The 70,793-nt window shown below is 41.8% G+C and overlaps 4 protein-coding genes and 1 pseudogene across 4 annotated transcripts; 1 reads left to right on the top strand and 4 right to left on the bottom strand.

The window, feature by feature from the left end:
- LOC146655225 (uncharacterized) overlaps positions 1–424 on the top strand; it is a 1,239-nt pseudogene extending 815 nt beyond the window's left edge.
- Positions 425–27,318: 26,894 nt separating this feature from the next.
- LOC146655223 (uncharacterized) lies at positions 27,319–47,675 on the bottom strand. The gene is made up of 24 exons (XM_085428847.1): positions 45,265–47,675; positions 45,036–45,125; positions 44,692–44,770; positions 44,505–44,563; positions 44,160–44,277; positions 43,672–43,773; positions 43,091–43,549; positions 41,978–42,804; positions 37,175–37,286; positions 36,251–36,366; positions 35,145–35,235; positions 35,024–35,065; positions 34,648–34,770; positions 34,232–34,576; positions 30,691–30,812; positions 30,538–30,608; positions 30,301–30,421; positions 30,002–30,166; positions 29,675–29,765; positions 29,178–29,300; positions 28,762–29,106; positions 28,593–28,661; positions 28,291–28,347; positions 27,319–28,131 (listed from the first exon to the last, which is right to left on the bottom strand). Exons 1-23 carry the CDS (start codon positions 45,367–45,369, stop codon positions 28,292–28,294), a joined length of 3,831 nt encoding a protein of 1,276 aa, XP_085284973.1. The 5' UTR covers positions 45,370–47,675; the 3' UTR covers positions 27,319–28,131; position 28,291.
- Positions 27,319–66,495, bottom strand: LOC146655222 (inverted formin-2-like). The gene is made up of 12 exons (XM_085428846.1): positions 66,478–66,495; positions 65,770–65,886; positions 65,617–65,687; positions 65,380–65,500; positions 65,081–65,245; positions 64,754–64,844; positions 64,257–64,379; positions 63,841–64,185; positions 63,672–63,740; positions 63,370–63,426; positions 62,919–63,209; positions 27,319–27,860 (listed from the first exon to the last, which is right to left on the bottom strand). The coding sequence occupies exons 1-10, from the start codon at positions 66,493–66,495 to the stop codon at positions 63,371–63,373; spliced, it is 1,176 nt and encodes a 391-aa protein (XP_085284972.1). The 3' UTR covers positions 27,319–27,860; positions 62,919–63,209; position 63,370.
- LOC146655224 (inverted formin-2-like) lies at positions 36,435–37,083 on the bottom strand. Its single transcript, XM_085427150.1, has 2 exons — positions 36,928–37,083; positions 36,435–36,840 (listed from the first exon to the last, which is right to left on the bottom strand). The coding sequence occupies exons 1-2, from the start codon at positions 37,054–37,056 to the stop codon at positions 36,550–36,552; spliced, it is 420 nt and encodes a 139-aa protein (XP_085283276.1). The 5' UTR covers positions 37,057–37,083; the 3' UTR covers positions 36,435–36,549.
- Positions 66,161–69,164, bottom strand: LOC146655221 (inverted formin-2-like). The gene is made up of 10 exons (XM_085427151.1): positions 69,045–69,164; positions 68,892–68,962; positions 68,655–68,775; positions 68,356–68,520; positions 68,029–68,119; positions 67,532–67,654; positions 67,116–67,460; positions 66,947–67,015; positions 66,645–66,701; positions 66,161–66,485 (listed from the first exon to the last, which is right to left on the bottom strand). The coding sequence occupies exons 1-9, from the start codon at positions 69,162–69,164 to the stop codon at positions 66,646–66,648; spliced, it is 1,161 nt and encodes a 386-aa protein (XP_085283277.1). The 3' UTR covers positions 66,161–66,485; position 66,645.
- Between the last annotated feature and the right edge of the window lie 1,629 nt (positions 69,165–70,793).

The raw sequence follows: 70,793 nt of genomic DNA, 5'->3' as shown, positions 1-70,793 counted from the left end.
CAAAAAAAGTATTTTTAAAAGGCGTGCTGATGTCTCCAAACAGGTGTTTACTGAAGAAGACTGGAGTAAAAAATATAGCATACTAAAGGAACAGGTAGAAGTCTTGAAGAAAGAAAATAACGAGATAACTACAGAAATTGAAAGACTGAATGGAGAAATAGACAGTTGAAAGGCTATTAAGGCAAATTATAAGGCTCTGGAAGCAGAGAAAAAATCTCTTACCAGCCAAGGTACCACTCTGCAGAAAGAGCTTGAGGGGCTGCGGCCAAAGCTGGTTAAGGAACAGGCTTTGCGTCAGCAGAATAGTGAACTTAGAGCAGAAAATGAGAAAGGAAAAGGCTCTGCAAGAGAAAGTCGCAGCAATGAGAGCGAAAAAAGAGAATGTATGCAGACAACAAGACGCTCTAAAAACAGAACTCAGTGATTTCACAGATTCAACAAGGTCAGACTTTGAAAGCTCAGTCACAGAAAGCACCAGATTGTCAGTTAGGAGAAGATGGTTTAAATTTTAAACTTCATACAAGAAGGTTAGAATGTGAGTCCACCACTGTGTGAAGTCTGACTTTATGGTGTTGAACTGGCTTTACTCCAGGGGCCTTATTTCAGCTCTAATCTCAAAAATAATATTAAACTGGCACTTTATCCAAATTACAGTTAAACAAAACCCAACCAGTCCTGGCGGATGGCTGCCCCAAGAGGAGCCTGGTTCTGCCGGAGGTTTCTTCCTGCTAAAAGGGAGTTTTTCCTCCCCACTGTTGCCAAGTGCTTGCTCACAGGGGATCATTTGATTGTTGGGTTTTGTTTTTTTCTTTTTTGTTTTGTCTTTGTTTCTCTTTTTTGTTTCAATTTTTTTCTGTTTTTTGTTTTATTTGTCTTTGTTTCAGTTTTTTTGTTTTGTTTGTCTTTGTTTCAGTTTTTTTGTTTTGTTTGTCTTTGTTTCAGTTTTTTTTCTTTTATGTTTTGTTTTTTGCCTTTTATTAATATTGCCGGTTTGATCCAATTAATCCAAATACATAGGTTTAACTAATAAAAACCAAAATCAATAATCAATGAACAAACTGTCTCTTGTAAATGTGTTTTTAGTTTTCCATTTCAAAATGCTTCCTGTTAGACATGCTGTCTTTGGTACCTATTGTATTAGGGGAAAAAGTAGGCATATTTCCATAAATTAGGTATTGAAAAAATAACAATGTTAATGCAGTGGGCCCCAGTCCCAATAACTCTTAAAGTTTCTTTGTTGACTCTGTTATGTGGTTAAAATCAAGAGAGAGTTGAGGATTAGAATTCCCAAAGACACAAGTAACATTAGAAATAAAGATCAGACGTCCCCTGTAGTTAGATTGTGTTTCATACAAAATTAAGTGGGTTTTTTTCTTGCACAGACACCATCACAGATATCATTGCTGTGAGCTTGCGGGATAAGGTCCATGTGGTATTTTACAAAGGCTTATGCCCACATGTGCTTAGTAAAGCCAGGTGCTGAAAGACATCCATTGTTTTCTTACTGCTTTATAATACTAAACATTTTATATATGTAATCGTGAGAACTGAAGCTTCTATTGAATTTGAAGTTGAACATTGTGGCTTTTTGTCATGGTCCCGTATCTTCAAAACAGTTTTTGAGTTTGTTATGGACGCGTTATTTGTTCTTTTTCTTTGGAAATTTGAGATAACTTGTGTTCTAGTTGTGTATTTTCCACATGAGTTAATCTTGAACTCAGTTTTTGTTAGTGTCTCTCTGTGTTTCGTCCCTTTTTCTACCCTTTCTGTCATGTCTCAATGTCTGTTTATCCCAAGTTGCAGTTGGAAATTTACATGTCTTAGCCTCTGGGCTACCTGGAGCCATTTTTCATCCACAGCGTTTTTTAATTTCAAGCCATTTTCACTGTGTTGAATAGAATATAGCCAAACTTTCCAAACATTTTTTTTTAACTTTAGAATTCCAGTCTGAGTTCATTAGATTAGCTTAAAGTGGCTAAGCTACAAGCTTCCATCCACCTGAGATCCTAGAGCCAAAAAACGCCCCATTGAAACCCATTATAAACGCTATTTTTCACTGCCCAATCATTACCATCAAATTAAATGTCATCTTTCCACTTTCAAATGTCTTTGAAGTAGGGGCCTTAGAATTGTAATTTTCTTTTATTTGTCCACCAGGTGGCGCCCTTGTTTCATATTTCACCATTGAACGAACTCCAGCCAAAAAAAGTTAGATTTTGAGCGTCTCTTTCTGCTTTAGAAAGTGAAAAAAGAATTGTGTTCTGTGTCACTATCAATGACCTTTATATTTAAAAAAAAAAAAAAAAGGTCCTTTTGCCTAAAAGAAGAGAAAAAGATGTGTCTGTGTCTGCTTCTAACTTTAGATAAAAGTATGTTTATGTCTAAAATCAGAAGCCTTCCCTCTTTGAAGTCCACCCCGCAATGCAAACAAATCTAACATGAAAACGAGAACAAAAAACAAATTATACTTTATTTTGTCTTCAAGCTTAGCTTGTTTATGCAGGTGCACTGCAGCAGAGGTTATAAGAATAAGCCGTAGCGCGGGAGTAGGCATTTTCACGATGGCACGGTATTACAGGACCGAGGAAGTAGTGGACATCCTGATGTGCTCCGACAGCGAGGATCTTTCCTCTTCACCTGCCCAGAGTGACTCTGATTCCGGGGATGACACGGAGGAGTCATCTCTCCACACCGATCAGCAGGAGTCGTCTTCTGATTTTTCTACTGGAGATGAGAACGAGGGGGAGACGCACGAGGAAGCAGCGGCATGGACTGCCAAAAATGGAAAGAAATGGTCCCTGACAAACACCGAGACGCTGCGCTACGTCGCAGCACCCACGGGGCTTATTCCGGGACCGACCCACTACGCCGTCGCCCGAATTTCAGACCCACTCTCCAGCTTCAGGTTGTTCCTAACCGATGAGATTATACAGCATATCGTTTCAATGACAAACCTTCATGGCAGACGGGCAATCTCAGAATGGAGAGATTTGGACAGCCACGAAATGCTGTCTTATGTGGGGCTGCTCATTTTGGCCGGTGTATACCGGTCAAAACACGAGTAAATCAAAAGCCTTTGGAGTGACAAAACGGGAAGGAGGATGTTCCGGGCCGCGATGTCCCAGAAAAGATTTTCGCACATTTGCAGGGCCCTCAGATTTGACGACAAGCTCTCCCGACCTGGACGCCGTACTGACAAATTGTCTCCCTTTCGGCAGGTATGGGACATGTGGGCACACCGCCTGCTGTTTATGAGATACAATAAATAACATAAGTAAGTATCGCCGATGTTGTTTAGTCCAGACTGGGACCTTACGGTGGATGAGCAGCTGGTACCGTTCAAAGGAAGGTGTGGTTTCCGCCAGTACATCCCCAAAAAGCCTGCTAAACACGGCATAAAGATCTGGGCAGCCTGCGACGTCAAGACATCTTACGCCTGGCGGCTGCAGGTTTACGCCGGGAGAGCAGCGGGCGAACCAGCCGAAGTAAATCAGGGGATGAGGGTCATCCTGCAGATGACCGACGGGCTCCAGGGACACGTCGTGACATGCGACAACTTTTTTACCTCATTTGAACTGGCAGAGGAACTCCTCAAGAATAAAATGGCTCTGGTCGGCACAATTCGCCGGAACAAAACAGAAATTCCACCCGTTTTGCGCCAGACGAGAGGGAGAGCCGTCTATGCCTCCACCTTTGCCTTTTCATTGAAACACACCCTAGTGTCCTACATTCCCTGACGGGGCAGGAAAGTGCTTTTGTTGAGCACCAAACATCGCAGGCCGGAGGTCAGCGATGGACAAAGAAAAAAGCCGGTGATCATTGACGACTACAATCGATGCAAAGGAGGTGTCGAAAACCTTGATAAGGTGGGTGTCATTACGCATCAGTTACGCACACCTTTATTCATTTTTGCTCATATATTCTTGTGTAAAATATACAGAGGTTTTATGTTGGTTTTTTTTTTGTTGTTGTTGTTGTTTTGTTAGGTTGTCTGCACCTACTCCTGCAGGAGATGGACCAATCGATGGCCAATGGCCCTCTTTCATAACGTCATAGACTCCCTCTACAACGCCTTCGTGCTGTGGACCTCTGTAGATCAGGCCTGGCATCAGCAGAAGTCACACAGGAGGAGGCTGTTCATAGAAGAGGTGGGAGAAAGCCTGATCAAGCCTCATTTGTCAAAAAGAGAGCGCCTTCCCCGCTCATCAGCCGCTGCTGAATTAGTCAGAGATGCGCAGGATGGTGCTGCTGCAGGCCCCTCTGGAGTGACAGATCCCAAGGGCAGGAAGTCCTGTGAGCTCTGTTTTGAGAAAAGGAGGCGAGTCGGAAACACCTGCAGCAAATGTGGAAAGTTCACCTGCCGAGCCCACAGCAAATTTGTCTGCAGCAACTGCTCTACCTGAGCAAGACATTTACCCCCCGGCCACACACAGCCCCTCCACCCTCTCACTAGCTCTCTCTTTCTCACACTTTCACTTGCTCTCTCTTTCTCTCTCATACATTTCCCCATTCCCAACAACAATATACATGTTCTTGTTCATCGTTGAAAAATAAATGTTTATTTGGTTCAAACTGATCTTGTATTTTTATTTACATAATGCTTTTTATTTTATTTTAGAAGGCAACAAGGTAATATGCATTTAACAGGGCAAGAGTGAAAAACCGTTCTCCTGCAGAAAAACTAACGGCCGATCAAAATGAATGTCAGTGGTAATTTTTAGACCATCCAAAGGCCTAATTATAATTACAATAAAATATAACTTTCAAATGTATTTTATGGAAAATATTTAATTTTTTCGTTTTTTTCGCCAAAAAAAGCCGTGCGCTCATGTGACAAAACCGGGATAAAAAGGGTTAAAATCCGCGAAATGTAATTAAAACTTTACATGAATATTTCAAGGAGAAGTAGGTCTAAAAGACTGGCTAATTTAAAGTGGAAAAAAATATTAATATATAATATTTTTATAGCACTTTTTATGGCGTGGTCGATTTTTGGCTCTAGGGCGTCGAAAGGGAGTCTTTTTCTAAGGCGCTCCAAGTTAAGTCATACAGAATAGATATCAGAGCCTTAAACAGGCTGACTTCTGCTATATGGGTCAAATTGGGCAGAAAGTATACAAACACATAACCAGTGTTGGGTAAGTTACTTTAAAAAAGTAATTAATTACTAATTACTTAGTCAATATTAGTGATGGGTCGTTCGCGAACGAAATGGCTCTTAGAGCCGGCTCTTTGACGTGAACGACGCAGCCGGCTCCTTATCGCGAGCCGTCACGTGGGTTTTTTTTTTTTCTCTCACCCTCTCTCTCTCGCACTTTTTTTCCGCTTCACTTCGCACCTGAGCCTTGTGCTTTATGCTGGGCAGAGGGGGGAGGGGCGGTAGTTACACTCAGTAGCACAGGAACCGACAGATGGAGAGAGAGAGAAAGAGAGCCAGGACAACAACGTCACATTAGAAAGGTATAGTAATCATCCACAACTATTTTCGGTGGCAGATGATAAAGGATTCAGAAAGTTTATTCATGCAGGCCCATATGACAGAGAATATGCATCTTCTTTTTGTTTTCATATTATAATTTATATTTAATTGTGTTGTGGTTTGCAGTGTTTTGTGTTGTTTTCACTTTAAATTTGTAAAAGGAAAAAGCTGAAAATTTAAATAGTTAAAAGTTGAAATGTGAATAGTTGATTTTTGTATTATATGATTTATTTATTACATTTTATGTGGAGTGAAAAAAATAAAAGTATATTTACAGTGGCCCCTACAGACAAAGCACATACAAACTTCAAATCACGTACAAACTCCAAAACGCGTAAAAACTCCAAAACACGTACAAAAGACAACAGAAGTGCTCTAGGATGCTGGGCGCAGTGTTGAGCTTTTGTTGCCTAGTGGCTACACAAGCCAGCAAGTACCAACGACCGGATTTGGTGTGTGGTAATAACAGGTAAATGAACTTTTTTTAAAATTATTTGAATATATTTGAGTGCCTGTGTATAAATACACAAACAATACACACATGCTTTCAATTGTGTAATTTAAGTGATCTAGTATCTCTGCTTTGGAAGTTCAGTTCATGCTAGAAATGTGTTTGAGTTTGTACGTGTTTTGTCTCTAGGGGCCACCGCATATATTTATATATAAACATATATAAATAAAACCACTTTTTTTACGTTAGTAATTCCTTTTGTGCAAAATTTTATATTATTGTGAATAATAAATTAATTAAAGCAACAAAACAACCTGAAGAGTCGGTTCGGAGCCGAAAGAGCCGGCTCTTTTTAGTGATCCGAGCCGAAAGAGCCGGATCTCTAAAAAGAGCCGGAAATCCCATCACTAATGGAGAAGGCGAGTGCGTGGCAACTGAGATCAGACAGAGTCACCACTTAAATCTCAATTATTAAAGAATCCAGAGTGGAGAGCGGATGAGAGGGTTTTTAAGAGGCAAGTATGATTTAAGAAATGTAAACTTACTCTGTGTTTGGTAAGGGTGTCAGCCATTCAGAGAAAAGTTCTGTAAACTGACGAGAGCCTGATCAAACTTCAAGGGTGCGCCTTGAGAGGTTCAGAAGTTTTATTCTTTTCATTGTCGGTTGTTCAGTGTGTTGTTTATACAGTTAAGATGTCCTTTTGTAATAATTACAGTTGGACCAAAATCACCTCTCAAAATGCTATAAGAAAGAAATGTTTTGATAAAATTATAAAGTGTGGTAAGTGATAGTAAAATAATGAAATATATAAGAAAGTCAAATGTGTAAAATTGTAAAATAATATTGTAAAACCTAGTATGAACCATAACTAAGGTTAAATTACTATGACGTCCGTCCCAAATTTGTCAACAGATGCTGGGATCACCAAAAATGGTGCCAGGAGTTTCATACAGATATGGTGAGAAGTTTAGAGGCTCTTATAATGAATATGAATATTATATTGTAATTTGGGGCTTTTAATGATTTCTCTAACTTTACAGTATACATTTTAATGCCTTTAAAAAGGAAGAATTGGGTGCAGAAGTTTGAATTTAGTTTTAGATAGTGATGTGCGGTACCACTGATTTCCTTTCCGATCCGATACCAATTAATATTCAGGGTGGTATCGACGATACTGATCCGATACTTACTTATGTTATTTATTGTATCTCAAATTATAGCGTCATAATGATTACAGGACATCAGATTACTTGTTCTTATCACTTAATAATGCAGAGTTCATCACATAGAAAGAAAAAAACTGAAGTTGTGCACTACGTGAACACGTTGCCTGCCTGCAGCACTAAAGGACTCCGTGAGAGACGTCTGTCTCGCCTTAGCAGCACCTGTCCCTGTCCTCCTCTTCAGTTCACCTCAACATACACTCGTCATATTCTGCGATATGATTTGCTCTGAGGTGTTTGACAAGGTTAGTGATGTTGCCACAACCATACATGCCAACCCTCTAGATTTTTCCGGGAGAATCCCAAATTTCAGTGCCCCTCCAGAAAATCTCCCTGAGCCACCATTCTCCCAAATTTCTCCTGATTTTCCACCCGGACAACAAAATTGAAAAACCATATCCCAGACTGGTCCAGCCAATTCCAGTTTCCAACAATGTTGGCAGCAACTTAGTTTTAATATTACTCTTATTTCTCTTTTTGGGTCGCAAAAAAACGTAACATATTTTCAGGTGAGAATGTAGCTGTGTAAACTTCAAATATCTGAGCCGACCGACGCATCGTCTTCAAATCCCCGCGGTCTTTCGCTACTCGGGTTAAACATGATATATAAGTCACTTTGATAACTTCAAAATGTTATTGTTTGGCGTTTTCAGTGTTTTATTTGTAAATCAGTTTAGCTGAAATTAAAGTTATTAGATTAGATCAAATTAAATTTAACTTTATTAATCCCTCGGGAGGGTTCCTCTGGGTTTTCACACAGCTGAATAAACGTCAAACAGAAAACTGATTAAACAGAAGTGTGAGACGGTCGAGAGTTTACGCCAGTGCACTGTTATATTTTAGATAGCAAGGAGCAGGCGGCAGTGTTTCACTCCACCGAGGGAGCTCGTGACGTACTACCCGGCTTTCTTTAGACCGCGAAGGCCAGGTCCTCAGGTGGAAGCAGCCTCTGAATTTGGACAACCCCGCTGTTTCCAGACATTTAACGTATTTTATCCGATAAATAAACACTGTAAAATGTATTTATCCCCCCAGCAGCCCTTTTGAATATCTCTCGAGTGTGGCCACAACACCTCACGTTTTTGCCACATGTATCGCAAACCACGTTTCAGCTTTTATGGAGGTAAAATACGTTCGCACATTACTCCAATTACGCTCAGCCATTGTTGTGAGTGCGCACGCCAAGGGGCTGCGAGACAGACAGCTGTATTTCGCACATGACTATGAAAGGCGGAAGAGGAAGTAGTTCCTTTGAATGTAGACAATCTGAATGTTATAGTTTCTTTCCACTGTGTTCCTGTTAATTATAAACTACAAATTTACCCTAAATTACTAAAATATCGATATTTTAATGTGAGAATCGATTCTAGAACATAAATGATTGGTATCGGAGGAATCGATATTTCAGGATCGATCCGCACATCACTAGTTTTAGATTTTCTCTTATCCACACAGGGTAAAAAGTATACATACAAGCTCAAGTATACCCATATAGAAAAGAAATAGAAAAAACTTAGAAAATACTTGCCTAAGATGTGGTCTACTTCATATAGTGAATCATATAAGGCTTATATGATTCACTCATGAAGGTGGCCACTTTCTCATTACTTTCATATAGTGTTTTAGTAAGTATCCAAAATATACAAGTTTCATGTATATCATTTTTCAAGGGATCTTATATCTGCTTTCACTCTTGTATACTTTTCATACAAGTTTCACACAAGAGAGGTACAAACTTTATAAGATTTATATATATCGTTTCCATATGGGTATGCATGCACCCCACCTTGAGCTATATTAAGATAACAATGAATTAATATCAGTAGATAGGAATACAAACTTCAGTCTTAAGTAAAAAAAAAAAAAACAACAACTTTTTAATCATACTCAGCTTGAATCTGAATAAAAAGAAGAAAAATAAAAGATATCTATTTCCTGATGCCTACATTAAAATGTAGGGAACACCTAAAATGTCCAACTGTAACTTGATATTGTCAGGTGCAGGCTGTGTGCAGGCAGGAGTGGTGGTAAGGAGGACCCAAAGTGCAGATGCTCAGAGGCAAAAGTGTACTTCAAAACTCCGTTTTATTGCTGGATTACAAAATGTAGCAGAAATCCAAATAAACTTACATAACGTTAGCTTCATAGCATAAGTGCCTAAGTCATTTTTTGGTCAAATTGAGATTTTTGCCTAACTTTACTCCCCTACCACTGCTGCATCATCCTGTCCGTCTGCCTATGTCATTGGCCAATCACAACACTCATAAGAGTCAAAAAACGTACTTGCCTAAGTCATTCATTTGACTTAGGCAGTTTTACCATTGGACTTAGGCAGTTTTGCTACAATAAATTTGACTTAGGCAGTTTTGATGTATGCAAAATGGCTGATAAGAAGAAGAGGTTGACCGCAAGTGAAGCCCTTGCTCTTCTTTTTGATTCATTTACATCTGGTAAAAGTTAATATTTTTTTAGTTTTTTGGTCACTAAATGTATTTTCATTCAATCAAAGAGGTTATGACCATGTTAAAAGATTACTTTTTTGTTGCAAACAAAGTATGATGGCTAGCTAACATTAGCGTTAGTAGTGTAGCATTAGCATAGTAATGTAGTACAAGCTAGCAGCTAGCTAACAGCAGCATGCTACCAGAGTAAATCTTTGGCAATTTCAAAGGCAATTTGAGCATTTTCAGCAAGTTTGCAAATTATATTATGTTTCAAACATTTGCTTTTTATTAGGAGGAGAGTCTAAGGACGGGGGACGCCCTGGGTTCATTGTTAATTGTTAAATTGGACTTTATATTGACTGTGTTCAAATGACTGATACTGGTTGAACTCTATTGCCAGTAATATTCATGTAGCCCTTTGAGGCGACTGTGGTTGTGATTTTGGGCTATACAAAAATAAATTGATTTGATTTGATATTAATAGTACAAATTGATTTTTTTTTTTTTTTTTTTACATAGCAGACATTTTGACTACACAAGTAGATTTAGATGTCATCTTGATTTACCATTTTAAGATACTCCAACAGCATTTTATTTTCTGTTGTATCATCAGGAAAGGAAGTTGATGTGAACTTAGAGGAGTTGGTGGATATAGATGAGGGAGAAGGAGGAAATTATGTTGATATGGGGCAACAGACTGATAAGCAGCCAGAGGAAGGAGAGGAAGATGAAGGAGAGGAAAAGAAAGGGGAAGGAGAGGAAGATGAAGGAGAAGGAGAGGAAGATGAAGGAGAGGAAAAGAAAGGGGAAGGAGACGAAGATGAAGGAGAAGAAAAGGAAGGGGAAGGAGAGGAAAAGGAAGGAGAAGGAGAGGAAGATGAAGGAGAGGAAAAGAAAGGGGAAGGAGATGAAGATGAAGGGGAGGAAGAGGAAGGAGGGGAGGTGGAAGCAGAGGAAGAGGAAGCCAGTCCAACCCCCAGCACTTCTGCTGTTCGTCACAAGCGTCCACTGCCCCATACGTGGAAGAAAAATGTCATCAAAGAAAAGCGTCTGAAGGGAGAGAATTACAAGAATACAATGGGACAGGAGAGACCACCAAAGGCCATGGGCCCACCATGCACATCACAGCACTGCTTCAAGTCAACGAAAAGAAGTTGTGAGCTACTGACTGAAGTTGAGAGAAGAGGAATCTTCAACAATTTCTGGTCCATGCCTTCCTGGGAGACACGCAAGGTGTATATCCAGACTGTTGTTGAAAATGTGCCCATAAAACAGAAGAAAGGTGGTGTTGATTCAAGGAGAACAACATCTCTGCTATACCACCTGCAACTCTCAGATAGATGCAAAATACCTGTGTGCAAAAATCTTTTCTGTTCCACACTTGGTATTGCCCTGAGAACCATTGGATCATGGTTAACTGCAGGCATGAAACCCAACACTCATACCCAGCCCAACCCCAAGATCAACAAGACTGGTCCTCATATGCCAATATCAGATGGAGACCAGGCCTTCCTGAAAGAGTGGCTCTCTGGAATACCTACAGTCCCATCCCATTACTGCCGCCAGGTTCCCTCTTATCAGAACAAGAAGTTCCTGGAGCCAGGAACAGTTTTGAGAGAGCTTCACAAGGAATACCAGAATGCTGCCAATGAGAATGGAAAGCGTGCTGTGAGTGAGACATACTTTCGGAAGGTTTTTGGAGAGCAGGATTACTCTGTGTTCATTCCAAAAAAAGACCAATGTGACATCTGTGTAAGCGCCAAGGTAGGAAATACAGATGAGGATGCTCTTGCTACACACTTGAGATTGAAGAGTCAGGCTCAAGCTGAAAAGGCTGCAGACAAAAATGAATCCAGTGACACACTTTCAGTGTGGACAATGGACCTTCAACGCGTTCTTCTTTGCCCCCAGACAAAAGCAAGTACAATGTACTACAAAACTAAATTACAGATGCACAACTTTACCTGCTTCAACATGAACAACAGAGATGGGTACTGTTATGCTTGGGAAGAACATGAAGGCTCCCTCAGCAGTGAGGTTTTTGCACATCTGCAGTCCAACCACTTTGAGTCTGTCCTACAGGCCAACAGAAACATTGAGAAAGTCATTGTCTGGAGTGATGGCTGCGGGTATCAGAACCGGTGTGCTACCATCAGCAACGCCTACCTTTACCTGGCCATGAAGCATGGTGTCAGCATTGAGCAGAAATTTCTAGTTGCAGGCCACACACAGATGGAGTGTGACTCCATGCACAGTCTAATTGAACGGCGCATTGTGCAAGACGTTTACACTCCACGAGATTACGTTGTCATCTTTGAGGCTGCACGCATTAATCCATCCCCATACAGGGTGACTCAACTATACCACAATGACTTCATGAAGTTATCTGGCACCTATGTCACCAATATTCGACCCGGCAAAAAAGTTGGGGACCCCACAGTCCATGACCTCCGGGCTTTGCAGTACTTGACTGATGGACGGATCAGGTACAAGCTGGATTTTGAATCTGACTGGGAAGACCTGCCTCGGCGCATCAGCATACCCGACAACAAGCCATTCAAGTGGATCCCACTCTTTCCTGCTCAGTTGCCCATCACCCTGAGGAAATACAGTGACTTACAGTCAATGAAAAATGTACTACCAAGAGTGGCCCACAAGTACTATGATGATCTTCCTCATCAGTAGTATACATAGCCTACCAAATAGTACACACACACGCACGCACACACACACACACACACGCACACACCCGCACACGAAGAGAAAGAGAGAGAAGAGAGAGACAAACACACACAGACAGATACAAACACACATAGACACACGCACACCTCTTTTATGAGCCTACAGGCCTCCTCTGCAAATTAATGGGTGGGTGAGGTGAAGTGAGTAAGTCTCCTTACTCTAGCTGCCATTTTGTGATTAAAATTGAAAAGTTACAGTGTGTTATGGTTACATTATAGTATGTCATGTTCATTTTATAGTTTGAAGAAAAACTGCCTAAGTCATAGGCATAATCTGCCTAAGTCACTTTTATTAGACAAAAGAAATGATGTTGGGTTTTGTTCTTTTTCCATACTTTTCCTCACATATACTTAAATGTTCTGTGAAAATATCAATTAAAAATATGCATGTGATATTTAGAAAATTAGTTTTTTCTTGTTTTCCGAAAACACAAAAAAATGACTTAGGCAATTATGCTATCAAGCTAACGATAAGCAGGTAGACAGACCACACAGCATAAATGAGATCACAACACAGACACAGAGAAACACAGGCCTTAAATACACAGAGGGAGCAATCAGGGAATGGGTAACAGGAGGGAAACACAGCTGGGGCAAATCAGGCCTAACGAGACAAGGGGAAGCGAAACCAGATACATTAACATCAGACATGGACCTTCAAAATAAAACAGGAAACATAACACATACTGAACTAAAGACACAGACTCACACGCAGGCACTGCAACAGAGAGAACAGAGACGTGGGACCAGGACAGACACAGACACTGACTGGACACGGGGATATCGCAGACAGGGGAGACAGCAACTAAGGATGCACAGAGACATAAAACAGAACTCTAACAAAGAAACCAAAGAATAGAAATGATAAATAATATATAAACTCAAAACCCGGGTCAACGACCCAGGCATCCTAACAGATATACAATGAAAAATCACCTAACTTGTCTTTGAATTATGTATTTATTTAAGAAAACAAAAAATAATTTGACAATATTATGTGGTGAAATTATTATTAACTAGTCTGGTTTAAGAACAAAATTTACAGTTCGTAATTTAAATTAATAGTTTATGCCATTTAAATGTCATGCAGCTTTGTCAGAGATTATCTTAAACCCCACCCCCAAGCCATTGAAGGTTCAACTTCAAAGAAAAGTGGGTGACATCATAGTGGCTGCAGCCAAACGTGGGCGGGGCTTTAACCCACAGGGGCCGTCCAGAATCCCAAGCATTTAGTTTACAAAGAGCACACATGCCAACCACAACTCCAACCACCCAACAATTTATTTCCACTTCTACATTTCAGAGTCAGAGAAATATTAATACAAACTTAAACATGACAACTGCACACAGTTACACCTCAGTGGAAACATGGAAGTTCTTAAGTGACCACTTTTTTGGTACAATTGTACCACAGTGGCAATCTCTGCAGTTCAACCCAGAGTACTGCAACACTAAGCTGCCTTCCACTTTGCTGAAAGACATGTTGAAACTTTGTTCCATGTTAGTGGACGCAATGGACACAACTGTGGAGAAGGGAGATCCAGTGTCCACGCAGACTGATGAGGCCTGTCTTCACTCAGTGGACACAGAGTCCCCTGAGAAAACAGAAGAAACCCGAGCAAAGGACAGCATCCTGAAAGAAAGTTCTGTAGATGACCACGGTGATAAAGAAGAAACAGAAACTCCAGGACTGGAGGACTCTTCCGACTCAAAAAACCTCAAGCTGCATTTGACTGCAGAGGAGAGCAGTCTTGATAAAACATCCACAGGTGACAGTGAAAATAGCGAAATTGTAACACTGCATCGTGCACCTACACCACCCAACATATATCTAAATGTTTTTATTGGTTTAAGTGATTCATCTGAGGACGAAGCGTCTGTGTCATCCCAGATGTTTCCTCCTCAAACCCAAACCACAGCCACAGTAGAACCGAAGAAAAACTACTCAGCTGATACAAAAGACTTGGACAACATAGAAGCTTGCCCCCTGGAAAAGCCTGTGAAGAAAAAACTACATAGGTCAGTCCGTAAGTCTGATTCAGATTTTGGTTCTTATGACATCACTCTGGCATCTGATTATCTGTCTGAAGAAAAGATGTGTGTTTACAAAGTTATTCAGTTGGTAGTTTCAGAGGCCACAAGCAAAGCCTCGTCTAAATACAAGGACTTCACACAGCGGCACAATCCCGACTCTATCAGCGATCGCCTGCTTGAAAAACTCTGGCCTCAAATTGACGAGAAAAATTTGGATCTATCTCCAAAAAGGCTGACCAATATCAACAGGGACATTTTCACCAATCTTTGTAAAGCACATAACTGCAAGGAGAAATATTTGATTTTATATCTGAGCGAACGGCTTGATGATATTACTGTCCCAACGTTTACAGAACCCCTGTTGGCTTTACCAAAAAGAGTACTCACTGTATCTGAAAACCGAGAAGAGTACATAAAAGTTGTTGAAAGCTTCACTAAAGATTTGGTTCTGCACGCTATAAGCAATGCAAGAGGCAAAGGGAATTGGCTCCAGGGGCAGATAAAGCCATTATGAACAGGTTTACCAACAGGATTTGGGCTAAAATTTTGTCCCAAAACCTTAAAATGTCCTTAGAGAACACTGAAGAAGTCAGTGTGAAAGTATACAATGAACTCCGAGAAAAGTGGAAAAATCCAAACACTGTGCTGGAGTTAATGTTTAATGGCCAAGACAATATTGACAACGTGATTGTCAAAAGTTTCAAAAGAAATGCCCCATTGAAGAGACCTAATTTCTTCTCTAGGGTTTTCTTATGAGCACGTTAAAGTTTACCTGACACCTACATCAAAAAAGCGGCGTTTTCAAAAATACCTGGGTACATGTGGACATAGCTTAAATGCATTACATTTTTTATTACAATTCTTCATTGTAAATGTTAAAACCAGACTACTTTAAAATAACTGTCTCATGAACCACCTGGTTGATAATAATTTCACCACATTACATTATAACGTTTTTCTGTCCTTTATCCCGTCTTCCTTCTCCCACCCCAACCGGTCGCAGAAGATGGCCGCCCCTCCCTGAGCCTGGTTCTGCCGGAGGTTTCTTCCTGTTAAAAGGGAGTTTTTCCTTCCCACTGTCACCAAAGTGCTTGCTCATAGGGGGTCATATGATTGTTGGGTTATGTATTATTGTAGGGTCTACCTTACAATAGAAAGCGCCTTGAGGCAACTGTTGTTGTGATTAGGCACTATATAAATAAAACTGAATTGAATTCAAATAAAAATTAATTTAAAAAAAAGTTTTAAAAGTGTTCTTAGTTTTATTTGCTGTCAATTTGCCTAGAATGGAATATCAGATTAGAACAGCCTCTAAAATATAATATTTAATGTATTAAATAAATCAAATGATTTACAGAAAATAAAATTCAAAAACACTTTCATTTTCACTGTATCTGTATGGCTATAGAGGAGCTGTTATTATTTTGCCTGTTTGTCAGTGCTGGTATAAACCCCGTTGGTGCTGTGTTGATCCCTTTGCAAAGGTTTGAAGCTTCTTTCGATAAACCTGAGAAAGTCAGTTTGGGTCGATGCTCAGTGTATTTTTCCACAACAATCTTGGTGACGAGGATGAGATTTCTTGAGTGATTTTTGTTCTCGCAGGTAGACTCAATGAGTCTGAAAGAGCGCTTATGTCCGAGCAAAGTATGGAGAAGTGATGGGATTTCCGGCTCTTTTTTAGAGAACTGGCTCTTTCGGCTCGGATCACTAAAAAGAGCCGGCTCTTTCGGCTTTTACGGTTGTTTTGTTGCTTTAATTAATTTATTATTAACAACAATATAAAATTATGCACAAAAGGAATTACTAATGTAAAAAAAGGGGGTTTTATTTATATATGTTTATATATAAATATATGCGGTGGCCCCTAGAGACAAAATGCGTACAAACTCCAAAACACATTTCTAGCATGAACTGAACTTCCAAAACAGAGCTACCTAGATCACTTAAATTACACAATTGAAAGCATATGTGTATTGTTTGTGTATTTATACACAAGCGCTCATATATATTCAAATAATTAAAAAAAAAAAGTTCATTTACTTGTTACTACCAGACACCAAATCCGGTCGTTGGTACTTGCTGGCTTGTGTAGCCACTAGGTAACAAAAGCTGAACACTGCGCCTAGCATTCTGGAGCACTTCTGTTGTGTTTTGTACGTGTTTTGGAGTTTGTACGTGCTTCGGAGTTTGTACGTCCTATGGAGTTTTTACGTGTTTTGGAGTTTTTACGTGCTTCAGGGTTTGTACATGCTTCAGAGTTAACCCTTGGTAGAACCTCAAAATCCCATCCTTTCGTGAACCTCGGGACCAAAAATTGTCCCGCCCCAAAAGTGCTCTAAAAATGTTATATATCAATATTTTTTTCTACTTTAAATTAGTCAATCTTTTAAAACTACTTCTGCTTAAAATATCCATGTCAAGTTTTAATTATATTTTCGTTGTTTTAACCCTTTAAATCCCAGTTTTATTACATGAGCGCCCTGTTTTTTTAGCCCCAAAAAACAAAAGAACTAAATATTTTCCAAAAAAAACCATTTGAAGTAATATTTGTTTGTTATTATAATTAGGCCTTTAGATGGACCAAAGATTGGCACCAACATTCATTTCGATCCACTTTTATTTTTTTTGCAGGAGCGCATTTCATAAAATGCACACACTATCGGTCCTAATCGACCACGCCCAAAAAAGTGCTATAAAAAATTTATATATTAATATTTTATTCCACTTTAAATTAGCCAATCTTTTAGACCTACTTCTCCTTGAAATATTCATGTCAAGTTTTAATTACATTTCGCGGATTTTAACCCTTTATATCCCGGTTTCGTCACATGAGCGCACTGCTTTTTTTGCCCCAAAAAACATAAAACTTGAATATTTTCCAAAAAAAACATTTGAGGTAATATTCAATTGTTATTATAATTAGGCCTTTAGATGGACTAAAGATTGGCACCAACAGTCATTTCGATCGCCTTTTTTTTTTTTTTTTTTCAGGACCAGAAAATGGTGCCTTATTACTTTGCATTGATTTAATTACTTCGACAATTTCACTAATGGTTATCTCTCTATCAATTTCTGTTCTGTCATTTACCGATATTTGTGGAATCGGTAATCTATCAAGCGTTTCAGCAATCTTTTTTTCATCAACCGGATCTGAGGTATAAAGATTGGAATAGAACATTTTAAACTGGTCATTAATGGTTTTCGGATCAGACGTCTTTTCTCCAGAGGTTTTACAGATTTCAGAAATCGTGTTAGCTGATATGGATTGCTTAATTTGATGTGCCAAAAGTTTTCCGGCTCTTTCCCCATGTTCATAGAACTTTTGCCTTGATTTGAAAAATAAACGTTCTGTTTGCTGAATGGACCGAATTTTGTATTTTGAATTTAGTAATAATTTTCTCTTATATAGGTCTGGTGTTGGATTTTCTGCATATAAGCAGTCAATCTCTTTTATACTGTTGGCTAGGTTGTTCATTTGTTGTAAGTATTTCTTTTTTTGAAATGATACATATGAAATTATCTGGCCTCTAAGATAGGCCTTTAATGCCTCCCATACAACAGTCATTTTCATCCCTTGGGTTTGATTTGTCTCTAAGAAAAACTGTATTTGCTCAGAGACCTTTTTTTTTTAAATGAGTCTTTAGTTAGGAGTAAAGGATCAAGTCGCCAGGCCGGTTTTTGACTTAAGCGTTCATAAAAATTTACATCTAATTGTACTGGACTGTGGTCTGAGATAACAATAGAGTTGTATTGGCAATCTAAAACCTTGGGAAGAATTCTACTATCTACAACAAAAAAAATCGATCCGTGAGTATGACCGGTGCACTGGTGAGAAAAATGAGAATTGTTTAGATGTAGGATTTTTGTCCCTCCAGGGGTCAAAAAAAGCATAAGATTGCATAAAGGATTTAAGAACATTACCCGCTTTTGAAATTTTGCTATCAGGTTTTGGGTTTGATCTGTCAAGTTGAGGATTAAGTACGCAGTTAAAGTCACCACCCAGTATCAAATGGGACTCTGTTAAATCTGGCAGGTGTTTTAAAAAGGTACAATAAAAATTTGGGTCGTCCCAGTTTGGTCCATATACATTAGCAAGAATGACTTGTTTCCCATACAACCTGCCCTGTATAATAATATATCTCCCTCTGGTATCCGCCACAGTTGATAGTGGAATAAATGGAATCCCCTTCCTAATTAGAATAGCCACACCCCGTGATCTATCCTCAAATTTTGAGCTAAATATTTGGCTTACCCATGTTTTTTTTAGTTTAATTTGTTCACTTGATCGGAGGTGTGTTTCCTGCAGATATACAACATCGGATCTCAATGATTTTAAATGAGTAAAAACCCTTGTGCGTTTAACCGGATTATTTATACCTTTAACATTCCATGTTATAAAACGAAGAGGCAGATGACTTTGCGAGCTTGCCATTCAGGTACCAAAATGCAGGTGCAGAAAAAATATGTCCCAACCTCTGGAACCCCCCCAAAAGAAAGAGGGGGAGAAGGAAAAAAAAAAAGGGAAAAAAATAAATAAATAAAACGAGCCTCAAAACCCCATGCTGATCTACTATTTAGTGATGGGTCATTCGCGAACGAAATGGCTCTTAGAGCCGACTCTTTGACGTGAACGACGCGAGCCGGCTCCTTATCGCGAGCCGTCACGTGGGTTTTTTTTTTTTTTTCTCTCAGCCTCTCTCTCGCACTTTTTTCCCGCTTCACTCTGCACGCGAGCCTTGTGCTTTACGCTGGGCAGAGGGGGGAGGGGCGGTAGTTACACTCAGTAGCACAGGAACAGATCCAGAGAGAGAGAAAGAGAGGCAGGGACAACAACATTAGAAAGGTATAGTAATCATCCACAACTATTTTCGGTTGCAGATGATAAAGGATTGAGAAAGTTTATTCATGCAGGTCCATATGACAGAGAATATGCATGTTCTTTTAGTTTTCATATTATAATTTATATTTAATTGTGTTGTGGTTTGCAGTGTTTTGTGTTCTTTTCACTTTAAATTTGTGAAAGGAAAAAGCTGAAAATTTAAATAGTTAAAACTTGAAATGTGAATAGTTGATTTTTGTATTATATGATTTATTTATTACATTTTATGTGGAGTGAATAAATAAAAGTATATTTACGGTGGCCCCTAGAGACAAAGCACATACAAACTTCAAATCACGTATGAACTCTGAAGCATGTACAAACTCCAAAACACGTAAAAACACGTACAAACTCCAAAACACGTAAAAACTCCAAAACACGTAAAAACGCGTACAAACTCCGAAGCACGTAAAAACTCCGAAGCACGTAAAAACTCCGAAGCACGTAAAAACTCAGAAGCACGTAAAAACTCAAAACACGTACAAAAGACAACAGAAGTGCTCCAGGATGCTGGGCGCAGTGTTGAGCCTTTGTTATCTTGTGGCTACACAAGCCAGCAAGTACCAACGACCGGATTTGATGTGTGGTAATAACAGGTAAATGAACTTTTTTTAAAATTATTTGAATATATATATGAGTGCCTGTGTATAAATACACAAACAATACACACATGCTTTCAATTGTGTAATTTAAGTGATCTAGTAGCTCTGCTTTGGAAGTTCAGTTCATGCTAGAAATGTGTTTTGGAGTTTGTACGTGTTTTGTCTCTAGGGGCCACCGCATATATTTATATATAAACATATATAAATAAAACCACTTGTTTTTACGTTAGTAATTCCTTTTGTGCATAATTTTATATTATTGTTAATAATAAATTAATTAAAGCAACAAAACAACCCGAAGAGCCGGTTCGGAGCCGAAAGAGCCGGCTCTTTTTATTGAGCCGAACCGAAAGAGCCGGATCTCTAAAAAGAGCCGGAAATCCCATCACTACTACTATTATCCCTGAGATCGCAACCCTCCAGGCTAGGATAGCACAGTGACTAAACGTACTGTTAACCCTCAAACAGCCCCTCAACTGGGCAAATATATAACATTTAATAACTAAACAAAACTCCAAAACTTATATTTTCCACTTTCCCCGTGTTTATTCTAATCAAATGCCCCAGAATAACAGCAATATCTCGAACATATCAAAAATCGGAACGAAGAAGGAAGGCAGAGTATTCATAATCAATTAAATCAAAAATCATTCTACCTTCCGGCCTTTTATGACTATGGCCCAATTATTTACTTGACATCTCCCCAGCACCGACGTATAACTATGTCCCTTGAGTTCAAGCAATCACACATGTGGAGTCCAACTTATCTTTTCTCACACGGCTGTACCTCTCACGGCCGTCGTAAGTCTTTTTTGATAAAGTCTATTGCAGCCGCTGGGTCGGTGAAACGATTGTCCTGTCCCGTCGGTGAAGTGATGCGGAGAACAGCTGGAAACAAAAGTCCAAACTTAACGCCAGCCTCGGAGCAAACGTTTAGCCTCCATAAAAGCAGCTCGTTTCTTTGCCACCATTGCTGTAAAATCAGGAAAAATGCTTATCTTCATGTCCTGCAGCAGCAACGGCTGCGACTTGGCGGCCCTTCGGAACACCTCTTCCTTGTCTTGGTAATAGTGAAACTTCACCACGATTGCCCTGGGGGAGTTTCCCTGTTGACCCAAGCTTCGATGAGCGCGGTCCAGCATCGGAGTAAAGTCGAGGCCCAGTATGTCTTTCAGCATTGTAGCAATAGCTGCCGTAGGTTTCCCGGTGTTTTCAAAGCCCTCCTTCACCCCTACAATGCGTGCATTGCACCGGCGTTGTCGCCCCTCGATGTCGTCCAACTTGCTGGTCAACTTAGCAACGTCCGATTTCAGCTTGCTAACCTCGTTTTCCAACTCCACTGTCCGGTCTGAAGAAGTATTCAAGTCAAGTCAACTTTATTTGTCAATTCTGCCACATGTACAGGACATACAGAGAATAGAAATTTCGTTACTCTCAAACCCTAGTGATTAAAAAATGCAAATAAAATAATTAAAAAGTAAAAATTTAAATAAATACAATACAATTTTACGTATAACAAAAAAAAAAGCTATACAATATACAACATTCAAAGCAAACTCAACACTTTCCAAACGGGTCTCTTGCTTCTCCAGATCTTCTTTGATTGTGTCTATTTTATCATTTAAATCTTTCGTGCTTGAATCGATACGGTCCAATATCCTCTTTTCAGAGCTAGCAATAGCTCTCATAATCTCACTCATGTCATGGGGTGGTGCCTCCGGTCTGTCCTCAGCATGGTCCGAGGCTTTTGCGGCCTGCTCTTTCCCCGATCTAGTTTTGCTCATATTTCGTACACCGTAGCCTTGAAGATGTAAAAAGTGCCTCAGAGCAGCACACGGGCGTGTTATCGTACTGTTGTTAAAAGTTCGTTAGTTTTGGAGCAATGGAATTATGAAAAAAGTTAGTCCATTGAGGAGCCCTGTACAACACGTCTTCACATGGCTACCAGACACGCCCCCCGTCATTTTGTTATTATTCAATTCAGAACTGCCCAGACCAGACACAGTGACGTTTCACCAGAATCCCTTTGATCTCTGATCTTCTTTATGACATCAGCACCCGAAAACCTATAAATAGGGGAGAGGTTCTCACTCTTGTCAGTCTTTCAAAGAGAGTGGAAGAATTCACTAGGCAGGAAAACACTTAAACTACTCGAAACTTCCGTTTCTGACACAGTTGACCGTCTTTTTAAAAAATCTTTTAGTTAGTACAGAGATTTAGCATCAACTTCAATTTGAAATATGAGTCTGTCAAATCCTGTTGTATGCAACATGAGAGCCGAGAACGAAAAACTTCAACAGCAAATCAAAGAGCTGAAAAATGAGAATAAAACTCTCAAACAACAAAACTCTACCATACGTGACCTTAAAGTCGAGAACGCCGACCTTAAGGAGCAAAAAAGAGAGCTCATAAATGAGAACAAGATTCTCCAAAAAAACATTGAAGTTCTCTTCAAACGAAGTGGGTTCTCTAAAAACAAGAGGAAAAGAGACCTGCAACTAGAGAATGAAACAATTCACTTCAAAATTCAAGAGCTGGAATATTGTAACCAAATTCTAAAGGATTTAAACAGCTCCAAAACCAAAGAGATCCAGCAACAGAAAGAGGTGATGCAGGAAATGGAGGCAGAAATCAGAGAGTTGCAAAGCAGCAAGACAGGCTTGGTTATAAAAGTGGGAGACATGGAAAAGGACAACCCGTCTTTAAGAGAGGAAAATGATGTGACGGTAAAACGCATGTGTGAGCTGAAAAGGGACTTTGAAAAGGAAAAAGATGACATGCAACAGGAAATACAGGCTGTTAAAACTGAGCTCCATCAGGCAAACACAGCCTTTAAAGAGTTACAAGAGAGTGAAGAAAGAAAAAGGATCATGAATGAGGAAAACAAAACAACGGACAGTGAACAGCTCAGACAGACCCTGGAACTCCAATGCTTTGCACATGAAATTGACATATTGAGGCATAACGAACTTCTTGAACAGGACCTCCAGGAGCTTTCCAAAAGGAGTGGTGATTCTCAAAAAGAACTGAAACCACACGATGAGGGTGTGAAAGGAGAATCACGGATCTCCAAAGCCACTGAGAAAGACTCCCAACATGATTTTAACGTGACCAACAGAGAAAAGGAGTTTTTGTACCATCAATTTGAGGCAGTGAAAAGAGAGCTCCTAATTGAGAACAAAATTCTCCAAAGAAACGCTGAAGTTCTCTTCAAACGACGTGGGTTCTCTAAAAACAAGAGGAAAAGAGACCTGCAATAGAAAGAGGTGATGCAGGAAATGGAGGCAGAAATCGGAGAGATGCAAAGCAGCAAGACAGGCTCGGTTATAAAAGTGGGAGACATGGAAAAGGACAACCAACATGATTTTAACAAGACCAACAGAGAAAAGGAGTTGTTGTGCCATGAATGTGAGGCACTGAAAAGAGAGCTTGTCAAGAAAAATCTGTGTAATGTACAGGAAGCCTTGAAAACAAGACATGGCGTTGGGAGTCTGAGCTTGGGTTTGCAAAGTTTCACAGGAAGCACATAACAATCTGATAAACAACTACGATGTCCAAGTTGACATACTCAAACAACAAAATAAGGCCTTAGAAAATACGGTTAGCGACCTTACCAAAAAGATGTGGAATGGACGGGAAGCGATGAGACAAATGGAAAAGAACTTTCAAGAACAAAGGAAGCTACTCGAAAATCTCCGAGGAGAATTCGAGGAAATTTAGCACAACTAGGACTTTGGCCCTCCCTATTAAACCTGGTTAACGCAGGTTCAATAGGGCTATAACTCAGACAATGGAAGTTCATTTGATTTAATTGGCCCAAAATGAGTGACTGCACCCAGACACTCAGTAGCAAAAGAATTACAGAGATTCAAGAGAGAAAACTGTTTCTGCATAGACTCCTATAGTACTGCAAGTTGTGTCATCGCTTGGTGTCCTGCATAGAGTGCAGGTTTAAGGTATCTACGTATCTTTCAGAATTAGAAGCTATGCTGCGTCAGGGGTTATAACAGCTCTGCTCCAACCGGTCGAGGCAGATGGCTGCCCCTCACTGAGCCTGGTTTTGCCGAAAGTTTCTTCCTGTTAAAAGGGAGTTTTTCTTTCCCACCGTCACCAATGGCCTTGATGACTGATAACCTTCACAGACACTGTCATCAAGGGTTTGCTCACAGGGGATCATCTGATTGTTGGGGGGTTTTCTCTCTTATATTGTATGGTCTTTACCTTACAATATAAACAGCCGAGAAGCGGCTATTTTTGCGATCCGGTGCTTTAGAAATACATCTTAGCTGAACTGAACTCCATAACATCTGGACCGAAATGCCTACACACAACGGTAGGCATTTCAATCAAGAGCTCTGTCCAAAACGTTCAGTGACAAGCATCAGCACCAGGATTGTTTTTTAGCTCACCAACAGTTCATGTTCCATACCCAGTTTTTATTGTGACTGCAACTTTGTAAGACTGGGTTGGGAGATGTTCTTGTGGTGAGCTTTTATTCACATAATTGGTTTCTTTAATAGTGAAATAAAATATATTTGTATAACTGGAAACAGCGTTCTCATGTGTGATTATCACATTGTATTCTTTAAACCATGTAACAGAATATATAATATATATAATTTACTCATAGTAATATTAATATCTAATGTGACTGAGTTTCCTCATCTCTACTTATGTGCCGATGTGTTCACTGAGGCCATTGTATGGTCCATTTTGGCTGCATTTCCATGTTTTAAACATGAAATTTGCTTATTTAAAGGGTGTCTCATGTATCTCTTATGCAGAAATATGTGTTGCCTAGCTGGACAAATGTAGCACAGGTCTACTATTATTGGCCTAATGTATTTTACCAATCATTTCAGCATCCAGATAATCTCTTTCATACTCCCTTAGATGAATTTAGCCTGGTTGTCATGAAATAGGCATTTGAAACAATAACTACCAGTATCTTCGAATGTGTGTGATTTCACTAATCCTACACATTCTTTGCAAGACAACTGGGTGCTTTTATGTAAAGAATGATCTGAGAACACTGAGGCTAATGAAGTAACAAGAGAAACATAGTAAGTAGTCTTTCAGTTTGCATGATCAATTTGGATTATTGTTCATTTTCATTTACCATGTCAACATGTTTTAGAGCAACGTTTTCTGATTTTGAGCTCTTTTAGGTGTAAGTCATCGTCAGTGATTACCCTAAGCCCAAAGCAACACCAAACATGGGCAACCAAAATGCATCATTTTGTTAGCATGTAATTGTTCTCCCAATTCTTAGAAATCAGGAAACAACAAAAATAACAATTTTAACTTACAGACATGAAACACTCCCCCACCCTGGAAAAAAGTCCATTTTGCCTTTTACAAAAATATAAGGTTAGTGTAATGTTAGATTTTGCATTAATACCTATGACTGAGACCTCAAAGGTAATTCCTCGACTGCTTCAGTAACAGCCTGGTTGATTTTAACAAGTTAAGTAAATTTGCGGTCAATTTAGACTCAATTCAAAATCTCCTACTTGGGACGAACACTAAATGTAAATAGCTGACTTTCTAAATAAACCTATCCATCTTTGCAAGGTCCATTTTTGCTTTCACTAAATTCCAAATGTTTAGCCATAATTAGCTTAGCTGTCCTACTCTTGTTACTGCTCTTTCCTACTGCTGTTACAATCAAATGAACATCTCTGCAAAGATAAATTAGCTGAGACCTTAGGTTGATGGTAGTTACTAGCAAACATACAAACTTACATACACTATATAGTACAGTTCTATGATACATCACCAAATAGAACAATTTGTGGCAATGCAGACAAGCAGAGAAACATGCACAACATTGCTTCAGTCTCATAGCTACATGCAGCACAGTCAGTCCACCAAATCATCAAGCACTTAAAGTACCATTACTCATTAAAGACAGAAGGAAAATCACACTGCAACTCGATACACCTGGACAAGAAGCAAACTGGTAAGAGGGCTGATTTTACATTGACAGTTTACATTCAGGACTACGCTGCTATTGCTTTTCTTTGTTGTAACTTTTAAACTTTTTAAAATTTCTCTTCCCATTCAAATGAATGGCAAAATCTTCAAATCTCTTCAAACCTACCCTACTCTGAAACTTAACTACTTCAGAGTATGCAATAAGGTTGATTGTGTTCATCTGGACGTTGTGTTTTCAGTGGGAGAAACGCTACGTCATTCATCCAAGTGACTTCTTCACTTTTAGTCTCATTCACATTGCATTTTTGCTCACAAATAATTTTCTAGTTCATGTTAGTATGTTATGTTTACAATGTCCACTGCCTTTTTTAAGCAAGCTACTGGAAAGCACACAAAATATTCATGAATTGTATGTAAAATTATTTTGTGAAAAATAATTATTGTTTTTTCCATCTCCCTTCACTCTTTGGCTCACCTTGTTCTTCCTGATCTTGTACAATCTCTTTGTCCTCTCCCTCTGATTTGAATTGATTAGGTAAATTAATAGTGAATTTAGACAAAATTAAACATCTGCTACTCTAACAGCCATCTTTCTATACACACACATCCCTCTTTACAATTTAGTCACAACAAAAAGTTACTTTGACGAGATTTAAGCATTAAAAGCTCGCTGGTCAGTCATCTCCATGTGTTCTGTCCTTGGTCTTTCTCCCATTGCTCATCTTCTTAGCTTGGCCTGGATTTACTGAAGGGCTCCTAAATGTGGATTCCATTTATGTAAAATCATACTAACTCTTCACCACAATTATATATTTTAACTGTAGGCAACACTAACTAACTGTCAGAGAGCCTGACAGATGCTTACGGCACATCAGTTGACCAATCTAGTATTTGCCAAAGCTTCACAATGACATGTTTTTGTTTTTTTTGGTTTGTTTGTATAAAAGTCAACCCGACACACTGTTATGTTGATCACTCTGGACGAGTGTTTGTTGAAGCACCACACATATGGCTTTCATGGTTTGCCAACCTGTTCACCAACTCTCCGGTTGGTCTTCTGCACATGCTCCTGCTCTCCAGGCGGCAAATGCTGCTCCTCTAGGCCGAAAAAAGTGCATCTTCCCGGGGTACGATCACCGGGGACTCCTTTTTCCAGCACACACGTGACAACAAATACGTCATTTCCTGTTGACTAAAAAAAAAAAAAAAAAAAAATGCACCCTCTCACGGTCCTAGGGACCGAAAATGGTCCCGCCCGATCAGCGGGCGAAGCCGCTGCTGCACGCCGGGAATCAGGCTTCCTTTCCCGCAGGTCTGTTTGAGCAGCCCGCTGTTTTCCAGCAGGGGTCAAATGTGAAGCAAGGGCGCCACCCGGTGGACAAATAAAAAAATTACAACTCTAAGGCCTCCTCCACAATGAAAATGAAACTTAAACATCGACGATCCCTTTGACCGTAATTAATTTGCAGTGAAAAATAGCGTTTATAATGGGTTTCAAGGGGCAGAAATCGGCCACGAGGTTCGATAGTGGATGTATGCCTTTTATTCAGCCATTTAAGCTCATTTAAAAAACTCAGACTGAAATTTTAAAATAAAATGGGAAAAAAAATACATGTTTGAAAATTTGGCTATACTCCATTAAACACTACGGAAGAGGATTAGGGCCACTGGAAAAAAAAAAAACAATTCTGACTTTAATCTCAGAATTCTGACTTTTTTTTTTTGTGAGATTAAAGTCAGAATTCTGACTTTAATCTCAGAATTCTGACTTTAATCTCAGAATTCTGACTTTAATCTCAGAATTCTGACTTTTTTCTCAGAATTCTGACTTTTTTCTCAGAATTCTGAAAAAAGTCAGAATTCTGACTTCTTTTTTTCAGAATTCTGAGATTAAAGTCAGAATTCTGACTTTAATCTCAGAATTCTGACTTTAATCTCAGAATTCTGACTTTAATCTCAGAATTCTGACTTTTTTCTCAGAATTCTGACTTTAATCTCAGAATTCTGACTTTTTTCTCAGAATTCTGAAAAAAGTCAGAATTCTGACTTTAATCTCAGAATTCTGACTTCTTTTTTTCAGAATTCTGAGATTAAAGTCAGAATTCTGAGATTAAAGTCAGAATTCTGACTTTAATCTCAGAATTCTGACTTTAAAGTCAGAATTCTTTCCTTTTTTTTTTCCAGTGGCCCTAATCCTCTTCCGTAAAACACAGTGGAAATGGTGTGGAATTAAAAAACGCAAAGGCCACGAAATGGTCCCAGGTTCTACAGAGGGTTAAACACTTTGTTCTCCTGCAGGTCCAGTCCTGTCGCCACAGAAACAAGTCCTGACCCATGTACCTGGAACCATAGAAGAAGAATAAAATAATAAATGATATTTAAAAAAAGACCTTAAATCCCACAACATAAAAACATTTCGACCAATGAAATGCTTTAGAGTGAAGGACAGCAGTGAATCGCCGCTGACGTGGATTTATGCACAGCTGCAGGTGAGCTCACCTCACTGAAGGATGCATTTTTTCTTTTTCTTCAAACGCTTTCTTCCTGTGTGGCCTTCTGGAGATCAAAGAGAGGATACAATTGGTCGGTTTCTAGATATAAAGCTTATTTCATCATCAACACTAAAGGATGTTCTATCATCGTCTTGATGAGACCTTACAGCCTGAGCCTCAGCTCACCATGTCACAGGAAACACTAATGTTCAGGAACAGGAAGTGACCTCATAGACTCAGAGCTACATCACAACAGCCAGACTGACCCGGCTACATCACCATGGTATGGCAATCTCGACTCCACTCAACTGTAATCTGCGGCCGAGTCTCCGTCACTCTGCTGCAAACACTGAACACAACTTGATCTGTGTGGGTGGGCTGTGGGACAGGAAGCATTAAAATTTCCATGTTTCAGAAACAAACAGCAGCACTGAGCGTGCTCAAAGCCTGAAGCAGAGAGCACAGCGCCTCACTCTACCTGCTGGGCTGGTGTCTAAGGTGTTTGATGCGTTCCGGGGAGCAGAATCTTCCGGGTTAGGATCTTTGCTCCTGTTGACCTGGGTCACATCCTGCTGACTAGCTGTGTGCTGGACTTCCTGCTGCGCCGGTCTGGTGTCCACTTCAGACTCCGGACCCTGGACCTCAGCTGCGGGGCGTTCACAGAGGGCCTGGAGCTCTGAGGCAGCTCTGTCTGGCTCTGCTGGCTCCGGTTCTGGTCTGGTTCCAGCAGGTGGATGTGTGGGAGTCCGGACCTCCTCCCGAGGCTTCTCGGGAAAATCTGGCTTATCTTGGGCCGGTGACATCTGCGTGACCCCGGGGTGACCTGAAAAGGAGAACTTGATCAAACGAGCAGTAGTGACAAGAAAGTCTGCAGAAGTCCTGCCGGGCTCTCACCTTCGACCCCACCGTCCGGCTCTGCCCGTGGGCTTGTCTTCCTCAGCCTGCAGCCCTTCCTGATCTCGGCCAGCAGGTTGTCGACGGTGCATCCTTCGTCCCAATTGGCCATGTCTGTCCTAACTGCAGCACAGACACACGTTCCCCTGTGAGCTTAGCGCACGTGTCACAAACAACAGGTGAAAGCTGTCACTGCATCACCTGACAGCCTCACAGGTACAGCAGCATTTAATCTTTACAAACTTTCTTCTCGTCCTGATGCTGTCACATCATTTCCTTTAAATATTCAGCTGCTGATAAACTGTTGCAGAAAAATGTTGCTGATGTCAGCTATTGATTCTCGACCTGTCCGTCACCGGCCCTTCACATGTCTCACCTGTTCTCCACTTGCACTTGACCTGTCCTTCACCTGCCACACCTGGAGAGACAGGTGAGGGACACCTGTCTCTCCATTTAAGGAGGGAGGATTTAAGGTGAAATAATGGTGTCTGACTTACTGATCTTTCTGGTGGGGGCTTCTTCTCTCAGTTTCCTCCCTTCCTCCAACCTCTTCCTCCTCTTCTCCTGCTCCCTGTGACCTTCGTTCTCCTGATCGAAGAATAAAAGGAACACACAGTTCAAACTTCAGCAGGCTAACCGGCCCCCCAGAGAGGGCGGAGCTTAACATTTACAGGGAAACAGGACTAATGTGTGGCAGCTACCACACTTTGTCACGGTTCAAGTCAGAGCCGATTGGCTGGCTGAGACATAGTTTAAATGACACATGCAAACGTGCGGCAGGGTATGAGTCCTGCAGACTGAGCCGCACTGCGATTGGCGCTGACCTTGAGGGTTCGAAGGAAGAGGTCTCTGAATGCCTTGATGGTGCTGAAGAGCTCCTCGAGGGAGAAGCTGCTGCTGTCCTCACAGAGGTAGGCGGACAGGTGCTTCCTCTGCTCCTCCACAGATGACAGCAGGAGTTGCAGCTGCTCAACAGCCTGCAGGCTCTCCTGGTAACACCACATAAGAACAACAGGTAAGTTCACCTGGAACAGCAGGTCTGTCCCACTAAAACGGTGTCAGTGAGTGTACAGACTGGATTTATCTGCCCGTAAAGGTGACAGCCTCATCCTGAGTGACTCACCTGTATGGTGGACAGGTACTGCTCCTTCATGTCGTCAGATGAGGAGGAAACGCTCCTCTCTGAGTTTTTCAGCCGTTTGTTTAGAGTCTTTGTTTCAGACTGAATAGAGTCCAAGCTGAGCCTGCAGGTGGAGTCAGAGGGCAACATTTAACACCGCTGCAGGCGAAACACCTGAGCTACCACGTCACAGACTCCACCCAGCAGTCTGTACGTGACTGAACTCCTATATGTGTTTACCCAGCAGCCTTTGCACAGATCTCCAGGTCATCGGGCAGGTTGAGCAGGTCGGGGTGATTCTCTTCAGCCTCCTAAGGGTCACAAACAGCAGCAACTGAATTATTATGAGAATACTGCAGTATTCCCCAGTATTCGTAGTATTCCCAGCATTACCTGCAGGATGTGGTGCAGCAGCGTGACTCTCGACTTGTTGGCTTTGGTTTCGGTCAGTTTGAGCAGAGTGCTGATCTTAAAGCCTTCAGCATTCCCCGTGTGAGTTCCCTGATGGACCATACATCACATGACTAAATCAGACTACCAGCCTTTACATTTTATTTCAGCTAAATAACAGACTGATTTATGATTTGGCAACTAAATGAACTGTCTTGGTAGACAGTCTGTTGGTAATTTAAGTCATATAATTTTTGTCTGAAGATGAAAGTTTATAGTTTATATACAAAAGATATACAATATATATGATATACACACACACACACATATATATATATAGAGAGAGAGAGCAAGAGAGAGAACATATAAACATTCTTTCTCTCATCCGCTCTCTCTCGCACTTTTTTCCCGCTTCACTCAGCATGCAAGCCTTGTGCTTTACACTGGGAAGAGGGGGGAGGGGCGGTAGTTACACTCGCAGTAGCACAGGAACAGAGCAGGAGGGAGAGACAGAGAAAGAGCCAGGGACAACAACGTCACATTAGAAAGGTATATAATCATCCACAACTATTTTCAGTTGCAGATGATAAAGGATTCAGAAAGTTTATTCATGCAGGTCCATATGACAGAGAATATGCATGTTCTTTTTGTTTTCATATTATAATTTATATTTAATTGTGTTGTGGTTTGCAGTGTTTTGTGTTGTTTCACTTTAAATTTGTAAAAGGAAAAAGCTGAAAATTTAAATAGTTAAAAGTTGAAATGTGAATAGTTGATTTTTGTATTATATGATTTATTTATTACATTTTATGTGGAGTGAATAAATAAAAGTATATTTACGGTGGCCCCTAGAGACAAAGCATGTACAAGCTTCAAATCACGTACGAACTCTGAAGCACGTACAAACTCCAAAACACGTAAAAACTCCGAAGCACATAAAAACTCAAAACACGTACAAAAGACAACAGAAGTGCTCCAGGATGCTAGTGGCAGTGTTGAGCTTTTGTTACCTAGTGGCTACACAAGCTAGCAAGTACCAACGGCCGGATTTGGTGTGTGGTAATAACAGGTAAATGAACTTTCTTTTTTTTTTTTTTTTTTAATTTTTAATTATTTGACTATATATGAATATAGTGCTTGTGTATAAATACTTAAACAATACACATATGCTTTCATGCTTTCAATTGTGTAATTTACGTGATCTAGGTAGCTCTGTTTTGGAAGTTCAGTTCATGCTAGAAATGTGTTTTGGAGTTTGTATGTGCTTCTTGGAGTTTGTACGCGTTTTGTCTCTAGGGGCCACCGCATATATTTATATATAAACATATATAAATAAAACCACTTTTTTTTGTACATTAGTAATTCCTTTTGTGCATAATTTTATATTATTGTTAATAATAAATCAATTAAAGCAACAAAACAACCGTTAAAGCTGGTTCGGAGCCGAAAGAGCCGGCTCTTTTTAGTGAGCCGAACCGAAAGAGCCGGTTTTCTAAAAAGAGCCGGAAATCCCATCACACAATGAAAAGACAACATATGAAAATAAAAAAGAAAGAAAACAGGCAAAAAGTTAGAAGAAACAGTCTACTACATGTCTACTTTTTAATGCACAGGTACGATACAAAGTCTGCATTTTGCTAATTATTCTAAATATTCCTAACTATTTAAACATTTTTCAGTATCCTGCACTGTTTTTTGCCCTTCCACAATCATTTGAATTAAAAATTAAAAGAGCAGGAGTGTTAAAATTAATAATAAAAGGAATTTGTTGGCTTTTTCAAAAGGTACAAATAAAATATTGTTGATAGACCTGCCCCCTTTATTAGCTACAAAATAAAACATTAAGCCTTGATCTGTTCTGTTATTCTTCTTTTCAAAAGAAAAACATTTCTAGCCTTCCAGTGTTCTAAAAAAATTAAAAACAAACGCAAATATAAGATTATTAGAATTTTTAAAATATAAATGCTTAACATTGGAAAATACTATAACTGTTAACTATGGTACAGAACTTAACAAAATGTCATTAAAAATTATAAATACTGATAACAAAAAAAGTCATTCTTTTTAATTTATTGTCATGATTCTGGGTCCTTTTAACCCAGCGTTTTGTGTTTTCTCTTATTGCGATTTTGGTTCTGTTCTTCCTCTGTTTGGTGTTTACTCTGTTCTGCCCGTGTGCCCTGTATCTAGTCTGCGTTTCTTAGTTTGTGTCCTTTCATGTGTAAGTTCCTGTTTTATTGTGAAGGTCTGCGTCTTATGTGAGTGTTTTCAGTTTGACTCCCTAGTCTCGTCACGTTAATCACTCCCAGCTGTGTTCCTCACCTGTGTGTAATCTCCCTGTGTTCTCTGAGTGTATTTAAGTTGCGTCTTCTGTCATAGTAGTTGCTGGTTCGTCTGTGTTGTTTCCCCTCGGTCTCCCTGCATCTCTTCATGTGTATTTCCCCGGACCTCCCTGCATCTTCGTTTCTGGTTTGTTTTGTTAGTTTTACCCAGTTTAGGTTCCAGTTTCATGTTCCCAGTGCCTTTGTTGTTTGTATTTCCTTCGTTAATAAATACTCACCTGCACCAGAGCTGCCGCGTCCTTGTCCTAAATAATTCCACACGGCTTGCCCCGGCAAACCGTGACATTTATAAAATACAATCGGTCACATTTTTGAACAAAGGAACTGTACATTTTATTCAAATTATTCACACTGACTTTTTCTTTTTTTCAGAATTCTGAGATTAAAGTCAGAATTCTTTCCTTTTTTTTTTCCAGTGGCCCTAATCCTCTTCCGTAAAACACAGTGGAAATAGTGTGGAATTAAAAAACGCAAAGGCCACGAAATGGTCCCAGGTTCTACAGAGGGTTAAACACTTTGTTCTCCTGCAGGTCCAGTCCTGTCGCCACAGAAACAAGTCCTGACCCATGTACCTGGAACCATAGAAGAAGAATAAAATAATAAATGATATTTAAAAAAAGACCTTAAATCCCACAACATAAAAACATTTCGACCAATGAAATGCTTTAGAGTGAAGGACAGCAGTGAATCGCCGCTGACGTGGATTTATGCACAGCTGCAGGTGAGCTCACCTCACTGAAGGATGCATTTTTTCTTTTTCTTCAAACGCTTTCTTCCTGTGTGGCCTTCTGGAGATCAAAGAGAGGATACGATTGGTCGGTTTCTAGATATAAAGCTTATTTCATCATCAACACTAAAGGATGTTCTATCATCGTCTTGATGAGACCTTACAGCCTGAGCCTCAGCTCACCATGTCACAGGAAACACTAATGTTCAGGAACAGGAAGTGACCTCATAGACTCAGAGCTACATCACAACAGCCAGACTGACCCGGCTACATCACCATGGTATGGCAATCTCGACTCCACTCAACTGTAATCTGCGGCCGAGTCTCCGTCACTCTGCTGCAAACACTGAACACAACTTGATCTGTGTGGGTGGGCTGTGGGACAGGAAGCATTAAAATTTCCATGTTTCAGAAACAAACAGCAGCACTGAGCGTGCTCAAAGCCTGAAGCAGAGAGCACAGCGCCTCACTCTACCTGCTGGGCTGGTGTCTAAGGTGTTTGATGCGTTCCGGGGAGCAGAATCTTCCGGGTTAGGATCTTTGCTCCTGTTGACCTGGGTCACATCCTGCTGACTAGCTGTGTGCTGGACTTCCTGCTGCGCCGGTCTGGTGTCCACTTCAGACTCCGGACCCTGGACCTCAGCTGCGGGGCGTTCACAGAGGGCCTGGAGCTCTGAGGCAGCTCTGTCTGGCTCTGCTGGCTCCGGTTCTGGTCTGGTTCCAGCAGGTGGATGTGTGGGAGTCCGGACCTCCTCCCGAGGCTTCTCGGGAAAATCTGGCTTATCTTGGGCCGGTGACATCTGCGTGACCCCGGGGTGACCTGAAAAGGAGAACTTGATCAAACGAGCAGTAGTGACAAGAAAGTCTGCAGAAGTCCTGCCGGGCTCTCACCTTCGACCCCACCGTCCGGCTCTGCCCGTGGGCTTGTCTTCCTCAGCCTGCAGCCCTTCCTGATCTCGGCCAGCAGGTTGTCGACGGTGCATCCTTCGTCCCAATTGGCCATGTCTGTCCTAACTGCAGCACAGACACACGTTCCCCTGTGAGCTTAGCGCACGTGTCACAAACAACAGGTGAAAGCTGTCACTGCATCACCTGACAGCCTCACAGGTACAGCAGCATTTAATCTTTACAAACTTTCTTCTCGTCCTGATGCTGTCACATCATTTCCTTTAAATATTCAGCTGCTGATAAACTGTTGCAGAAAAATGTTGCTGATGTCAGCTATTGATTCTCGACCTGTCCGTCACCGGCCCTTCACATGTCTCACCTGTTCTCCACTTGCACTTGACCTGTCCTTCACCTGCCACACCTGGAGAGACAGGTGAGGGACACCTGTCTCTCCATTTAAGGAGGGAGGATTTAAGGTGAAATAATGGTGTCTGACTTACTGATCTTTCTGGTGGGGGCTTCTTCTCTCAGTTTCCTCCCTTCCTCCAACCTCTTCCTCCTCTTCTCCTGCTCCCTGTGACCTTCGTTCTCCTGATCGAAGAATAAAAGGAACACACAGTTCAAACTTCAGCAGGCTAACCGGCCCCCCAGAGAGGGCGGAGCTTAACATTTACAGGGAAACAGGACTAATGTGTGGCAGCTACCACACTTTGTCACGGTTCAAGTCAGAGCCGATTGGCTGGCTGAGACATAGTTTAAATGACACATGCAAACGTGCGGCAGGGTATGAGTCCTGCAGACTGAGCCGCACTGCGATTGGCGCTGACCTTGAGGGTTCGAAGGAAGAGGTCTCTGAATGCCTTGATGGTGCTGAAGAGCTCTTCGAGGGAGAAGCTGTCAATGAGATGTCCTCACTAAGATAATAAAACGAGTGTGTGTGTGCACACGTGTGGTATCCCATGATTCCATGCTGTAAGTTCAGAGCCTGTGAGAACAGGCTGGGCGGGGACGATAAGATCTGCAGCGTCTGAGGTTCAGCTGTTTGTTATGGTGTATCTGCAGTTACGCCCTGATGGTACACAGACCACGTCGTCGTTGCTCTCACCTGGCAGCGAGGAGCTGTGGTGGAGCTTTGTGAGCTCTCTGCTGACTTAGGTAATCAGCCAGTGGCTTTCAGTTTGAGCTGTTCTGCTTGTCATGTTAGCCTTGAAACTAAGTGAAACTGACTCGCACTTCCTTTTGCTAACGTCCTGCCGATAAAGCTTTTCAAACCGACCCAAATGGCCTGCTCATGTCTCCCCATCCAGCTCATGCGACATCTGTTGGTTCGTCCATCAAGCAGGTAAACATGCCCCTCTAAACAAATGAAATCAGCCAAGAGAGCCTCTGAAAGTGACCTGGACCTACAGCAACATTTAACTGTTTATATGACTGAGCGCCAACTGTCCTGACTGCCATCGTGAGGCAGAGTTCAGATTACTTAAACTGATCTCATGAAATCACAAATCACCTCAGAGGAGACCGAGAAGGAAGGGAAAAAAGGAAAAAAGGAAGGACAGGAAGGAAATAAGGAGAGAGGAGGAAGTGGACGAGGACATGAGCATACCTTGTAGTTGTCGAGTGCATCGAAGACGAGGTGGTGTCCCCGAGGGTCGAAGACGGCAAGAGCAGCCAGCAGCTGGAACAGCTGCATCTTCACCATGACATTGGACGTGTCGAGAGCTGAGGGCATATAGGAGGAGGTGGAGTTACCGCTTTCATAAGTAATGACTCTGAGTCGTCATCTTCACCTCACAGGTACACCGGCTACCTGCTTAGCTTAGGCTGGAACAGCCACCTGAGTCTACCTGTTGCTCAGGGTAGCGTGTAAATATGATTTTAAGGTGGTTTTAAGGCAGATCTGCTTCATTCTAACTTTCTGGTCCTCCACCCACCTTGAGCCAGCATCCTGATGTAGCCCTCGTTGTCCAGGATGAAATGCAGCCCTGCGGACGAGTTCATGATGGTCCGGACACAGCTGACGCAGGTGAGCTGCAGCAGAGCATCGGCGATGTGGGCGCAGCCGCGGCCCGACAGAGCCTCCAGCGCCTCCAGCAGGAGGTCCAAACCCTGTAGTTCAAGGAACTGCACCATCCATGACTGATTACTCACCTCCAGCCGCCGCTGCAGACCCGAGTAGTTCACCACTGTGGGAACCTGGAGGGGCAGAGTGACCATCGGTCAGAGCTGTGAGACGCCCTCTCCTTCCCCTGCAGGACTCCTGAGGTTCTGCTTCTTTCCTACCTGCAGCAGTCGGATGCAGAGCTCGGGGTCAGCGTTCTCCAGATTGGCCTCCACCTTGCCGTCAGTGACTGTGGCGGGGCCTCTGGTCAACTGGTCCTTTACCGCCCCCCATTTGGTACTGGTTGCCATGATGACAGGCTAAAGGTTTTACCGATGTTTGAGCTGACGAGGGTTAAAACAGATACAGGTAATCAATCACAAACAATCAATGACATCATCATCTTTTTAACGTCCATGACAAGCAGACCTGACACAAGCGATGACATCACGCCCGTGTCAGCCTGCCTCGGGCTCACAGTTTCACATTCATTAACACATCTCTGAGTCACAAACTGAGCTCCTCCAGTGGACGCCTTTATCTGCTCAGGAGGTCAGAGTCTTTTACTGTGATTGGACTCCATTTGGCTTTAGTTGTGTCATAAATTATTATTTGAATTATGTTCCTGACTGACAGCTCGAGTACACTTCTGATGTGGACCAGTTTTAACTTGGTTTTATTCAGCTCCGAATCAAAGCTCCAAATCACAACAACAGTCACCTTGAGATGCTGTACTGTCTTTGTACTCTCAACAACCATATGAGTAAGAAGTTTTGTGACAGTGGCAAGGAAAACCTCAATTTTAACAGGAAGAAACCTCCAGCAGAGCCAGGCTCAGACCAGTTTGGGAGAGGGAAGGAAGACAGGACAAAGGCACTCTGTGGAATGCATGAATAACAAGAAACAGAGAAAAAGAAGAAGAATGCAGTGAATCAGGCTGAAGGATCAGCTGATTAACAGACTGATAATAAAGCACATGATTGGCTCCAGTAACAGAAAAATAAACACGAAGCGCTCACAGCTATCGTGGCTGTGATTTGGAAAGTGAATGAATCAGACTGAAGGCTACGTGAATCCTGCACTCAGTGTGTTGCAGAGTCTTCATCAGTGAAGAAGAGTGACTGCACGTCACAGCGTGGTGGGTGAAATATGTCAGCTATGTGGTATTTCTGGTATTCAGTGCGTGTGCATGTCCTGACAGCTGAGCACGCTCGCCACATTAACGCGCCGCTGTGAGAAAACCTGAACTTTAAACTTGAAAGGTGGAGTAGGTCAGTCACATGGTCAAAGGGTGTTTCCAGAGGCCTGGATTCAAATCTCCCCCGGGGCATTTGAATCCCCCCCCCCCATCCAGCCAGCCTTCCTGCGTCAGTAAAGCTTCAGAATATTAAACACAACCATGAAACTTTCAGACTCACTGCAACATGGTCCTAATAAAGTGAGCACTGACTGTGTAAACCAGCAGAAACACAGGCAGGAAATTCACCTGTAAAGGTGTGTGTGGGTGTGTGTGTGAGTGAAGACAGACTGACTGGGGGGAGAAATTCCTTCTCAGCAGATGAGCTCAGGATAAAGACTCTTCCTCTTTTTGGACAGATGCTTCATCGCTTGGTTAAACTGTGGCCTCCTCCTCACGCCCGGCAGCAGAACTTTAACCACGGAAACAAATGCTCCTCATCAGCAGCAGCAGGTTTCAGTCTTCAGAGAAGGACCAGCAAACAAACTCAGCACTAGTTGTTCCAGTATCGGGAAAAACTGAGGGATGATCCTTTAAACCTGAAGCTCAGGTGTTTGTCATCATTTAACAACTTAAACAGACCTTTCACTGTACACATGCGCATATCTGTCAGTGGTACACCCTCACAGAAGAACAAATGCATTGATCTCAGTGCTGATGGATCAATACAGTGATTGGATAAGAGCAGACCCGCATGCTCCGATTCAAAGGTTCAAAAGTTTAAACACAGTTGTGGCTAAAAACCGAGCTGTGCCTGCCAAACCGGACTCCCTTCAAAATTAATCGAATTTAGTGTCTGAGCTTCAGTTCACTCGGTGCTGTGGTGGGTTCGGCTCAGCAACACCGGCCGGAGGACGGAGCAGCTTCAGCCGCTCCGCTGCTCCCACAGGTACAGGTGTATTTCACCGGGAACAGAAGAAGCTCATCACACAAACTTACCTGGAATCTGTCACTTGTGTCAAGCCGGCCTCCAATTCGAGACTTGCAGTCAAGCCAGCCTCCAGTTTGTTTTACGTTCCCTGTGTATTCAAAGTATTACGGAATGGATGTGGAAACCGGATTTCAAAATAAAAGCCAACTTCGAGTGAATTAACAGGTATGTTAAGAACATAATAACATATAATTTAGGCTTTTTTTTTCCTTTTTCTTTTTTTTCAAACTCTAATGTTAGATCTATATGATAGTGATGGCCCGCTTGAAGCTGACGCTCCGGAGCGTGTGTCGAAAAAAACAACACACTGGTTCAGAAGCACTGTGTCGAGGCTTGCTTCGTTTGGCAAAAGTCACGTGACCAGTGACGTCCGAAGCTTCATTACGCACGTAACTGCTTCGGTACCTGATTCAAACGGATATAAGGAAGTGAATCATCCACGGGATTCGTGGAGTGTGTTGATGGTGACAGAGAGCGAAGAGGTGATCATTCCACTGACAGATATGGAGCCAGCGAGGAAGAGAGGACGTTCTGGCGTGTGGGAATATTTTGAGTTGATTTTGCTCAATTCATTTTATCTGCCGAAGTGAAAAACCTGAAATGTCCAAAATCATGTTTTCATAATGTAAATCTCATTACAGCATATGACTTTAGGAACACTTCCATGTGAATTAAAGCTGATGAAAACTACAACAATGTATTTGACACTATACGTACATTACATTGCTACACAGTTTAGAAAATCATTTTGTTTATTGTTTTTAGGTGATAGTCTGCAGACCCAGGAATACCTGCATATCTACCAGCTTGCAGTGCAGTTCCTGCACTCCACAGCCTCTTCTGTTCCATGCAAGTGGATTTTCTCCAAGGCAGGAGAAACTATTTCTAAGAAAAGAAACAGACTCAGCCAGCGCACAGTAACACTAATCCTCTTTTTAAATGTAAATTACAAAAGGGCTACCTGACATAGATCATGTTTTTACTTTGCAAGTTCTTGATTAGGGGTGGGTTTTGATTATTGCCTTTCTGATTACAATCCATGCTAAATTGGATAAATTTATATTGATTCATTACAATCCTGTGTCGATTTGTAAATTAACGTTATTATGCCTGAAACGCCAGCATCTCAGGTTAAACCTCACAACATGTCGTCAAACACCATACAGCTAAAACAGTACCTGGGAGCAGGTTTACGGATTCTGCATACAAACGTAAACACAGAGCGCGGACCCGACGCGTCAGAGTCAGATTTTGGTGCGTCGTCGGGTCCGCGCTGTGTTTGCCTCTTTTTTTTTTTCGCTGGCTTCTGCAGCTGCAGGTTTCATAACTCTCTGTTTACATCTCTAATTAAGTCTCACATGTGTCAGCTTTCTTTTAATAGATACGAAATTATGGATATATACTGATAGATGACCAGAATTGTAATATTTCTGACTGAGGCAAAACTTTCAAGATTCCAATCAAATTGAATCGGATCCTGTATCGAATCAAAATGATTCTACAAATCAGTAACGATGCAGCCGTACTCAGCCCCTAAGCATTTTCCCTTTCCAGTTCACAATCAATCCCACCCCTAGGTCAAAAATATGTATAGGACAATTGGCCTAATCTAATATTTTGTATGAACCTGTCCAGCTGTCCAGTGATTAAATGACAAGTAGATGGGGGCAGGACTCCACAGCAGGGGCATACTCCATAATGTGCTGTGCAGTCTCATATGTATATTGTATATGTTGCTTACTTATTGTATTTACCAACATAAAGGAGTTATGAGCAAAGAAAGGCCACACCATAGTGCATGTTTAAATAGGGAAAGTTTATTGATCAAAATGTATTACGCAAATACGCATTACATTTTTTTCAGCCCCCCAATCGAGAAAACAAAACCAATTACATGTTCAAAGCAACGGAACGGTGGCCCAATATCAGAGAGAACTCCACTCTTGAGTGAGCAGTGATGATTGAGTGTGCGTGTTAGTCCCCATAGGGAAATAGTTCCTCTGCATTTAACCCATTCACCCAGTGAATTTTTTATTGAGCAGTCTGTTTTATTTTGCAGATTCAAGCTGCTCTTCAAAATATTCGCCACCAGATGTCACCGGAGAGGACTGTGTTGAAAAGCTTCGAGTAATGAACCATTTTTCAATACAAGCTTCAGTGCTTCGGAAAGCTTCATTTGGCCATCACTACTATATGACACAGCCTTGTACCCTAATTGTGCCCTGTCACTATCAAGGCCATCTTATTTTGCCTTCCAAAATAAAAGCCTTTTCAAATTGTCCATATACGACCTACTCTTTTAACGATTTCAAAATGCTCTTAAATGAAAAATTCATGTTTCAACAGGATAATTCCACTTTAGATCAACAGTATACAGCCCCACAGTGATACCATATCAATATCAAGTCATTCTGATTTTGACTTCCAAAGTAAAAGCCTTTGACAATGTCAAAGTAAAAGCAGGAGTGACTAAAACAAGCTCTCTTCAATTATTTTGGGATGTTATTTACTTATCAATTGTGAAAAAATTGCTCTGAATAAACAGAGAAGCAAAAACGCTCATGAACTGGCGTGGAGAAAGACGTGTCTGTGTGAACAGGGAAAAAGCTGAACGTGGCGCGGCGCTTCCACGTGCAGTGTCTACCATCACGAGTAAAAAGACTGCAACATTAACATTAGCATTGGAGGCTAAATAGAATTTTCGACACATCTCCTCCTCTATTAAAGCTCGTTTTCAGCAACCGAACACCAAGAAACATCAAGAAAACCTCACTGCGCCGATAGAATACCGTGAATTTTATATAAGTTTGAATAACTTACCGTTTGTGTAAAATACTCCAATGAGTACGGCAGGCATCCACCACGGTGTAACCAGCAGAAGCACATGGAAAATCGGCCCGGCAGAGCAAACTATTTATTGATCCACGGGTTTACCTGGGCAGAAGCCCAGGGGCCTGCCAAGTTAAATAACTCTCTTCAGAGTTCATTTGCTTGGACTTGAATAACACTGTTTAATAACTCCAACACTGAACACTATTTGAATCAGAATGTGTTAAAATGACACTTTGAGAGTGGAAATCAACTCTAACATCTTTAACCCTGAAATTTTAACACTCCAGTTTTTGCTGTGTATATTTAGCCACACTGATGTTTCTGTTTTTAGTTCAGATATTGTCATCATTGTGGATGTTTTTGCTAGATGCTGTAAATGTGTAGTACGTGTGTGCCACATATGTGTTATAGGCAGGAACACAACGGTTACATCATTATCATACAGCATACGGATGATGATGCCCGATGAGGAGCGAGACGAGGAAGCCGACGAAGCCGCCTCCCCCTCAGTCTTTTCTCTCTTCAGAGAGCTTGACCTCTGAGGGCCGCCATGGCTCTGACTCTTCAGAGGAACTGTCACCTGCTGTGTGGGAGGGATGTGGCCGTGCACAGATGCCGGCCTCTCGCCGCCTTTCCGCCGCTCCAACTTGGCTCTGAGTGTGGAGTACGAGTCAGCATGGGCGGGGTTGTGGGTGAAGGACTGAGAGCGCTTCTTGCGTGGGTTGTCATCAAAGAACTCAATGATGAAAGCTTGCTGAGTGAGGTGCTCGGGGGGCGCCTGTTTGGGAAATTCGGTGGGTGACAGAGCTTTAGGAGGACTCTGGGACAGGGGCCTCTCAGGGGCTACGGGTGAGGCAGAGGCCGGTCTGGGTGGAGCATACTGCAGTGGTTGGTGTAGCTGACTATGGATGGACTGGCCTGATTGGATGACCTGCTGCGACGCCTGGGACAGCTCTGATTGCATAGAGTGCTCAGTGCGGACCGAGTGGTGGGATTTACCCCTTCCTTTGAGAACTGGGTCCTCTGAGTCACTCTGGGTCCCATCCTCATGGTGGTGACCTAAAGACAGGAATAAAGATGTCAGTGAGTACTAGCTTTTGAACTTTGAAGCTCAATGGTCACAAGTGTATGACTGAAGCTTTGATAGCCTCAAACAAAGACAGAAGTTTAGTGGGGTCAGTAAAATCAGAGAAATATCAGAAGATTCAGGGACCGTGTGTCAATAAATTGTTAACAATGAAGTGCTGGACAGGTTTTATCACCAGCAGGAAGCATAATCCCCGATTACCTGTGAATGACAAACAGGTAACACAGGTATGGTCCGGAACACAGGTGCAACTCTGACCTTTCAGGGTCTTGATGTTCATGGCGAGGTCACTCTTGGTGCTGTAAACGTCTTCAGACGGTGGGCGTCTCTTCATCATGCTTACATCACTGTGGACCAGCCAGTCAGCCACCTTGCTCTCTGCTGACATCACCTCTGCAGGTGTGGCCATGATGGCTGTCTTGGTGGGTGTAGCCTGCAGCTTCCTCTGGCGAGTGGAGAACTTGGTGATGTGGTCTTTAATCTTGATCTTCCCAGGCATGCAATCATCAAACTCAATGGTAAAGGAGGCATGGCTCTGAACGACAGGCGGAGTCGGAGTGGGAAGTGAGGGTGGGGCCGGGGGCGTGTCAGTGTCCTTGGTGGGGATCTCAAAGTAGCTCGGCTCACGGTGGTACGAAGGGAAGGCGGACTTTGGCTGACAGTCTGACAGCGATGCAGAAAATTCTGGATCTGCAGAGGGAGCGTCTTTCTGAACATCTGACAGAGGCAAAGAGATGACATCTCACCAACATCATCAATAACGCACCATCAGCTCAATTTAGCTTTATTTATACAGCACCAGTTTACTGCACTCCTCCACTTTATTAAGGTGTGCGTACCTGAATGTGGCTCATCGCTGGTTTGGACTTTACTCCCATAATCCTCCTCTCCCCACCAGGAAGGCTGGCCATACAAAGGAGTGGGCCGACACACCGGCGCCTCTGTCACAGAAACGTGTGATAGGTGAAATTGCCGACCAATCAAAGTGTCCCGAGGAGCGTGAACAAACGACTTTCTGGTTTGTTACTAAAACATTTTCCTGAACGAGCAGATTTATAGTAAAAAATACATCAGAACAAACAGCAACACATCATCTGCGTACAGGAACACACAGCGGCCAGACACCTGATCCAGTACTTTTTAACCCTGCACCAGGCTTTCTGGTGCAGGGTTTTGTGTTACATTATGTTTTGTACAGTGCAGTATATTTTTGACCCTGTGTGATGCCCAAAGTTTGTGTTATTGCTTGTATTACGCCCAGTATTGTTAGGAGTACATTTGATACACAGTATATTTACTGCCAGTACTGTTGCTGTATTATTGTTACCCTGTGCGAGGCTCTTGGTACTCTGTGCTTTCTCGCCTCTCGCCCGCTCATCCACGTCACTCTTCTTCCCCTCTGAAGGCTTTAGGCTCATCTGCAGCTGACTGCTGTACTTCTCATGCTGAAACAGAAGAACGAGGCAAACGTACTCAAGGTACTGCAAATTGCATGTACTCACGGTACTGCATGTGCTCACGGTACTGTACATGCTGTGTGTAGTCATGAGAAATTCATGACGCTCTGAGTAGTTTTGGAAATGCAAACTAAATGCAGTTAAACAAGGAAATTAAATAACACCCTCTATGCAGTAATTTGTACAATAGAAAACACACACCCACAAACACCAACCTTTAGGGCCTCCTCTGGGACTTTGTGTTGACTTTTCTCCAGAACGTAGACGTGAGAATGTGAACAACAGCTCAGAAAAATATTAAAATTATCACACACACACACACACACACACACACACACACAGAAACACACAGGCGCGCACAGACACGCACACAAACAGTGCGTGTGTGCGTCTGAAGGATATCGTATCCGAAGCGGATGATGTCGGACAGTTTGAGGGTGATGTAGGTCTGATCAGGAATCCGAAGGTCGTTTACAAATGTCTGCAGGAAACAAACAAACAAACGTCCAGGTGAAAGTTTCTGATTATGATGCTGAAGTCCACTCTGAAGGTTTTCACTCTTTTGTGATTTTACAGTTCTTGCCTGTTTAAATTAAAGTGGAATTAAATTTTTTTAAGTTAATAAAAAAAAAAAAAAAATCTTTGTACTGTAACCTGTGACTTTAGGCATCACCACCCCCCACCTGTGTTTGCTGCTGATTGGTGGATACCTATGATAATGTACTGATATGTTGTGTATGGCTCACCCCATTGAGGCTGCCCAGGTCCTTCACCAGGTGTTCATCAGTGGTCGGGTTGTAGTTGATGACAGCGTGCTGTTTGTCCACACTGCGAGACTGAGACACACACACATACAACTCTTTTTGCTTACTTTCACTGCGACTCAAACAAGACACCATTACAACTTCCTTTTTCAGACCAACCTAGAGGGAGGCAATTTCTACTAACCCGAACACCTGCACAGGTCAGCCTCACCTGAAGCATCAGCTCGCAGTCCTCTCGGCCCACAAAAATCATCTCTCGGGGGAGGCGGTGTCGAGTCCCCGAACTGCTTACCAGGAACCATGATGTCACACTCATCTTCACAGGCCTGCTGAGAAACCCCAGAGCATCCTGGGAAATGAAGACAGAGGCAGGTGATACAGGTGGGTTTGTGCGGGCCTGTTGTGCCACCGTGACAGATTTTAAATATTTAATCAGACAAAATGAGTAATTTCAGACGATCCTGCTCTTACTGATTTGTGTGTGTTTGAATCCTGACAGCTGAGGCACCTGCAGGTGTGTAGTCAGGTCCAAAAGGACCTGCAGGTTGTCCACACCAGCCTGAGTCTGAGGTTCAAACACCTTCAACTTTCAATTAAGCACTGAATGAACTCCTACAGACATTTTTATTCACAGTGCTCTGATTACAGAGGTTCGGCACAGAAACGGGGTCATGCAGTCAAATATGTGATATTTATTAAAAACACAGAGCATGAGCAAATCAACTGTTCATTTCATCTTTAGAGTTAAAAGTTGAACTAAAGCACTGACCAGCAGAAAATAAAACACGAGCGCTTTATAAAACTTCTAATTTGAAATAACGGCTCAGAGATGATTCTGTTTCCTGGGAAGGGGTTAAAGATATTTCCTATTTCTAACAGGAAATATCCAACTGTCAAATGACCACATGATCTCACACACACACTCGCACAGGTGAGAGTCACTGACATTAAAACTTCAGTTTTAGTGTTTTTCTGCACATATACTGCAGTATCATCAGTACTGTCAATACTTTTGTGTGAACCACACGAACAGATGAAGTGAGAGTTTGGAGTTTGAGCACTGGGTTTTGTATGCAGGAGCTCTTGCAGACACAGCTGAAGGATAGATGAAGCTCCTCTGCAGCACAGACAGCAGTGCCACAGACGCTCTGTCCAATCAGAGGCTGACACACGGGCACACATGGAGTAGATCAGCTCCTCCATCAGTCACTGAGACTTCACATCCACTCTGGAGCTCACTCTGTGAAGCTCTGCCCTTCTCAGGAGGTCAGAGGTGATTGGACGGCTCACTCCAAAGGGTTCCATAGGTAAAAAGTCTGGGGAAGGGAGGGGGGATCTTCCTGTTTTTCATCACGGCATAGAACCAGTGAAGAAAACTGCTCATGATGTGGACAAGTGTGGACAGCACACTCTGATGCACATACACACAGACAACCACAGACACTGAGCTGATGCTGGAGGAGAGGAGCGGCTCTTCAGCAGCATCTCTCCAGGCCTCAGCGCCTCTCGGCGGCTGCTGCCCAGAGCTGCTCCTCCTGTCCGGTTCCGACAGACCTGTGTGTGTGCACGTGTGTGTGTGTGCACGTGTGTGTGTGTGAGTGTGTGTGTGCGTGCGTACATGTGTGTGCGTGTGAGTGCGTGCGTGTGTACATGTGTGTGTGTGTGCACGTGTGCGCGCGTGCGTACATGTGTGTGCGTTTGTGAGTGTGTGTGTGCGTGTGTACATGTGTGTGCGTTTGTGCGTGTGTGTGTGTGTGTGTGTGTGCGTGGGGTTCCAGTAAGTGCACTTGCTTTTCTGTGGGGCAGAACAATTCAGATAGATTTAATACATTACAATTCGAGTTCCATGATAGATCAATAGACGGTGTCCCTCCCTGCCTAGGGTAACAAGCTACTGAAAATCCAGATTAATTTGTTTACACCAGTTCACCAATATGTTTTGGGCTGTTTCTGGTGTCCAGTGGATATTATCCCCCACAGTATTAAACTGATCACCCGGGAGTGGGTTCAGTACCTGAAATCGTTTAATCGCAAAGTTGTTGATGCTGGTTAGATTCTGTTGCTGTTCTTTTGGAAGCAGAGGTGAGAAATTAATTAAGGGAAAGAATACGTCGGCATTTGGAAAAACAGATTGTGCCCTTTTGTAGAGCATTCTTAATTGTTTGTTGGAAGTTTTATCTGCATCTTGGTCCCTGTTATTGATTCCGATGGATAAAACTACTAATTTGACATCTGGATGGATTGGTGTCTTTTCCAGAATCTGGAGAAAATGGTAAAATGAAACCCCTGGGTAACTATCAGTTTGTATATTATCACTATTGTAAGCTGGTACACGATTTAGGTTGGAGTCCCCTAAGAACCAAACTGGTCGAGTCGCACGAAATACCCAATCTATGATTTTTCTGCCCTTGCGGGCTTTATGATACGTCGGGTGACACTGGTTAATGCTTTCGACCTGTTGATCCTCCGTGACTGCCTGTCTCTCTTGTCTGTTTTCTGTTGTTACAGGAGCGAAGCCCTGGGAGGAGCCAAGTTTGGTTGGAGGAGCGGCCAGGTGGTCATTTTTGTGGTCAGATGGGGTCTTCATGCCTTTGTGTTTAGTCACACTGTGGTTTACAGACCCCCCCATCATCATGTTGGAGTTGTTTACCACCAAGTTCGTTCGGCCGCTCACACTCCTTTCACCAATGGAGTTCAAATCCATGCTTTGTGCTCTCCCAGGGGGCGTCCCTGCGTCATTAGCTGAGGCCCTGGCAGCAGAAGAAAAGGTTTTGCTGGTCGTTTGAGACCCCTTGCTGCAGGTTTGTATCTCTGGGCTGTTCTGTAACACCGAGACATTAGAGTATACAATTTTAGACAGATGAAGTGAATGGGACTTAGTTGTGATCACATTTTTCTGTGGATCGGATCTAATTTGTATCTCACTTCTATTTGCTCTATTTGTAGATTTTTCCCAATTTGTTGTGGATTGGAACAAATCCTCATCAGTCTGAGGGGCCACAGGCCTAACCTCAAGTCCCCCAGGTCTCTCCCCCTCCCCTAAAATTAACTCTGGATGTGAAGTCGAGAGGGGACAAAAAGGCTCGTGAGGAGGACGCGATGGCGCAGGAGGCCTTTCATCTGTTGGTTTTGGATCAAGAGTAAACTCAGTGGACCGCTGGTTGCTATCAGGGAGAACAGGGGAGATAACCCGGTTTGGCAAAGTACTCCCGGTGATATTAAATTGTGGTAGTGGTACATGGTCATCTAATAAGGGAGTCGATTGTGAATCCCGGGCGGTGGGGTTCCTCATGATCTGAACCTCAGGATACAGGGAGGTTTGGTTTAGTCTATTGACTTGGCTCAGAGGTGGGAATTCCTCCTCATTCTCTAGGTCTAGTTCCTCCGGTGTTTCCTCTTCCACAGAATCTACAAGCGGCGAGGAAACAGAGATGTCTGAGCCCTCCAATTGATCGATCAATAAGGATCTGGTAGCTCCCAGAGTGTCTGCAGCTAATCTAGCTTTATAGCGTTTTATCATCCAATTTGCTGCCACCTGAAAAGCTGTGTCGTCCCATATTGTATATTGATATTCTAACACTATTTTAGCGTAATGTTGCTGCAGTATGGAGAGGCTATTCTGTAGCCATGTCTGCGTGTTCAGGTTTACTGCCTCCCTGAGTTCCTCCGTGGGGGAGGAAGGTCTAATGAATGCCGTGAGTTTTATTATCTGTCTAGCCATTCCCTTAGGGGGAGTTTGAGTCAAAATAGCTTTTTGGGAGAGGGGAGGAAAAGGGGAGGGGAGAGAGGGAGGAGGAGAGACAAATACCCCTGTTCCTATTATAATGGACCCCTGGTTGAGGTTAGGTAAGATGCTTTTCAAGTTGGTCTATCTAGACCTTATAACTGTGCATCATGGAGTAGGGAATTAAAAATCAAAAGGGGAAAGAGGATTTTTATCCCTAATTTACCTCTGGTTGAGGTTAGGATTCTGTGTCCCGATCAGGGTTTGTTCCCTTTAGGTGACTAGAGGAGGAGAGAGGAGAGGTATACACCACTTATCTGATATTAAGATGCCTGGTTAAGGTTAGGGCTAAGTGTATTTGGTAGGGGCATCTCTTCCATGTACCAAAATACTAGGGTCTATATGAAGAGCCATTCTAAAACATAGATAAATAAGCACTCCATATATTGCTATCTCTATAATCATGAGCAGATTGTGTGTCACTATTTGTGCTTATAGGAGAAGGTCGACGTACTTCGAGGGTCAGGTGGGGAGAATCAAGACCTCTGGCATCTGGCTAGGTTAGGTATTAGGAATATGAGCTTTTGTTATTTCGTCAATGCGATTTAGGTGCACTGGCAACAGAGGTCCATGGTATTCCACCCATTTACTCCTGTATCCCATGTACTTGAGACCTCTTTTCTCCACCGATCCCCTGGTAGGTCTTTCCGTATGCCTTATTGCATTATATTTGTAAAAAATAATAAACACATTTCACAATACATAATGAAAACGTTGCCATTATACAAAAAACAAAACAAAACAAAAAAAAGAGAACGCCCCCCCACCCGAGGCTCATGTAAACAGAAACAAAACAAAAACAGACAAAAAACGTATGTCACACATCTGGAAAACACGTTTTTATATAGTCAATAAATGGGTTCCAAGTCGCAGAGAATTTTTGTTGTGATGAGAGAACTCTGTATCTAAGTTTTTCCAGTGGTAAAAAGAAAAGCACCTCCTTTAACCATTGTATGTGTGGAGGAGCCTTATCAGACTTCCAGTGGAATAGAATAAGTCTACGGGCAAGCAATGTAGCAAATGCTATGGCATTTTCCTGAGATTTACTAATTTTGTATTGAGATGGCATAACTCCAAAAATGCCAATGCGGAAATCAAGCACTAAATTCTGCGCACTGATATGAGATAATACTTTAAATATATTTCCCCAGTAATTATCCAGGTTCGGACAAGACCACATCATGTGACCCTCATTTGCTGGATTATGTCCACACCTGGGACAGGCAGGATCGGCTTCTGGGAAAAATTTTGAAAGCCTCTCTCTTGTATAATGAAGACGATGAAGAATTTTAAACTGAATTAAACCATGGCGAATGCAAAGGGAGGAAGTATGTATACGATTCAAACAAGATCTCCACTCATCATCAGATAAATCCACCCCAATGTCTTTTTCCCAATTATTTTTAGTTTTTTCCCCAAGTAATAGGCCTTAAGCTCTGTATCAGTTTGTATATGGTGGAGATTCTCCTTTTGCCAAAAGGATCCATTTCCAAAATGGTATCCACTTGATTTTTAGGAGGTAGGTAGGGGAAAGAAGGAAACAATGCTTTTGCAAAACTTCGTATTTGCAGGTATCTAAACATATGTGAGGTTGGTATATTGTAATCTCTCATCAGAGCGTCAAAGGTGTTAAAAGTTTCTCCTGAAAATAAATTGTAAAAAAACTTAACCATAGAATATTTCCTGGTATACATCTTTGAGTATTGGTGCTAGTTTGTCTATAAACATTTTATATAGTTCAATAGGGAAACCATCAGGTCCCGGTGCCTTATTACTTTGCATTGATTTAATTACTTCGACAATTTCACTAATGGTTATCTCTCTATCAATTTCTGTTCTGTCATTTACCGATATTTGTGGAATCGGTAATCTATCAAGCGTTTCAGCAATCTTTTTTTCATCAACCGGATCTGAGGTATAAAGATTGGAATAGAACATTTTAAACTGGTCATTAATGGTTTTCGGATCAGACGTCTTTTCTCCAGAGGTTTTACAGATTTCAGAAATCGTGTTAGCTGATATGGATTGCTTAATTTGATGTGCCAAAAGTTTTCCGGCTCTTTCCCCATGTTCATAGAACTTTTGCCTTGATTTGAAAAATAAACGTTCTGTTTGCTGAATGGACCGAATTTTGTATTCTGAATTTAGTAATAATTTTCTCTTATAGAGGTCTGGTGTTGGATTTTCTGCATATAAGCAGTCAATCTCTTTTATACTGTTGGCTAGGTTGTTCATTTGTTGTAAGTATTTCTTTTTTTGAAATGATACATATGAAATTATCTGGCCTCTAAGATAGGCCTTTAATGCCTCCCATACAACAGTCATTTTCATCCCTTGGGTTTGATTTGTCTCTAAGAAAAACTGTATTTGCTCAGAGACCTTTTTTTTTTAAAATGAGTCTTTAGTTAGGAGTAAAGGATCAAGTCGCCAGGCCGGTTTTTGACTTAAGCGTTCATAAAAATTTACATCTAATTGTACTGGACTGTGGTCTGAGATAACAATAGAGTTGTATTGGCAATCTAAAACCTTGGGAAGAATTCTACTATCTACAACAAAAAAAATCGATCCGTGAGTATGACCGGTGCACTGGTGAGAAAAATGAGAATTGTTTAGATGTAGGATTTTTGTCCCTCCAGGGGTCAAAAAAAGCATAAGATTGCATAAAGGATTTAAGAACATTACCCGCTTTTGAAATTTTGCTATCAGGTTTTGGGTTTGATCTGTCAAGTTGAGGATTAAGTACGCAGTTAAAGTCACCACCCAGTATCAAATGGGACTCTGTTAAATCTGGCAGGTGTTTTAAAAAGGTACAATAAAAATTTGGGTCGTCCCAGTTTGGTCCATATACATTAGCAAGAATGACTTGTTTCCCATACAACCTGCCCTGTATAATAATATATCTCCCTCTGGTATCCGCCACAGTTGATAGTGGAATAAATGGAATCCCCTTCCTAATTAGAATAGCCACACCCCGTGATCTATCCTCAAATTTTGAGCTAAATATTTGGCTTACCCATGTTTTTTTTAGTTTAATTTGTTCACTTGATCGGAGGTGTGTTTCCTGCAGATATACAACATCGGATCTCAATGATTTTAAATGAGTAAAAACCCTTGTGCGTTTAACCGGATTATTTATACCTTTAACATTCCATGTTATAAAACGAAGAGGCAGATGACTTTGCGAGCTTGCCATTCAGGTACCAAAATGCAGGTGCAGAAAAAATATGTCCCAACCTCTGGAACCCCCCCCCAAAAGAAAGAGGGGGAGAAGGAAAAAAAAAAAAGGGAAAAAAATAAATAAATAAAACGAGCCTCAAAACCCCATGCTGATCTACTATTATCCCTGAGATCGCAACCCTCCAGGCTAGGATAGCACAGTGACTAAACGTACTGTTAACCCTCAAACAGCCCCTCAACTGGGCAAATATATAACATTTAATAACTAAACAAAACTCCAAAACTTATATTTTCCACTTTCCCCGTGTTTATTCTAATCAAATGCCCCAGAATAACAGCAATATCTCGAACATATCAAAAATCGGAACGAAGAAGGAAGGCAGAGTATTCATAATCAATTAAATCAAAAATCATTCTACCTTCCGGCCTTTTATGACTATGGCCCAATTATTTACTTGACATCTCCCCAGCACCGACGTATAACTATGTCCCTTGAGTTCAAGCAATCACACATGTGGAGTCCAACTTATCTTTTCTCACACGGCTGTACCTCTCACGGCCGTCGTAAGTCTTTTTTGATAAAGTCTATTGCAGCCGCTGGGTCGGTGAAACGATTGTCCTGTCCCGTCGGTGAAGTGATGCGGAGAACAGCTGGAAACAAAAGTCCAAACTTAACGCCAGCCTCGGAGCAAACGTTTAGCCTCCATAAAAGCAGCTCGTTTCTTTGCCACCATTGCTGTAAAATCAGGAAAAATGCTTATCTTCATGTCCTGCAGCAGCAACGGCTGCAACTTGGCGGCCCTTCGGAACACCTCTTCCTTGTCTTGGTCAGTGTTGGTCAAGTTACTTGAAAAAAGTAATTAGTTACTGATTACTGATTACTTCTCAAAAAAAGTAATCCCGTTACTTTACTGATTACTTGTTTTCAAAAGTAATTAATTACTTAGTTACTTAGTTACTTTTAAAAAACATGATACACTACCTGAATGCTTGATAAAGCAATAGACCTTTTGGGCCAATGCTATTTTTTCTGCATAATCCATCATATAAAAGTGAATCAAATGGAAAAGTGTCTTTTTAAAAAATTGTTTATTACTTTTAATCTTAACTTTATAAACAGTGCATCAAACAAAAATTAAATTAAATTCAACAGTCTTTGACTTTAATAAATTTGTTTAACATTTGTTAATTTGTTTAACAAATGTTTGTTAAACATATTTCTGCACATTACACCATATTTTAAGAAAATAAAGGCTTAAACTGTATTTCTGCATACTCCAGCATATAACATAAATTATTTTTGTGTCTACACACATCTTTTCATATAAATAAAGCAAAAAATAAATAAATAAAATAAATAAAATTAACAAAAACATCTTTTAACAGTTGGTAAAGTGCAGAGAGGCATAATATTGAGATTACAAAAACAGAAAATGCTATTGCATGCTACATTCAGGCTGTTAATCCAGTCTCAGTTTGTGGCAACCCTGAAAAAGACCTATGTTTTATTGTTTTCTTTTGGACTGAAACAGTGGTTATATCGCATCAGCAGAAGCTTCTCAAACCTTCTATCAGACATTCTGTTCCTTTTTGGGGAAAGCACCAATCCACCTAAACTGAACAGCCGTTCCACTGGTGCACTGGATGGAGTTGGACTGTTGTATTTCATGTACATCTTTTTGAGATTTGGGAACTGATTCAGAATCTCAAGCTCATAGCCTGACCTTAAAAAGTCAGTTATTTCTTTTTCTGCTGAGAAGCTTTCTGTGGGCTGATTCTGAAATTCAAAAAAGTCCATTTCGGCTGGGCTGGCTGGGATTTGGGACACATTAGTGTTCTCAGTTGCAGGAGCAGCTTTACGACACTCTGTTATCAGGAGCTCCTTCACATACTCTCTCCTACGCTCATCTCTCAGCCAACGAAGTTTAAACTTGGGACAAGTGGCCGCTGCGAGAAGTACTTCTTGGCTGTCCAGAACAGCATCAAAACGAGTCTTGATGGCCTGTAACATACAATATGATGCAACTAAGAATAAAATTATTTTACTGTATAATTACCTATTGTCAATATTTTGTGGGCTTTACAGCTCTAAACCATCTATATTTTCTATTATCAATACTGTATGAGATTTAATTTTGGCTGAGGCTTTTGTTGATATTATGATTAATATTCATGATTAATGATGATCAATGTCCCTGATATTTAACAAGGGGTGAATACTTGGTCTTTTATTCTATCATTTTAATAATTGTACCCACTGCTTAAAACAAAGTATAACATCCACCCACTGTGAATGGTATAATAAATTTAACAAATCCACCCAAAGCAATTAATAATAATCTTACCTTTACAATGACATCTGGAAGGCTGGCTGTCATTCTAGAGAGGTCATCTTTCAGGGCAAGGGTCTTTGACATCAGGCTTGTGAGTGTTGGCAGTAAAGCCCAGTAGGTGCACTCATCCCCTTGTAAGATGTCCAGAGCCACTGTCAGGGGCTTCATCACAGTACAGTACTCTTTCAAGAACTGGTACTCCCTTTCATTAAGGCACTTGATTCCCAGTTTTACACACAGGGGATTAAGTTCATTCAAGGGAATTGTGATGATTCTAGAAATGGCCTCATACAGGGAATTCCACCTTGTGGATGTCGGTACCATTAGTTTCCTCCGACTGACTTCCTCCACCTGTTCAGAGGCTAATGTTGATCGACTTGCTTTAGTCCAAAGAGCAGAACATTTTGCAATGCTACTCCTATATACAGCCTTGGTGTCTGCACATGAATTTAGATGTTTGTCAACATCGCTTGTTGAAATCAAGTTAATTGTGTGCGATGCACATCTGTAGTGTGGAGGGAGGCTGAACTGTGCATCACCAGATGCAGCTGAAAGAGCTTCTATGACATCAGTAAAGGTCGGTTCCTCGTCATCACCTTCTTCATTTTCAGATTCAGACTCCAAATGACAGGGCTGACATACTCTGAATGCTTTGGCAAAATTGGATGCATTATCCGTTACAGTGGCAATAACTTTGCCTTGTAGTCCATATGATGAATGGATTTCTTCAATCTCTGCTCCAATTACATCATAGGTATGGCTGCCTCTAATTCTCTTGCATGCTAGAGCGGCCTTGTTGTGTTGTAATGTGGAATTAATCCAGTGAACTGTTACACCCATAAAACTTTTATTATTTACCGTCCAGATGTCAGCAGTGGTGGAAACAAACTCTGCCTCTTCGAGTGTAGCCTTCAAGTTAGAGTTCATTTTGTCATATTCTCTCTCAAGGTATCCTACAAATGACTTTCTCTGGGGCAGCTTGACACCACTTTTAGTTGGTATTTTTTCTACGATGCGTCGGAATGATTCAGAGTCAACAGTGGAAATCGGCAACATGTCCTCGACGATATAGGCAGCGACAAGCTTCTTCAGTTCAGCGGCACTAAGTCCTGTCGCTCTTACGTCTAGTTTAACCTGTTTAGCAGGAGTGGGTCCATCTCAGGTTTGCCCGGTGGAAGTAGATGTGGTAGCCAAAGCGGTCACGTCAGTGAGGGGATCCTGGGGGTTTTCTGTCAATTTAACATTCTTGTGGCAGCGTGCTAGGTGCTTGCTCAGGTTGGAAGTGGAATTTTTCGACGTAGAAAGAAGTTTTCTTCCGATGCAGAGTGTACAACGTACGCTTATGTTTTTGTCGCTTTTTAAAGAGTCAAATTCAAAATAATGTCGGTATTTCCAAGTATTAAATGCTGCACGATCGTACTCTATCCCTCGCTCCATGTTTTCTATTGTTGACACACGAGCTACCATAGCCGTCGCACTCGCTTGCGTCATTGTCATGAGACATTCTCGCAAAAAGTTCACGGTTTTAGTAACGCAGTAACGCAGCGTTCCTACGGGAAAGTAAAGGTAATCTAATTACCATTTTTGCAATAGTAATCCCTTACATTACTCGTTACTTGAAAAAAGTAATCCGATTACAGTAACGCGTTACAAGTAACGCGTTACTGCCCATCTCTGGTCTTGGTAATAGTGAAACTTCACCACGATTGCCCTGGGGGAGTTTCCCTGTTGACCCAAGCTTCGATGAGCGCGGTCCAGCATCGGAGTAAAGTCGAGGCCCAGTATGTCTTTCAGCATTGTAGCAATAGCTGCCGTAGGTTTCCCGGTGTTTTCAAAGCCCTCCTTCACCCCTACAATGCGTGCATTGCACCGGCGTTGTCGCCCCTCGATGTCGTCCAACTTGCTGGTCAACTTAGCAACGTCCGATTTCAGCTTGCTAACCTCGTTTTCCAACTCCACTGAAGAAGTATTCAAGTCAAGTCAAGTCAACTTTATTTGTCAATTCTGCCACATGTACAGGACATACAGAGAATAGAAATTTCGTTACTCTCAAACCCTAGTGATTAAAAAATGCAAATAAAATAATTAAAAAGTAAAAATTTAAATAAATACAATACAATTTTACGTATAACAAAAAAAAAGCTATACAATATACAACATTCAAAGCAAACTCAACACTTTCCAAACGGGTCTCTTGCTTCTCCAGATCTTCTTTGATTGTGTCTATTTTATCATTTAAATCTTTCGTGCTTGAATCGATACGGTCCAATATCCTCTTTTCAGAGCTAGCAATAGCTCTCATAATCTCACTCATGTCATGGGGTGGTGCCTCCGGTCTGTCCTCAGCATGGTCCGAGGCTTTTGCGGCCTGCTCTTTCCCCGATCTAGTTTTGCTCATATTTCGTACACCGTAGCCTTGAAGATGTAAAAAGTGCCTCAGAGCAGCACACGGGCGTGTTATCGTACTGTTGTTAAAAGTTCGTTAGTTTTGGAGCAATGGAATTATGAAAAAAGTTAGTCCATTGAGGAGCCCTGTACAACACGTCTTCACATGGCTACCAGACACACCCCCCGTCATTTTGTTATTATTCAATTCAGAACTGCCCAGACCAGACACAGTGACGTTTCACCAGAATCCCTTTGATCTCTGATCTTCTTTATGACATCAGCACCCGAAAACCTATAAATAGGGGAGAGGTTCTCACTCTTGTCAGTCTTTCAAAGAGAGTGGAAGAATTCACTAGGCAGGAAAACACTTAAACTACTCGAAACTTCCGTTTCTGACACAGTTGACCGTCTTTTTAAAAAATCTTTTAGTTAGTACAGAGATTTAGCATCAACTTCAATTTGAAATATGAGTCTGTCAAATCCTGTTGTATGCAACATGAGAGCCGAGAACGAAAAACTTCAACAGCAAATCAAAGAGCTGAAAAATGAGAATAAAACTCTCAAACAACAAAACTCTACCATACGTGACCTTAAAGTCGAGAACGCCGACCTTAAGGAGCAAAAAAGAGAGCTCATAAATGAGAACAAGATTCTCCAAAAAAACATTGAAGTTCTCTTCAAACGAAGTGGGTTCTCTAAAAACAAGAGGAAAAGAGACCTGCAACTAGAGAATGAAACAATTCACTTCAAAATTCAAGAGCTGGAATATTGTAACCAAATTCTAAAGGATTTAAACAGCTCCAAAACCAAAGAGATCCAGCAACAGAAAGAGGTGATGCAGGAAATGGAGGCAGAAATCAGAGAGTTGCAAAGCAGCAAGACAGGCTTGGTTATAAAAGTGGGAGACATGGAAAAGGACAACCCGTCTTTAAGAGAGGAAAATGATGTGACGGTAAAACGCATGTGTGAGCTGAAAAGGGACTTTGAAAAGGAAAAAGATGACATGCAACAGGAAATACAGGCTGTTAAAACTGAGCTCCATCAGGCAAACACAGCCTTTAAAGAGTTACAAGAGAGTGAAGAAAGAAAAAGGATCATGAATGAGGAAAACAAAACAACGGACAGTGAACAGCTCAGACAGACCCTGGAACTCCAATGCTTTGCACATGAAATTGACATATTGAGGCATAACGAACTTCTTGAACAGGACCTCCAGGAGCTTTCCAAAAGGAGTGGTGATTCTCAAAAAGAACTGAAACCACACGATGAGGGTGTGAAAGGAGAATCACGGATCTCCAAAGCCACTGAGAAAGACTCCCAACATGATTTTAACGTGACCAACAGAGAAAAGGAGTTTTTGTACCATCAATTTGAGGCAGTGAAAAGAGAGCTCCTAATTGAGAACAAAATTCTCCAAAGAAACGCTGAAGTTCTCTTCAAACGACGTGGGTTCTCTAAAAACAAGAGGAAAAGAGACCTGCAATAGAAAGAGGTGATGCAGGAAATGGAGGCAGAAATCGGAGAGATGCAAAGCAGCAAGACAGGCTCGGTTATAAAAGTGGGAGACATGGAAAAGGACAACCAACATGATTTTAACAAGACCAACAGAGAAAAGGAGTTGTTGTGCCATGAATGTGAGGCACTGAAAAGAGAGCTTGTCAAGAAAAATCTGTGTAATGTACAGGAAGCCTTGAAAACAAGACATGGCGTTGGGAGTCTGAGCTTGGGTTTGCAAAGTTTCACAGGAAGCACATAACAATCTGATAAACAACTACGATGTCCAAGTTGACATACTCAAACAACAAAATAAGGCCTTAGAAAATACGGTTAGCGACCTTACCAAAAAGATGTGGAATGGACGGGAAGCGATGAGACAAATGGAAAAGAACTTTCAAGAACAAAGGAAGCTACTCGAAAATCTCCGAGGAGAATTCGAGGAAATTTAGCACAACTAGGACTTTGGCCCTCCCTATTAAACCTGGTTAACGCAGGTTCAATAGGGCTATAACTCAGACAATGGAAGTTCATTTGATTTAATTGGCCCAAAATGAGTGACTGCACCCAGACACTCAGTAGCAAAAGAATTACAGAGATTCAAGAGAGAAAACTGTTTCTGCATAGACTCCTATAGTACTGCAAGTTGTGTCATCGCTTGGTGTCCTGCATAGAGTGCAGGTTTAAGGTATCTACGTATCTTTCAGAATTAGAAGCTATGCTGCGTCAGGGGTTATAACAGCTGTGCCCCCCCCCAACCGGTCGAGGCAGATGGCCGCCCCTCACTGAGCCTGGTTCTGCCGAAAGTTTCTTCCTGTTAAAAGGGAGTTTTTCTTTCCCACCGTCACCAATGGCCTTGATGACTGATAACCTTCACAGACACTGTCATCAAGGGTTTGCTCACAGGGGATCATCTGATTGTTGGGGGGTTTTCTCTCTTATATTGTATGGTCTTTACCTTACAATATAAACAGCCGAGAAGCGGCTATTTTTGCGATCCGGTGCTTTAGAAATACATCTTAGCTGAACTGAACTCCATAACATCTGGACCGAAATGCCTACACACAACGGTAGGCATTTCAATCAAGAGCTCTGTCCAAAACGTTCAGTGACAAGCATCAGCACCAGGATTGTTTTTTAGCTCACCAACAGTTCATGTTCCATACCCAGTTTTTATTGTGACTGCAACTTTGTAAGACTGGGTTGGGAGATGTTCTTGTGGTGAGCTTTTATTCACATAATTGGTTTCTTTAATAGTGAAATAAAATATATTTGTATAACTGGAAACAGCGTTCTCATGTGTGATTATCACATTGTATTCTTTAAACCATGTAACAGAATACATAATATATATAATTTACTCATAGTAATATTAATATCTAATGTGACTGAGTTTCCTCATCTCTACTTATGTGCCGATGTGTTCACTGAGGCCATTGTATGGTCCATTTTGGCTGCATTTCCATGTTTTAAACATGAAATTTGCTTATTTAAAGGGTGTCTCATGTATCTCTTATGCAGAAATATGTGTTGCCTAGCTGGACAAATGTAGCACAGGTCTACTATTATTGGCCTAATGTATTTTACCAATCATTTCAGCATCCAGATAATCTCTTTCATACTCCCTTAGATGAATTTAGCCTGGTTGTCATGAAATAGGCATTTGAAACAATAACTACCAGTATCTTCGAATGTGTGTGATTTCACTAATCCTACACATTCTTTGCAAGACAACTGGGTGCTTTTATGTAAAGAATGATCTGAGAACACTGAGGCTAATGAAGTAACAAGAGAAACATAGTAAGTAGTCTTTCAGTTTGCATGATCAATTTTGATTATTGTTCATTTTCATTTACCATGTCAACATGTTTTAGAGCAACGTTTTCTGATTTTGAGCTCTTTTAGGTGTAAGTCATCGTCAGTGATTACCCTAAGCCCAAAGCAACACCAAACATGGGCAACCAAAATGCATCATTTTGTTAGCATGTAATTGTTCTCCCAATTCTTAGAAATCAGGAAACAACAAAAATAACAATTTTAACTTACAGACATGAAACACTCCCCCACCCTGGAAAAAAGTCCATTTTGCCTTTTACAAAAATATAAGGTTAGTGTAATGTTAGATTTTGCATTAATACCTATGACTGAGACCTCAAAGGTAATTCCTCGACTGCTTCAGTAACAGCCTGGTTGATTTTAACAAGTTAAGTAAATTTGCGGTCAATTTAGACTCAATTCAAAATCTCCTACTTGGGACGAACACTAAATGTAAATAGCTGACTTTCTAAATAAACCTATCCATCTTTGCAAGGTCCATTTTTGCTTTCACTAAATTCCAAATGTTTAGCCATAATTAGCTTAGCTGTCCTACTCTTGTTACTGCTCTTTCCTACTGCTGTTACAATCAAATGAACATCTCTGCAAAGATAAATTAGCTGAGACCTTAGGTTGATGGTAGTTACTAGCAAACATACAAACTTACATACACTATATAGTACAGTTCTATGATACATCACCAAATAGAACAATTTGTGGCAATGCAGACAAGCAGAGAAACATGCACAACATTGCTTCAGTCTCATAGCTACATGCAGCACAGTCAGTCCACCAAATCATCAAGCACTTAAAGTACCATTACTCATTAAAGACAGAAGGAAAATCACACTGCAACTCGATACACCTGGACAAGAAGCAAACTGGTAAGAGGGCTGATTTTACATTGACAGTTTACATTCAGGACTACGCTGCTATTGCTTTTCTTTGTTGTAACTTTTAAACTTTTTAAAATTTCTCTTCCCATTCAAATGAATGGCAAAATCTTCAAATCTCTTCAAACCTACCCTACTCTGAAACTTAACTACTTCAGAGTATGCAATAAGGTTGATTGTGTTCATCTGGACGTTGTGTTTTCAGTGGGAGAAACGCTACGTCATTCATCCAAGTGACTTCTTCACTTTTAGTCTCATTCACATTGCATTTTTGCTCGCAAATAATTTTCTAGTTCATGTTAGTATGTTATGTTTACAATGTCCACTGCCTTTTTTAAGCAAGCTACTGGAAAGCACACAAAATATTCATGAATTGTATGTAAAATTATTTTGTGAAAAATAATTATTGTTTTTTCCATCTCCCTTCACTCTTTGGCTCACCTTGTTCTTCCTGATCTTGTACAATCTCTTTGTCCTCTCCCTCTGATTTGAATTGATTAGGTAAATTAATAGTGAATTTAGACAAAATTAAACATCTGCTACTCTAACAGCCATCTTTCTATACACACACATCCCTCTTTACAATTTAGTCACAACAAAAAGTTACTTTGACGAGATTTAAGCATTAAAAGCTCGCTGGTCAGTCATCTCCATGTGTTCTGTCCTTGGTCTTTCTCCCATTGCTCATCTTCTTAGCTTGGCCTGGATTTACTGAAGGGCTCCTAAATGTGGATTCCATTTATGTAAAATCATACTAACTCTTCACCACAATTATATATTTTAACTGTAGGCAACACTAACTAACTGTCAGAGAGCCTGACAGATGCTTACGGCACATCAGTTGACCAATCTAGTATTTGCCAAAGCTTCACAATGACATGTTTTTGTTTTTTTTGGTTTGTTTGTATAAAAGTCAACCCGACACACTGTTATGTTGATCACTCTGGACGAGTGTTTGTTGAAGCACCACACATATGGCTTTCATGGTTTGCCAACCTGTTCACCAACTCTCCGGTTGGTCTTCTGCACATGCTCCTGCTCTCCAGGCGGCAAATGCTGCTCCTCTAGGCCGAAAAAAGTGCATCTTCCCGGGGTACGATCACCGGGGACTCCTTTTTCCAGCACACACGTGACAACAAATACGTCATTTCCTGTTGACTAAAAAAAAAAAAAAAAAAAAAAAAAAATGCACCCTCTCACGGTCCTAGGGACCGAAAATGGTCCCGCCCGATCAGCGGGCGAAGCCGCTGCTGCACGCCGGGAATCAGGCTTCCTTTCCCGCAGGTCTGTTTAAGCAGCCCGCTGTTTTCCAGCAGGGGTCAAATGTGAAGCAAGGGCGCCACCCGGTGGACAAATAAAAAAATTACAACTCTAAGGCCTCCTCCAAAATGAAAATGAAACTTAAACATCGACGATCCCTTTGACCGTAATTAATTTGCAGTGAAAAATAGCGTTTATAATGGGTTTCAAGGGGCAGAAATCGGCCACGAGGTTCGATAGTGGATGTATGCCTTTTATTCAGCCATTTAAGCTCATTTAAAAAACTCAGACTGAAATTTTAAAATAAAATGGGAAAAAAAAATACATGTTTGAAAATTTGGCTATACTCCATTAAACACTACGGAAGAGGATTAGGGCCACTGGAAAAAAACCAAACAATTCTGACTTTAATCTCAGAATTCTGAGATTAAAGTCAGAATTCTGAGAAAAAAGTCAGAATTCTGAGATTAAAGTCAGAATTCTGAGAAAAAAGTCAGAATTCTGAGAAAAAAGTCAGAATTCTGAGAAAAAAGTCAGAATTCTGAGAAAAAAGTCAGAATTCTGAGAAAAAAGTCAGAATTCTGAGATTAAAGTCAGAATTCTGAGATTAAAGTCAGAATTCTGACTAATCTCAGAATTCTGACTTTTTTTTTTTTCTGAGATTAAAGTCAGAATTCTGACTTTAATCTCAGAATTCTGACTTTAATCTCAGAATTCTGACTTTTTTCTCAGAATTCTGAAAAAAGTCAGAATTCTGACTTTAATCTCAGAATTCTGACTTCTTTTTTTCAGAATTCTGAGATTAAAGTCAGAATTCTGACTTTAAAGTCAGAATTCTTTCCTTTTTTTTTTCCAGTGGCCCTAATCCTCTTCCGTAAAACACAGTGGAAATGGTGTGGAATTAAAAAACGCAAAGGCCACGAAATGGTCCCAGGTTCTACAGAGGGTTAAACACTTTGTTCTCCTGCAGGTCCAGTCCTGTCGCCACAGAAACAAGTCCTGACCCATGTACCTGGAACCATAGAAGAAGAATAAAATAATAAATGATATTTAAAAAAAAGACCTTAAATCCCACAACATAAAAACATTTCGACCAATGAAATGCTTTAGAGTGAAGGACAGCAGTGAATCGCCGCTGACGTGGATTTATGCACAGCTGCAGGTGAGCTCACCTCACTGAAGGATGCATTTTTTCTTTTTCTTCAAACGCTTTCTTCCTGTGTGGCCTTCTGGAGATCAAAGAGAGGATACGATTGGTCGGTTTCTAGATATAAAGCTTATTTCATCATCAACACTAAAGGATGTTCTATCATCGTCTTGATGAGACCTTACAGCCTGAGCCTCAGCTCACCATGTCACAGGAAACACTAATGTTCAGGAACAGGAAGTGACCTCATAGACTCAGAGCTACATCACAACAGCCAGACTGACCCGGCTACATCACCATGGTATGGCAATCTCGACTCCACTCAACTGTAATCTGCGGCCGAGTCTCCGTCACTCTGCTGCAAACACTGAACACAACTTGATCTGTGTGGGTGGGCTGTGGGACAGGAAGCATTAAAATTTCCATGTTTCAGAAACAAACAGCAGCACTGAGCGTGCTCAAAGCCTGAAGCAGAGAGCACAGCGCCTCACTCTACCTGCTGGGCTGGTGTCTAAGGTGTTTGATGCGTTCCGGGGAGCAGAATCTTCCGGGTTAGGATCTTTGCTCCTGTTGACCTGGGTCACATCCTGCTGACTAGCTGTGTGCTGGACTTCCTGCTGCGCCGGTCTGGTGTCCACTTCAGACTCCGGACCCTGGACCTCAGCTGCGGGGCGTTCACAGAGGGCCTGGAGCTCTGAGGCAGCTCTGTCTGGCTCTGCTGGCTCCGGTTCTGGTCTGGTTCCAGCAGGTGGATGTGTGGGAGTCCGGACCTCCTCCCGAGGCTTCTCGGGAAAATCTGGCTTATCTTGGGCCGGTGACATCTGCGTGACCCCGGGGTGACCTGAAAAGGAGAACTTGATCAAACGAGCAGTAGTGACAAGAAAGTCTGCAGAAGTCCTGCCGGGCTCTCACCTTCGACCCCACCGTCCGGCTCTGCCCGTGGGCTTGTCTTCCTCAGCCTGCAGCCCTTCCTGATCTCGGCCAGCAGGTTGTCGACGGTGCATCCTTCGTCCCAATTGGCCATGTCTGTCCTAACTGCAGCACAGACACACGTTCCCCTGTGAGCTTAGCGCACGTGTCACAAACAACAGGTGAAAGCTGTCACTGCATCACCTGACAGCCTCACAGGTACAGCAGCATTTAATCTTTACAAACTTTCTTCTCGTCCTGATGCTGTCACATCATTTCCTTTAAATATTCAGCTGCTGATAAACTGTTGCAGAAAAATGTTGCTGATGTCAGCTATTGATTCTCGACCTGTCCGTCACCGGCCCTTCACATGTCTCACCTGTTCTCCACTTGCACTTGACCTGTCCTTCACCTGCCACACCTGGAGAGACAGGTGAGGGACACCTGTCTCTCCATTTAAGGAGGGAGGATTTAAGGTGAAATAATGGTGTCTGACTTGCTGATCTTTCTGGTGGGGGCTTCTTCTCTCAGTTTCCTCCCTTCCTCCAACCTCTTCCTCCTCTTCTCCTGCTCCCTGTGACCTTCGTTCTCCTGATCGAAGAATAAAAGGAACACACAGTTCAAACTTCAGCAGGCTAACCGGCCCCCCAGAGAGGGCGGAGCTTAACATTTACAGGGAAACAGGACTAATGTGTGGCAGCTACCACACTTTGTCACGGTTCAAGTCAGAGCCGATTGGCTGGCTGAGACATAGTTTAAATGACACATGCAAACGTGCGGCAGGGTATGAGTCCTGCAGACTGAGCCGCACTGCGATTGGCGCTGACCTTGAGGGTTCGAAGGAAGAGGTCTCTGAATGCCTTGATGGTGCTGAAGAGCTCTTCGAGGGAGAAGCTGCTGCTGTCCTCACAGAGGTAGGCGGACAGGTGCTTCCTCTGCTCCTCCACAGATGACAGCAGGAGTTGCAGCTGCTCAACAGCCTGCAGGCTCTCCTGGTAACACCACATAAGAACAACAGGTAAGTTCACCTGGAACAGCAGGTCTGTCCCACTAAAACGGTGTCAGTGAGTGTACAGACTGGATTTATCTGCCCGTAAAGGTGACAGCCTCATCCTGAGTGACTCACCTGTATGGTGGACAGGTACTGCTCCTTCATGTCGTCAGATGAGGAGGAAACGCTCCTCTCTGAGTTTTTCAGCCGTTTGTTTAGAGTCTTTGTTTCAGACTGAATAGAGTCCAAGCTGAGCCTGCAGGTGGAGTCAGAGGGCAACATTTAACACCGCTGCAGGCGAAACACCTGAGCTACCACGTCACAGACTCCACCCAGCAGTCTGTACGTGACTGAACTCCTATATGTGTTTACCCAGCAGTCTTTGCACAGATCTCCAGGTCATCGGGCAGGTTGAGCAGGTCGGGGTGATTCTCTTCAGCCTCCTAAGGGTCACAAACAGCAGCAACTGAATTATTATGAGAATACTGCAGTATTCCCCAGTATTCGTAGTATTCCCAGCATTACCTGCAGGATGTGGTGCAGCAGCGTGACTCTCGACTTGTTGGCTTTGGTTTCGGTCAGAATTCTGACTTTAATCTCAGAATTCTGACTTTTTTTTTTTCTGAGATTAAAGTCAGAATTCTGAATTTAATCTCAGAATTCTGACTTTTTTCTCAGAATTCTGAAAAAAGTCAGAATTCTGACTTCTTTTTTTCAGAATTCTGAGATTAAAGTCAGAATTCTGACTTTAATCTCAGAATTCTGACTTTTTTCTCAGAATTCTGAAAAAAGTCAGAATTCTGACTTTAATCTCAGAATTCTGACTTCTTTTTTTCAGGATTCTGACTTTAATCTCAGAATTCTGACTTCTTTTTTTCAGAATTCTGAGATTAAAGTCAGAATTCTGACTTTAATCTCAGAATTCTGACTTTAATCTCAGAATTCTGACTTTTTTCTCAGAATTCTGAAAAAAGTCAGAATTCTGACTTCTTTTTTTCAGGATTCTGACTTTAATCTCAGAATTCTGACTTCTTTTTTTCAGAATTCTGAGATTAAAGTCAGAATTCTTTCCTTTTTTTTTCCAGTGGCCCTAATCCTCTTCCGTAAAACACAGTGGAAATGGTGTGGAATTAAAAAACGCAAAGGCCACGAAATGGTCCCAGGTTCTACAGAGGGTTAAACACTTTGTTCTCCTGCAGGTCCAGTCCTGTCGCCACAGAAACAAGTCCTGACCCATGTACCTGGAACCATAGAAGAAGAATAAAATAATAAATGATATTTAAAAAAAGACCTTAAATCCCACAACATAAAAACATTTCGACCAATGAAATGCTTTAGAGTGAAGGACAGCAGTGAATCGCCGCTGACGTGGATTTATGCACAGCTGCAGGTGAGCTCACCTCACTGAAGGATGCATTTTTTCTTTTTCTTCAAACGCTTTCTTCCTGTGTGGCCTTCTGGAGATCAAAGAGAGGATACGATTGGTCGGTTTCTAGATATAAAGCTTATTTCATCATCAACACTAAAGGATGTTCTATCATCGTCTTGATGAGACCTTACAGCCTGAGCCTCAGCTCACCATGTCACAGGAAACACTAATGTTCAGGAACAGGAAGTGACCTCATAGACTCAGAGCTACATCACAACAGCCAGACTGACCCGGCTACATCACCATGGTATGGCAATCTCGACTCCACTCAACTGTAATCTGCGGCCGAGTCTCCGTCACTCTGCTGCAAACACTGAACACAACTTGATCTGTGTGGGTGGGCTGTGGGACAGGAAGCATTAAAATTTCCATGTTTCAGAAACAAACAGCAGCACTGAGCGTGCTCAAAGCCTGAAGCAGAGAGCACAGCGCCTCACTCTACCTGCTGGGCTGGTGTCTAAGGTGTTTGATGCGTTCCGGGGAGCAGAATCTTCCGGGTTAGGATCTTTGCTCCTGTTGACCTGGGTCACATCCTGCTGACTAGCTGTGTGCTGGACTTCCTGCTGCGCCGGTCTGGTGTCCACTTCAGACTCCGGACCCTGGACCTCAGCTGCGGGGCGTTCACAGAGGGCCTGGAGCTCTGAGGCAGCTCTGTCTGGCTCTGCTGGCTCCGGTTCTGGTCTGGTTCCAGCAGGTGGATGTGTGGGAGTCCGGACCTCCTCCCGAGGCTTCTCGGGAAAATCTGGCTTATCTTGGGCCGGTGACATCTGCGTGACCCCGGGGTGACCTGAAAAGGAGAACTTGATCAAACGAGCAGTAGTGACAAGAAAGTCTGCAGAAGTCCTGCCGGGCTCTCACCTTCGACCCCACCGTCCGGCTCTGCCCGTGGGCTTGTCTTCCTCAGCCTGCAGCCCTTCCTGATCTCGGCCAGCAGGTTGTCGACGGTGCATCCTTCGTCCCAATTGGCCATGTCTGTCCTAACTGCAGCACAGACACACGTTCCCCTGTGAGCTTAGCGCACGTGTCACAAACAACAGGTGAAAGCTGTCACTGCATCACCTGACAGCCTCACAGGTACAGCAGCATTTAATCTTTACAAACTTTCTTCTCGTCCTGATGCTGTCACATCATTTCCTTTAAATATTCAGCTGCTGATAAACTGTTGCAGAAAAATGTTGCTGATGTCAGCTATTGATTCTCGACCTGTCCGTCACCGGCCCTTCACATGTCTCACCTGTTCTCCACTTGCACTTGACCTGTCCTTCACCTGCCACACCTGGAGAGACAGGTGAGGGACACCTGTCTCTCCATTTAAGGAGGGAGGATTTAAGGTGAAATAATGGTGTCTGACTTGCTGATCTTTCTGGTGGGGGCTTCTTCTCTCAGTTTCCTCCCTTCCTCCAACCTCTTCCTCCTCTTCTCCTGCTCCCTGTGACCTTCGTTCTCCTGATCGAAGAATAAAAGGAACACACAGTTCAAACTTCAGCAGGCTAACCGGCCCCCCAGAGAGGGCGGAGCTTAACATTTACAGGGAAACAGGACTAATGTGTGGCAGCTACCACACTTTGTCACGGTTCAAGTCAGAGCCGATTGGCTGGCTGAGACATAGTTTAAATGACACATGCAAACGTGCGGCAGGGTATGAGTCCTGCAGACTGAGCCGCACTGCGATTGGCGCTGACCTTGAGGGTTCGAAGGAAGAGGTCTCTGAATGCCTTGATGGTGCTGAAGAGCTCCTCGAGGGAGAAGCTGCTGCTGTCCTCACAGAGGTAGGCGGACAGGTGCTTCCTCTGCTCCTCCACAGATGACAGCAGGAGTTGCAGCTGCTCAACAGCCTGCAGGCTCTCCTGGTAACACCACATAAGAACAACAGGTAAGTTCACCTGGAACAGCAGGTCTGTCCCACTAAAACGGTGTCAGTGAGTGTACAGACTGGATTTATCTGCCCGTAAAGGTGACAGCCTCATCCTGAGTGACTCACCTGTATGGTGGACAGGTAATGCTCCTTCATGTCGTCAGATGAGGAGGAAACGCTCCTCTCTGAGTTTTTCAGCCGTTTGTTTAGAGTCTTTGTTTCAGACTGAATAGAGTCCAAGCTGAGCCTGCAGGTGGAGTCAGAGGGCAACATTTAACACCGCTGCAGGCGAAACACCTGAGCTACCACGTCACAGACTCCACCCAGCAGTCTGTACGTGACTGAACTCCTATATGTGTTTACCCAGCAGCCTTTGCACAGATCTCCAGGTCATCGGGCAGGTTGAGCAGGTCGGGGTGATTCTCTTCAGCCTCCTAAGGGTCACAAACAGCAGCAACTGAATTATTATGAGAATACTGCAGTATTCCCCAGTATTCGTAGTATTCCCAGCATTACCTGCAGGATGTGGTGCAGCAGCGTGACTCTCGACTTGTTGGCTTTGGTTTCGGTCAGTTTGAGCAGAGTGCTGATCTTAAAGCCTTCAGCATTCCCCGTGTGAGTTCCCTGATGGACCATACATCACATGACTAAATCAGACTACCAGCCTTTACATTTTATTTCAGCTAAATAACAGACTGATTTATGATTTGGCAACTAAATGAACTGTCTTGGTAGACAGTCTGTTGGTAATTTAAGTCATATAATTTTTGTCTGAAGATGAAAGTTTATAGTTTATATACAAAAGATATACAATATATATGATATACACACACACACACACACACACACACACATATATATATAGAGAGAGAGCAAGAGAGAGAACATATAAACATTCTTTCTCTCATCCGCTCTCTCTCGCACTTTTTTCCCGCTTCACTCAGCATGCAAGCCTTGTGCTTTACACTGGGAAGAGGGGGGAGGGGCGGTAGTTACACTCGCAGTAGCACAGGAACAGAGCAGGAGGGAGAGACAGAGAAAGAGCCAGGGACAACAACGTCACATTAGAAAGGTATATAATCATCCACAACTATTTTCGGTTGCAGATGATAAAGGATTCAGAAAGTTTATTCATGCAGGTCCATATGACAGAGAATGTGCATCTTCTGTTTGTTTTCATATTATAATTTATATTTAATTGTGTTGTGGTTTGCAGTGTTTTGTGTTCTTTTCACTTTAAATTTGTAAAAGGAAAAAGCTGAAAATTTAAATAGTTAAAACTTGAAATGTGAATAGCTGATTTTTGTATTATGTGATTTATTTATTACATTTTATGTGGAGTGAATAAATAAAAGTATATTTACGGTGGCCCCTAGAGACAAAGCACATACAAACTTCAAATCACGTACGAACTGTGAAGCGTGTACAAACTCCGAAGCACGTAAAAACTCCAAAACACGTAAAAACTCCAAAGCACGTAAAAACTCCAAAGCACGTAAAAACTCCAAAGCACGTAAAAACTCCGAAGCACGTAAAAACACGTACAAACTCCGAAGCACGTAAAAACTCAGAAGCATATAAAAACTCAGAAGCATATAAAAACTCAGAAGCATATAAAAACTCAGAAGCATATAAAAACTCAGAAGCACATAAAAACTCAGAAGCACATAAAAACTCAGAAGCACATAAAAACTCAAAACACGTACAAAAGACAACAGAAGTGCTCCAGGATGCTGGGCACAGTGTTGAGCCTTTGTTATCTTGTGGCTACACAAGCCAGCAAGTACCAACGACTGGATTTGGTGTGTGGTAATAACAGGTAAATGAACTTTTTTTTTTAAATTATTTGAATATATATGAGTGCCTGTGTATAAATACACAAACAATACACACATGCTTTCAATTGTGTAATTTAAGTGATCTAGTAGCTCTGCTTTGGAAGTTCAGTTCATGCTAGAAATGTGTTTTGGAGTTTGTACGTGTTTTGTCTCTAGGGGCCACCGCATATATCTATATATAAACATATATAAATAAAACCACTTTTTTTTACGTTAGTAATTCCTTTTGTGCATAATTTTATATTATTGTTAATAATAAATTAATTAAAGCAACAAAACAACCTGAAGAGCCGGTTCGGAGCCGAAAGAGCCGGATCTCTAAAAAGAGCCGGACATCCCATCACTACTGACCGTTAGTGATGGGATTTCCGGCTCTTTTTAGAGATCCGGCTCTTTCGGTTCGGCTCACTAAAAAGATCCGGCTCTT

The sequence above is a fragment of the Rhamphochromis longiceps genome, linkage group LG13, assembly GCF_057381845.1.
Source record: "Rhamphochromis longiceps isolate RC_006_pf linkage group LG13, R_longiceps_female_GT1.1, whole genome shotgun sequence".
NCBI classification, from domain to species: domain Eukaryota; kingdom Metazoa; phylum Chordata; class Actinopteri; order Cichliformes; family Cichlidae; genus Rhamphochromis; species Rhamphochromis longiceps.
This window is presented reverse-complemented; position numbering and strand designations above follow the sequence as displayed.

Excerpts from the sequence above, each read along its gene's own strand:
- LOC146655224 (XM_085427150.1), bottom strand. The coding sequence starts at position 37,056 with ATGGCAACCAGTACCAAATGGGGGGCGGTAAAGGACCAGTTGACCAGA. Across the intron at positions 36,841-36,927 it reads TCTGCATCCGACTGCTGCAG|GTTCCCACAGTGGTGAACTA; the intron begins GTAGGAAAGAAG and ends CTGCCCCTCCAG.
- LOC146655223 (XM_085428847.1), bottom strand. The coding sequence starts at position 45,369 with ATGAGTGTGACATCATGGTTCCTGGTAAGCAGTTCGGGGACTCGACAC. Across the intron at positions 43,550-43,671 it reads CAGCGATGAGCCACATTCAG|ATGTTCAGAAAGACGCTCCC; the intron begins GTACGCACACCT and ends TGCCTCTGTCAG. Across the intron at positions 29,766-30,001 it reads TCTTCCTTCGAACCCTCAAG|GAGAACGAAGGTCACAGGGA; the intron begins GTCAGCGCCAAT and ends TTCTTCGATCAG.
- LOC146655222 (XM_085428846.1), bottom strand. Across the intron at positions 65,688-65,769 it reads TGCTGCACCACATCCTGCAG|GAGGCTGAAGAGAATCACCC; the intron begins GTAATGCTGGGA and ends TGTGACCCTTAG. Across the intron at positions 63,741-63,840 it reads CTTAGACACCAGCCCAGCAG|CCCACCCACACAGATCAAGT; the intron begins GTAGAGTGAGGC and ends CCTGTCCCACAG.
- LOC146655221 (XM_085427151.1), bottom strand. The coding sequence starts at position 69,164 with ATGGTCCATCAGGGAACTCACACGGGGAATGCTGAAGGCTTTAAGATC. Across the intron at positions 67,461-67,531 it reads GCCGGACGGTGGGGTCGAAG|GTCACCCCGGGGTCACGCAG; the intron begins GTGAGAGCCCGG and ends TCTCCTTTTCAG. Across the intron at positions 67,016-67,115 it reads CTTAGACACCAGCCCAGCAG|CCCACCCACACAGATCAAGT; the intron begins GTAGAGTGAGGC and ends CCTGTCCCACAG.